This window comes from Melanaphis sacchari, unplaced genomic scaffold, assembly GCF_002803265.2.
Source record: "Melanaphis sacchari strain LSU unplaced genomic scaffold, SCAv2.0 Contig29_pilon_pilon, whole genome shotgun sequence".
NCBI lineage: Eukaryota > Metazoa > Arthropoda > Insecta > Hemiptera > Aphididae > Melanaphis > Melanaphis sacchari.
In genome coordinates, this window is record NW_020271172.1 from 363,579 (window position 1) to 435,667 (window position 72,089).

A 72,089-nucleotide genomic window follows, 5' to 3' on the forward strand; every position below is an offset into this window, starting at 1 on the left:
TTATTTTAATAGTGAAAACAAAATATTACTTAAATTTTTTTGAAGATATATATTTTTAAAATAGTCAATTTGTAAATTTAGTTTTTTGAAAACTTTTTGTTGTGAAAATATTTTATTTTGTGAAGTAGCAAAAAAAGTGCCTTAACAAAAAAACCAGTATATTAAAAAATTAACTAATAATCTTAACAATGAAAAAATATCGAAAATTCACTTATTTACATTGGTCCACCGTCCAGGGGGGATGAACAAAGTCCAACGCAATAAATATGTAGACATTATAAACAGTAGCTGGCAGAATCAATATAAACTTTTTTCTTAGTTAAGTAGTTTAGGCGGAATCAATAATTCCCCTTATTTTACATTACAAATAACATAAGTGATTGAAGTAGATACTAAAAACATAAAAATATGATTAGGTATAGATACTTAATTGTATTGAATTTAATTACATCTATAGTTGCCACTCGCTGATATAGTAAAAAAAAGATAAGCTACACGAAAAAAAAAATAAATAAGTTTTCAAATTTATCCATCAATTACATTAATGTACTTGTGTCACGTAAGTTTGTGTTCATACTGACCACCGAAAGAGCCGCCGTGGACTACGTCTTCGGAATCGTTGGTTTCACTATTGAATCAACAGAAATTCTACTAAACAGTCCTAATATTATTTATGATACGATTTTAAAATACAACTATTATAATATAATATAATAATTTTTAAATTACAAATTTCACGTCCAAAGCGGAATAATGTACGTATAATTTATGAATTAATCTGTATAACTTATATTTGGTTACAAATGTTATAATGTTTCATAAATATATGAATATTTTTCGGGTATTACACTGAATACGTTTAAAATATGCATGCAAGTATGGAATTAAAATAACAAAAAAATATTCTAAATTATGATGTACTGAAAATTCATTATGCAACATTTCACAAAATAAATGTATATCTTATTTAAACAACTTTTTGCGATCACTACAAAAATGTATGTAAATTGAAAATACAATAATTGCCGGAACACTACTATAGAAAAATTAAAAAGGAAGAATATGAGGTAACTGCTTTGTTGTACAGTAGGTGTTGATTGTTTTTTGACCTCGTCATTTAGTAAATTACTATAATGTATGCTTTATATTTGAAGTTAATGATAAATTATTGTACATGAAAAACGATTCTGAGCCAAGACGGTCTACCTACAACACTAAGAATATTTTATGTTATATATTTATAGCTATTAAAATTATTTATTTATTTTACTATTAATAATACAGCAGGTTTAATTAATTTTCATCGAAATCATTGTCATTATGTATATAAAATATAATTTATAATTATACTATATACTAAATGTTTCAAACAACCACGAATAATATTTTTAAATTATAAAAAAAAAATAACTAAAATTGTTATTCTTTATTCTTTAACTAATTTCGTCCAAATTTGAACTTCAAATGCTTAAAATATAGATCACATTTGAATCTTAAATATTTTTAAATGGTTATAACAACTTATGAGAAATCTTGTATAAAGTTTTCAAGGTTTTTAACTGTGCGATAATTTTTTATTCGTTATTGTGTAAATTAAATTCTTACCAAATTTAATTATAATAAAACAATTTAAATTTTATTAAAAAAATGTAATAATAAAACGACCAACATCGTGGGATGTCTGTAACTGGAATGGTTGTGATTAAATTTAAAAACAATAATTCTGAAATAACTTCTGTAGCTATATATTATATTAAAGACCTTCGGTATTTTAAGTCAATATAATATTATATGTATCAACTCGAAGTTCATGTTTTTTTTTTATCGTTGCTGCACACTTAATTAACTCCATTAGACATTGCCATAGGTATCAGGAAGTGAACGCATATTACTTTTATACCTAATTTATAAATTAGGTATTATTAACATATTATGTATTTATATTATTTATAGGTACGTTTAAAATAGTTGGAATTTATTATGTACCAGTACGAGCCATAATGTTTACTGTTAGTCAATAGATAATAAAGCCATTGCTCACTTAAAAACATAATTATTATATTAAATTAAGTACAGATTCTCTCATCGGGTTCATTGTAAGCTCAACAGGCAAGTAAATATTATATTCATCGCTTCGAGCATAATCTGAAAGTGGGGGACTTGACACCTTCACCACTACGCGTCATCGCGGCGAGAACGCAGCAGCGGAGTTGCACTATTTAGTCGTAGGTGATTTTAACGAATCGACATCATGTACGACAATAATGTTCCGGGTTGCTACGCAATATATAGGTACATACGTATTCATCTGGTCGTCGAAAAAATAAAATAAAACGACAATAATTGTTTGTATTATCACATTAAAAATTGTGCTTCGACTGCGCAGTCGTGTGTAAAATCGTGCTCGGTTATGACCGAGACTAACGAGATAACGCGTGTCGTTGTCCTGCAGACACACACACACAGTGGCGTGTTGACCGTGATTTTGAAGGGCAGATGCCCGATCATTTTTAAGGGGTGGTGCTGGGTTGGTGGGTACTGGATTTAGTAAGAAATATTATTATACAAGACTACCTGACTACATCATCTCTGAATTAATTTGTTATTTAATAAGAATAATAACTTCAATAGTTATAATTATAAGAAAAGCTATCTAATAGTGAGTACCACATATTATTAATTACAATATTATACTACAGTACATTCTACTTAGCTACAATAAATTAAAATAAGAAATTATAGTATTATGCGTTAGTGACTATGAGGCATCGGCATAGGCATTCCGGCATAAGCATCTTGAGAATATTATATATTATTGCGATATAACGGCTTCATAGAATCATAAACCGGAAATATCCAGGCTTCAGTCAACAGTAAATAAAGTAATTTATATTGATTTAATAAAGGTACTTTTTGTTGTATATAGTATGGCACATGGGTCAGCGGGTAGCGGGTACTGTGTAAAATTAAGGGGTGTAGGTTATTCAAAAATGAATTGCCCGATAAATATTTCACTTCGCCACGCCACTGCACACACACACACACAAACAATATCCTCTCGCATTTCCTCTGTTTGCGGGCGGCGTCGATCTCGCACAGTCGTCGTTGGTCGTACGTCGCCACACCTCGCGTACTAATCACGTCACTCGTCGTCCGGCGGGACGTCGAGTACCGAGTCCCGCGGCAGGAAAGCGAAACCGCCTAAGACCCGCCCGACTCTTCACCGCGCCTCGGCGACCGCGGTGTATCGGTAGTACGCGCAGTCACTCGCGCACGAACATAATGACCAAAATAAAACGATAATAATACCTCAGGATAAACTGACTATTACGACGGGTATTGGTTTACGGCGCGTTCGGCCGATGACCATTTATGGCCGGTCATCGAGCGAGCGAGCGCGGGATGATGAGTCATCGTTCCGAGACGCCGATTGCGCGGCGCGCGTGTGTCGCCGCCGCCGCCGCCGAGTCGTTTGCGTTCCGTGTCGGCAAACGGCACAACGGCGCGCGACGGCGAAGAGGATCGCTCGCAACGGCCGAACGGCCGCGATAACGAGCGCGCGCACGCGGAACCTAACGCCCGACAAAGACGACCGCGACGACGACGACGACGACGACGGGGCGGGAGGCGGTGAAGAGTCGGCGGAGCGGGAGGTTAGCCGACCTTGCAGTCGTTTTGTACCATCGTCGCCGCCACCGCCGCTGCCGCCGCTGCCAAGATATCAACGCCGTTATTTTGACGGTCAGTCAGCCAACGAGCTGATATCGCCGTCGTCGCTGTCGCCCGGTCGTCCACCGCCGCGGCCCACGTGCCGGACGACTTGGCCACCCGACCACCTCATTTGCGCGTCCGCGGCCGGCGACGAGCAGTCAGTGTTCGAATCGCACTCGACGGTGCAGCAAGTTGTGTGTGTACATCGTCGTGTCATACTGCCGCAGCGGTGATTGGCGCGCGCACACGTGTTGCCGTCGGCGGGTGCGGTATAACGATAACGATATAATATCGTTTTAAAAAATATCAATTCATCGCCGTCGTCGTCGTCGTCGCATTTTGAGCGGACATTGAACAGAGAGAGGCGCTCCGACCTCCTGCTGCCGCCGTCAAGTCTTCCTCTGCGACAGCGCCGTTTTTGGGGCACTCGTAGCGCCGACTGCCGAGGTACCTACCTGACATTTACGAATAATATTGTACCAATACATCATAATATGATCATTTTATATGTACGGATGTTATAAGTTCTCATTGGGTGGGCATTTTCAATTGTTTTTACACGAACTCGACGGGACCGTCGTTCGGGACCAGTTCGTGTTAAAATTATATTTTCTGGCCGTATCGATAAAACGATAATATGATTCAAAAAATTTGTTTGAGTTTTGTGTTGACCAAAAAATTCGTGTAATTCGAAGTAATAATAAACTCACCTTAAAGTATAGATCTCTCCGAGACCGGAACACTCATTCGATTTATCTAATAATTTGTTTTAATCGAATTCGTGTTAACGAGGGAGTACTGTAACTTGATAAATTATTCTTAAATTTTTCCATTAAAAAAGCTGTCAGTTAAGCTAGTTAAATTCTCGAATTAATTAGAAAATTAATATATTAATTAGCGCCCAACTTAATGCCCTGAATCTTTGGTATAATACAACGATTATCGACTACGACGTATTCGTTTGTCGTTCGTGTCGGTGTTGCGTCTATTATTTAGAATTATTTGACCAACGTTCTATCTAAATTAAGAATATTATCTGTGAACGTGGTTTTTTACAATATTTTAATTTTTAAGCGACCTATGAGTATGTAAATTATTACAATCTAAAAATGCTCAATGTATCGACAGAAATATCCATACCTACGAGTTTTGATAACGGATGAATAACTCTGATGCGTATTACAGTTATATGAATAAAATTCGTTTCGCTGAATGCAAATTTACTGTACAAGACAGAGACAACACACCCAAGTTCGAAGTCTTCTCAAGTATAAATTTACTGATAGTAATGCAGAACCTTTATGTGTAGTATTATGTTATTTAGTGTAGGATAATATAGCAATTAATTATTTCGATAATATTTTATTATTTTACATTTATTTTATAGGACCACGATGATAATAATATCATTACCGTTTTTATCCGCAGTTTATAGTCCTCGGTCACGGCAATCGTGATCGGTAGAAATACGATCAATGATAATAATAATATTTAATAATAAAATATTTCAATACCGATAATTTCAACTACAATTTAAATTTTTTCCGGTTTAGTAATATTATACACGATTTATTTTACTCCTTTAGTCATTTGGACTATTTAGAGGAAATGAAAATATATACATACTCTGATATTCACAGTTTTTGGTAAAACATCCATGTTTTAGAAAGTAATGCAACTGCTATTTAGATATTACATTACATTATTATTATTTATTATTCAGTGTACTTTCCCAAAATGATTAATGATCTTTCCAAAGAACTTTCTTCAACGTTGTTTATATACTGACAATGGTTGCTTATCAATTTATTTTATCTTCATAAAAAAATTAAGAACAAAACACTTGCATGTACATTTAATTTAAAATAACTTAAAATTTAATTTTCATATTGAATGCATTAATTAAATCCATTATTTACCAAGACACCTTTGGTTTTTGAGTTATTTGATACTTTATCACCAACAATTTAAGATAATAAGTTAATAATTATATTCTTTATAAGTTTCAATTATAGTAAGTGTAGTCCAAAGTTATAATGTTATACATTTTAGCGATCAAGAATATGTATTTTATGACTAAATAATTGATAGTAAAACCAACTAACCATCTAATTATTTTAAATACATTACGTTTCATAGAAACTTCTAAGGCTCTAAAAATTAACTATAAAATATAAATTATTATTATAGCAAATGTAGTTAGTAACAATTTAAGCAATAATACGTGTTATAAAATGTAGTTATGTTATTTAATATTTTAAAACATTATTGATTCAAAACGGACTCTTTTTCTTGCTAAATATAACAATCTATTTTCATTTCAACGCATAAATAGATCTTATTAGTTATTAGTGTTATTACTTATTACATTAAACGGTAGTATGGATTAAAAAAAAAAAAAGTTTTAGATTCTTTGTAAATTGTATTATTTTATTTAAGGCTTGATGAACGACTTAAAGACATTTTTGGAAATAACTTTATCTACATTTAAGTTAAAATTATAAAATGTTATATACCTATCCAATAATGAATTACAATATTTTTAAATAAATAAATGGAAAAAATTGTTAATAAATAATATGTAAGTAGATATAATAAAACATTAAAATTTATTTTCAATATCAAAATCATATCATCGGATCAATCGGTAAATAGAATGAAAATGAATTTAGTAAAATAATATTATGCATTACGTGACAGTGGTAGAATGTTGACATGTATGCGTGTTTACAGAAATTAGTATCTCTATTAAGCCTTAAGATCAGTAACTAGATTAAGAGATACACACGTCTCTAGGTCTTGTATAATATGTAAAGGGTCCCTAGCTTCAAACTAAATACAAATCATATTAAATGATAATCTGTACTTTTTACCGTGTTTTCAGCTATTGTTTGTTTTCAGAATATATTTTATAATGTATTTTCCTCGAATAGCGATGGATAACGATAGCATAAACAATAATAATTGTTATTGTACATACATCGAAAATTCTCCTATGACTGAAAATATTTTATCTATTTGATCAAAATTAATTAAACCTAATACACTTATAAATGCATATAAGAATGTTTAATATATTAATATTATCATATTATTTTATAAAAATATAATAGACGTACTTATCTTTGTAATGTCTGAAACAAAATAGTACCATGGTAGAACAGAGAAAAGGAAAAAAGAAAAAAAATATTTTGAAAAATATTGTTTTTAAGTTTCAAGTAATAAGTAATTACAAATTACTATTTTAATTAATAGAAATATATCATACAAAAGTAATATTGATTTAAAAAACAAATTTTAAAATTAAATAGGTATGTACTTATGAACACAATTATTACAATGATTACTTTTATGATTCGTTTTCTTAATTCTGGATACATTTTTTATGTAAGCACTTAGCACATAAATACGCATACCAATCTTAACGATATTGGATTCATATTGCATTTTAAGTAGGTATTCATTAAATCTGTCCAGAGTTTATATTTACATTAAAAGTATATCCCGAATTAAAAAAATAATTAATAATTATACAATTTATTATTTTAATTGTGTTTGTAATTTGTATTATATATTTGAACTAAAAATAATAAATTGATAGATTAATTTTAACCTGAGTGAAATCGGATAAAACAGCTAGTTATAATAAATTTGAATAATGTTAAACGTGAAAAAAAAAATGTGTAAAACTTAAATAATACACTAATTTTATTATTTCTAGTAATGTATGATCGCATTTTTATAAGACTTTCGAGAAATTTTTATTGAATGATTACAATTTTTAAAATTAACAAAATTTTTGAATTAATAATTAGAGTTATTTATACATTAATTTAATTAATTTAATCAATTACTTTCACAAACATTAACTTTAAGCCTTTAAGGTATTATTGTATTTAATAATCAGCATTTTGTATTTTAACCTTAATAATAACAAAATTCATCCAAATATTAAATATTTAATTTTAATATACATAATTTAGAATTTGATTGTGGGTAATATGTATAAACAAAATCTATTAATTTTTAATAGGAAGTATCATGTCGTCATACATTTTTATAACGATGTGCATTCTACAGCCATATAGTGTACCTAATATGGTACATAATAATATAATGTGGTTACTTGGTTAATTTTATTATGTTCTCTACTTCTTAGTTCTTATTATTACTATAGCTGTAATCGAATAAAACATACCGTCAGAAGTGATGCAATCACTCTTTATTCAGACTTTACGCTCAATACACTTATATTATAGACTGAGTGAATAACACATTAAATTTGTTACATTTTTTATATATAGAGGATAATCAATGAAATAAAAGTAGCAAACCTACTTACTAGCTAATTATTTATTATCGAACTATTGTTTCGTCATGATAAATTTTAAACGAATATTAATTTTGGTTCCGACTGTTCTGAGTATTATATAAAAATAATGTCATTAATATAATTATTAATGACGTAAAATACAGTTTTAAGTTCTAAGTATAAATTTTTACTCGTTTATCGTTTTTAATTAATTTAGTAATACTCAATAGATATCTAGAAAAAGTATACGATAAAAACTGTTATATAAGCTTTAATGTTAGAAATAATGAGATTGAATAATAGTTTAAATCGGCTTTCTTCATCAGTATTTCTGAAATTTCTTAAGTATTTTTATGAGGTTGAAAAAAAATTTCATTAGTCGTTATTTACTATAATTCTGTAGTTACGATCAGTTAAGCTAGTATATTATGGAAAGGTTTTAAGGTATCTAGAAGGAAAAATTGTATTTCCAAATATATGGAATATTTAAATGTCTACGTTATTTATACATTTTATAAGCATTTTTAATATTATTATAGAGCGAATTGACCTAATATAAAACTTAAAGGTTTGAATGTCAGATTTTTTTTTTTGATTTTTTAATTTAAATAGCTATATTTAAGTATTTTTAATTTATAATATTTTTTTATACTAGTATCTTGCTTAAAAATTAAAATATTGAAAAGAAAAAAATTGACGTTAATACGTAAAAAAATAATGCTCATACCTTTGAATTTTGTATTAGAGCAATAAATCACTCTACAATATCAAAACCAACAATATTCAATAAATTCTGATGAATGTTAATTATTAATTTCATACGTTTGTAAGACAGAGATGACACATGCATAGATAAAATCTTTTTAAAGTAATATAGTTGTATCATACATATTACATAGTATATCTAATATATATTACATTACAATTAATAGCATGTATTAATTATGCGATTATGAATATATAAGTAGAAACACCTTGATAATATCGTATAATATAATATTACTGTTTGAAACGCATATAAATATAATAAATATATAGGTACAATTATTTTGGGTACACGGCGTACACGCACATCAACCCACCCGTTCACCCGAATACAAACACGCTGCCACCGCTTCTGTCGGTCGGTCGATGCCGCCTGATTAATAATTTATTAATCCAGTTTTGATGGTCGCTATTATTGTTATTTCAACACACGCCGTCGCCGTGTGCTACATCGTAATCAGTATAATAATAATGATACAGAATGGTTATTTTTTATAGCCATATATAGGTGTTTCCAGAAATCAAAAAATTTTTCTGTGCAGTTTTCTAATCGCAGATTACACATTATTCTACTGAAAACGATGATATTTGTTTATTTTATTATGACATTCAAAAAAAATAAATGCGATTGTTTTAAATATTTGACTTAATTTTGAAAATTAAACATAAATAGGTAATTTCGAAGTGGGGAAGAGACGCTGAATCCTATAGGTAGAACTAGAGCTTTATTTTTAGGAATACAGAAATTTGCCAAATATGTAACCATTTAGGTTAGGTTACGTTACTATATAACTAAGCTACATTTTTTTATCTTAAATTCTCATCATGATAAAAAATAAGTAAGAATACATACATAATAAATACAAATGCATTAAAAATAATAATATTAATTTAATAATAAATAAATAAAAAAAATTACAATTATGATTAATGTTATATTGTTAAGCTAAAAATGTTTATACTAATTACTTAAATTAAGTACCTAACCAAACGGTATTGCCCATATTCATTAGAATCATCACTTGTATGGTTTTGTATTAATTTTTTTTTAAAATAATTTTAATGTTTCTACCTAGTTTTTTTTGTTATGATTAATTGAAATATGAATTGAATTTGTAATGTAATATGAAGCTCATATTTAGAGTTAAAGTAATGATATTAAAAAAAAATTCAGAATTTGCTGACTGTAATTGGGAACCAATGTGGAAGTGTTATTAAATATTTTAAAATAATAATGCTTATTATTTATTTGTAATTTAAATTTTGATAATGATAGAACGGTAATATTATCTAATAATTTTGATTTTTTTTTTTATCTTCTTCATGACAATATTAAGTTTGGACCATAAACAATTCGACAGGATTTAATAAGAAAAAAAATGCATGTTAGAGAGGAGCGAGCGTGTCCCTTACAGTACAATGTCACATCGTTACATAAAGGACATATTAAAAAGCTACAAAAAAATTCGAATTGTCGAGTGCAAGACACGATAATAATCAGTATTAGCACCTATACGCATATAGGTCCATATATAGGTATTATGTGTGTCTAAAATAATGAAAAGAAAAATAAAACCTTGACGATATTCGTATAACAGACCCCGAATATATACATATTATACAATACTAAGTATCTGTTAATGTCACATCTACTTAGGTATACGGAGTATTATATCGCCGTACACCCGTGAAAATCAAAGCACTGCACTTCGCCAAGCGCGATCGATGACTCGGCCGTCGGGGGGTGATGGTCACAAGATACATAAGGTCGTTTTGGCGCGGGGTTGGAAACATGATCGATTCTCGTGTCATTATTCAATTTATTATGAAATATGCACACACATTATTATTTGAATGTGTTCGTGTGTGCGTGTGTGTGTATGTAATATCGTTGTCGTTACTATAACGCCACCGTCGGCCGTCACAACTTGCGCGCAAGTGAAGTGACTATAAGTGAGTGTGTTGTTGTGCTTGTGCGCGAGTGGCAATGACTCGGCTGCGGCGGCGGCGGCGGCGACGGACAGTGGAGGTGGAGGCGACGGCGTGGGGGCATAGTCGTCCTCGGTTAGAGCGCTATCGCCGTCGCCTCCGCGAAAAATCAGCAAAAATGTATACGTGTGCGTACAAGACAATCATCGCAGCACGTGTAGGTACGCCTACCTACGACGCGGTCGTGTACGATATTAATATTTAATAACATTATAATATAGTTGTGCGTGGGCGGTGCGGCGTAGGGGACGAAACACGAAAATCGTTCGTGCCGAGGTATGGTATTTATGATATATACGATCGATGGAGGTGAGACCAGTCGAACGGATAATAAATATGTACGTACACAATATGATAAAATAATATTATAACAAGCGATTCGTCAGGCTGCAAAGCATCTGCAGCGTATTCAATAGGAATAAAGCGTAGGTAGGTAGGTACCTACGTACCGAGTCCGAGTGCAAATACAATATTGCCATGTATATAAGTACTATTTATACCTCACACGTTTATTGCACTGTTCTGTCGCGTATATCTATCGTCGGGGTACATTTGCAAACGATTTCCACATTGATATATTATACTTAATTCGAACGCGTATGTATATTGTACAGTTAGATTTTAAGTAAACTTTTATAATTCCACCGGTACCTATATTATTATGTATTGTCAACTCCGTCACACATTGCTTAACAATAGATTAGATTAAGTTATTATCGCCTAACGACCAACCGATTTTACGTCGTCGTTTGACTTAAATTATTTTTTCACCAATATTCCGTCTCCTATCACTTTATGTATTATTTAAAAAATGTAAATCACAAAGTCCAGCAGTTTAGCAGATGATTTCCATTTATTTTTATAACCAAAACAATTCAGAAATGTTATATACTTATATACAAGTTTTCTTCTATTAAATGGACTCTGATGGACGATTTTAACAATTTCTGTTAAATTATTGTTAATATTTCCTTTCTCTGACTTGATATAACAATTTTTAATAGAGCGCTATTGCCGTTATATTACTATCTACTCGTTATATTTATATACATTTTTGTGTGGTTTCACATTGTTTCAAAACGAATTTTCATCATTAAAACAGTTATTCTGAGTATTCACTACAGTTTTATGGTTACTAAAATATTTTTGAAATTGAGTTAAAAAAAAATTATTTATTTTGAGTAAAAATAGAACAATAAGTACTTGAGTTAAGAAAATGTGATCATAAAATAATAGTATTATGCAATTCACGTGACAGGGCAATACAGCGAATAATAGTTATTATTTGTCTGTCATCGTTTGCATAACCTTCGTACGATGAATGAGTTAAAATAAATGCTTATGAAATAACTGTCACGTATAAAATGTAATGATAACCTAATATATTATAAATTTATAAATGTTGTATAAAATTTATATTGATTAACAGTTGGGTGTTTTGGATCAGAATAATTGTTGATAAGACATCAGTGGCGTAACCGATAGATTTTATTAATTATTATTCCGTTTTAAAAATAATTGTAATTTATTGATTTCAATTTCGCCGTTAATTGTAACGACCCCAATCAGATATCGTCTTACTCGGTGTGACTATTATTATACTATCATATTATACGACAATATAATTTATTATGGACATCGTCGACCTCGACTCTATATGAATATCATAGAAAACGGCGTAAACGATTGTACAGAAACTATATACGTCGTACCTACTGTGCGTTTTGTTATTTTTAATCGTATTCATACCATATTTTATTATGTTTTAGTCTAATTAAATCAATTAAAATATTATATTACGCAGTTATCCGATCAAACTAACTATGGTATCATCGATATAATATTTGCATGCCTTAAAAAAAAAAAAAATTATTATTTATTATTATGGTATTGTTTTCTTCAGTAGCGTTCACAATAATGTTATGATGACGTACTGCGACAAGGACGCGTGACGTTTCATTAAAATCACGCGGCGTTACGCACCGTGGAATCCTGTTACTACCTATATAGTGTATTTTTATATAGGCACACTCGACAAATACATGTGCACGGCATTCGTCAAAACTCGCTGCTCCTCATGAACTTTGAAGAGTGTCATTATGTCACTTATAACAATTATTGAGCTATTATTATTATTATTGTGCAGAGTCGTACTTACGGTAAACCGATACAATATTAAAATCTTTTATATTTTTTTAACGGATTCTCTGATGTATACCTTATGTATACCTTATGAATCTTATGATATTTCAAAAATCTGTACCAACAAATTGTTTGTAAACTACAATATTTCCTGTTTTAATAGTTTTTGTTTTGAGTCTCGTAAAGAAAAGAATTACAGTAAAAAAAATTCATTATTGCTTAATATATAATAATATGTTATGTTTTTCATTATGCCAAATGCTTAATTGTTAATAATACAATGAGACCTAAGCTGCAATATATATAATATTAGTTAATACGGTTAGGAAATTGTAGGAATCATATCTTTTTTATATTTGTACTTATTACTAACCAATCTATAGAAACTCATTTTATACAATAACGAGATTAAATATCAAAATTTTAAATGCATAATTTTAAATTTTTCGACAATTTTAGAAAAAATTGTATATTATTTCTTCATTTTTAAGCATGACTATAAATATTTTGTAAGAAATTGTTGCTTTGTATATTTTACATCGGATTATTTTTCATAGGTATTTTCTTTTGTTAAAGATTTTTACGAAGTTTCAATTAATTATTCCACTAGATACCATGAAAAAAAATTTTGATAATACGAGTACCATGTTTTTATTCCTCCCTGGTATATGCCACGATGACGCTTTTTATTTTTTATTTAACCTATTTTATTCGATTTTAATTGTAATTAGGTGGTTTATTTTAATAAAAAAAATATGAATAATAATTCATATTATACTTATGCAATATGTACCTATAGCAATATACTATAATATTATTAACAGTTAATTTAATTTAAATACCTATATTTTTATAATTATATTTCAGATTTTGTATTTACATATATTAATCGATTTTAACTTCTATAACTTTTGAGCCTTAGTAATATATATATACATAAAATGTATCATACAAATTAATAATAAAGAGAAATTTAACAAATTAAATGAAAGTATTATTTTAATGAAACCAATTACAACATTACATTTTATTTTAAAGAAAATTAAGTTAGTCAATAGTTTATACTTCTTTCTAAAAGTTTGGCATGTAAATCCCAACAAGTTGTTTCATGGTTTCTTTTTTATCTGGATTTATGTTTAGTTGTTATAATTATTTTACATACTTACCATTACAGTATGAAAATTTTATTAAAATATTCTATTCCGTCGGAAACGGCCACCTACGTAGTGTACGAACCAGTATATGTATAACCTCCCTTTACATTATAAATTATAATAATACTACGTTGGTGGTAAATAGTAAAAGGAATTGCGTGTTTATTCCATTCACCGCGATAATAATCGTTCCATGAAAATTGTATTTATTACTCAACTAATTAACCGTATAGTATGACTGAACACAACTATCAGTACCACCATCACACAAACGTGGTGTATTTCTGCTATTATAGTTATTTCACGATATAAATCGTTTTAGATAACTAGTATTTATATTTTTTAATATTTAACTGAACAACATTTTAGTGGGAGAGAGTAGCTCAATGGTAATGATGATATGTGTATCCGATATCCATAAAAATCTACGGTTATTAATAGTATTTAATAATACTATTTATTTTCAATTATTATTTTAATAATATTAGAAAACCATAAATCAGCGGTTCCCAAACTTTTTCAACCTCGGAGCCTTTTTTTTAAGGAGAAGTTTCTCGTGGAGCCCCGAGAAATATTTAACGTTCATATATATATTCGTTTTAAATAATTTAAACAATTTTAAAATTATTACATTTTTGTGTAATAATGAACGGAGCACTTGAGAAACCATTGCGGAGCCCCAAGGGCTCCGCGGAGCACAGTTTGGGAACCGCTGCCATAAATGATAATTATTACAATTAAAATTCTCATATAATATAACATATTTTCTGAAGATTGGATACGGGAAGATAAGACATATATATTATAGTTGAATGCAATTATTGCAAAGACTACAATAATTATTGTACATAATTTAAAGTAACGAGAAAGAGCTTTCAAATTTTTTTTCACCGGTGAATCGTAAAAAGTTAAGTGAAAAATTTTTCTTGGTGGCTATACCACATGAAATCATATATTTTTAAAATTATTTATCGTTAATTACTTTTTTAGCATATACCAAATAATGTGTATTATTTGTGAATATTTTTAAATAAATCGTTAAAATATAATATTTTTCGAAAGTAATGATTAAGAAGTTTTTCTCTTTTTGACTTATATAAAAAAAAACAAATAAAATGGTAATTATTGGGGTAGTTTAGAAATCAAAAGTATGCAATGAGTAATAATTATCTTAACATGACTGTTTGAAATAAAGTTTAGGGACCGGCTACAAGTTCCATGATATTATGTTTCTTTAAATTATATCGACTACTGTAATCAACTTTAATAAGTCACCGTAACTGTAGTAATTGTGCTACTAAATTGTATAAGATATTGAGTTTATATAACATTACTTCAATAAATTATTATAATATTATAAACCTAGTAGGTTATCGATCAGAGTAGATTCTTATTCATTTCTGTAGTTTGAGGCCAAAAATTAATCGTGTTGGTGTATCTATATGATTACTGGAAGGTAGTACATAAAAATTTCACAAAACAAATTTTAGTGTAGGAAGCATACAACATTTTAAGGTCAGAGTTTTATACGGTTATGATGTAAAGTCTTTATAGGTTCATATTTTATTTAAATCTGTTTGAGTTACTGATTAATGGTAGCAAGTATTTAGTGTTTTATTTTATAAGTGTGTTGTGGTTTTTTTAGAATACGAAAATCGGCGACAGCTGCATCCGCAACAGTCCACTCAGCTTTTGTTGTAAGTACTTGCGCAAAACGGTAGTAGCGAAGACGACGAAACGCGCGACATCTGCAGACAGAGTAGATCACCGTGATCATGGCGTCGTCGCCTTTGCGGGCTCCGGCGGCGGCTGGTCAACCGCAATCAAGATTGATGGACATGCAAGTGAGTGATGGCAAAAACGTGCTAGTTGTCTATATTATTTATTGTAAATTTGTTTCAGTATAACGTAAATTACACGGCCTTTGAGGATAAATTTTAATAATTATAAAATAAATATAAACCGAGACTGTTTCTCTTTTTATGCGTGATTCTGTGGTTTAGATAGAAAATTTTAAATTTACATGGTCTTTTACTCTCGATATTTTTGTGTGAAAATACACTTACATATACGGAGAAGAGTGATTGTAGTCGTTTGGTAGGTTTCTTAGGGAAATACTTGAAAAATTTAATTTGAAGATATCATGTTTAATGAAGTATCGTTCTTAAAAATATAAAAACGTAAGAGCTTTTTACATTGTTTTTTTTTTTTTATTAAATTTTGTGACATATACTGGTAAATATAAAAAAAAAAACGACTAACTAACTATTCTAGTAGCATTAGTAGCAGTCATTATAGTTGTGTCAACATGTTGTTTATGTATATATTTACTTTTTTTAATTATCCAAAAATCAACTGAAAAAATGGGTATAATCTGTAAAATGTTTTTAATTTAAATTTTGATTTTTCTTGAAGATGCGAAAATTAGTCTTAATTCATTCGTAATTATTCAAAAAATAAACGCCAAACAGATAGTTTATTATTAAGCTCGTAAATAAATACTATCTCATAATAATTAATTTTTATAGGTATTAAACGTTAAAATAGTATTATTCTCGCATTGACGGTATTATAATTTATACTTATATTGAACGTTTGAATGGCCAATAAAATATAATATGCATCTATATAGTTGATAGAAAATAAACAATTACTAAAAACTCTTCCGTATATAAACGGGTGTATATATACATACAATCGAGCCAATGCCAAACCCGCCTTCTAGGACCGTGGATTGCACAGATTATAACAGTATATTATGTTTCGCTACAACCATGTTACGCCGTTTTGCAGAAAAAGTTCCAGGAGAAGCATTTGGCCAATTTGGCGTCCATCAAAGGCAACGTCACTGGACCAACAAAACTATCAACTACTTCGCCGACCAAGACTACCGGAAGCGGTGATTTGCCTGTGCCACCTGTTCGGCGGATCGTCGGCGCCATCCCCGCTGTACAACCACAGCAGCGCAGACCGGCTGGATCCGGTGATTCTGTTGTACAGGTCGACGTAAAAGGAAAGGTACGTTATAAACGTAATATTTTTTCTATTACCTATTTATAATAATATAATATGTTCCTCGTACGTGTGATGAATGCCGAAGATAAAAATGGCTAACATATAGATGAACTCAACTAGATGCACAGTCGATATATTACCGAAAGGGGGTTTTTTCATTTCGTTTAAACAAAATCGATTATCGAGTTAGCCCGTTATCTAAAGATCACATATAATATTATTACCATCATATTGGTAGATGACTGTTTACAGTACGCAATAAATAGGTAACTTTATAATAATATATTATAGTAAAATCGCCTGTAGCATACACTGTAGTATTTCTCACGTGTTAATATTCTTGAAAAAAATTATAATTTATAAATCGAAATTAATTATGCGAGATCCTCTATATTATGTTTTATTAAATAATTAAATCTAAAGAAGTTCAGTACCGAAAATTGTCATAAATTATATTAAAATAATTTTAAAAGCTATGTATATAACATAGTTTTATATTAAAATTAAATATGTTATTTATAAAAAATTGATCATAGTATTAAGTAAACAGAAATATTATACATATCTAACAACATTCGACCGTTGAATTATATGAACTATGAAGAGAAGTGAGATGTATGTAAAGTAGTAAATTAGATATAAAAATACATACAATTTAATTTACTGGCTATATTTTTTGAAGGCATGGATGGAAATTTTATAATATTATGTAGGCACATTTTTTCGCGGATTATTTAGCACAAAACCATAGTATTATAGAAGGGAGATCCTTCTATAGTCAATATTGACAATCACAATAATGTTTAAAGAATATATTTCATGTATTGGACAGTGGACACCTGTAACAAGTTACTATTTAATAGTATGTTGGTTTTTGTAAGCGGAGTTATAACCCGTACAAGATAAGTTAATTTATCTTATTAAAGTTTTTAATTTGTATACCCATGTTGATGAACAATTTTACATATTTTTTATGGCAATTTACAAACATAATAATGTTTTAAGTATGAAATTTTCTCATAATATTCGTTTTATATCATTATAGGATTTATAAATTATATCGGATTGATATAGTACGATAATGTAAAAACCACTATACTTTAATATATGAAAAATATATTTTATGTTCGCACGCTATCATCGAATGAAATGGATTGCTGTTGTGCTGTGCGAACAATATGATACGATTATTATCGCACAATTATTATTATGGTTATTACGATTTATATTACTAGTATAGGTAGCTAATAGTTAATACCACTGGCGCCGATATCCATCTGAAATATACATATTATGGTAAATTATTTCATTGATTTTTTTGTTTATTAAAATAAACCACAACATTGATGTAATAAATTCATAAATTCAAGTCTCATCAGCCTTTCATTAATAAAATATTATATTATTAATATCCCAATATTGGTGTCGCCGTACCGAATATTAACCGTATACATATATCTAGCACGGAATAACGGTGGCGGTGTCGTCAACGTATCAAAACGATTAGTTTACTTATTTTGTTATTAATCGATTATCAAATGATTTGTCTACATTTATATCACTAGTTTCACCATAATAAATACAAATATAATAGTAAAATAGTATACAATTGTATGTGTACAAGTGTGTGTGTGTATCCTGACGCATTACGAGTAATCTAAAGCACATATTGACATATCTATATTGTATCTAATAATAGCAGTAATAAAACATTTTATTTTTAATTATTTTATATCAATTATTTGGCGATAGTTTTACTACTAAAACCACGTGGCTCGTATTTCAAATAATTATAGTTAAAACACCCACGAGGCTATGTAATAAAACACTCATTTCTGGTGTCTCATCGCGTGCTGTTACCGTTTGGGCTCACATTTGTGTACTAATAGCCTACAGACAAAGACAGAACGATACGGTAGATGGGAATGAGGTAGATGGCTTCTTATTTCATGGGTGCCCTATACTTTTGACGCTTTACCATCGAATTAGTATATACAGCGAACACGTAACGTTATATGTTATATTAGTAGCGTAATCAAAAATCTGCGGCTTAATTTTTTAAATATAAATAGGTAGCGCGCTAGGCATTTGCGGCATACCTACTTGAAATCGTCGCACCCAATACCTCGCTACTCACTCCACCGTTCGCTAAAATCCTGCTCATTTTCTATCTTTTTAAGTCTCGTGATCGACTACCGTACTACAAGTTGTATTCGACAATCGAAACAACTTGTAGGCTGTAGTACACGTTTTATTTCACACATCCGCGTATAACTTATCAAACTTAAAGTCGTATACAGCAATAAGTTTCGGTTCATCTCTCGTGGCGACGATGAAATCCACCAAACCCGTACGGCCAAGCCCGATAGGTTTAATGCACTTACAAACCGGCATATATATGTATGATATACGACGAGGTTTGTGCGATCGTATACGTCAAATCGATTGGCGTACGGAAATCCGTCGTATATCCAATCGATAGTTTCACTGCAGTCTGATTAACTCGATTATCACCCGACCCGGCGCGAAGGTACGACAGCTGTTTGCCGAGCGGAGTCAACAGCAGCAGCAGCAAGGGATGGGCTACCAGCACCACCAGCAATTGCGGCGGCAACGGCGGCGGAGCCTGACGGGCCGCGACCGGTCTCGGCCCCTCAGACCACTGTCCGGCGGCGACGACGACGACGACCCGCTCTGCAAGACCGTCTGCTTTACCGCCCCGTCGATGGTGGGTGGCGCCGACCTGGTGGGCATCAGCAGCGCGAACGGCGGCGACGTGCGCGGCGAGCTGCTCGCGCTGTTCGGCCGGCTGCCCAACCTGGGCGGACAGCTCCTGTCGGAATCGTTTCGCGGGAAAGCCGGAAAAATGAAAGCCGCCCAGTCGGCGCCCGAGCTCAAGTGGTTACTCGACGGCAACAGCGGCGGCGGCGGCGGCGGAGGCGGCCCACGGCCTGCTCCGGCGCCGCAGCCACCCGCGCCGGAAAAACGGGGCGGGGGCGCGAGACTGGCGGCGGCGGCTACTGGGGCGGCTACTGGTGGCGGCGGCGGCGGCGGCGGTGACAGTGACGGTGACGGTGACGACGACGACGACGACGACGACAACAACGACGGTGGCGACTACGATCAACGGCACCAACAGGTCATTATCGTCGCAGTTACGACACGGGCACGCTGCATACGCATGCGCAACACATAAGATAATTTGATGTTGTTTAAAAAATGTTTCATGAGATAATAGATATACCGTTTGACCCGTTAGCGCTTCGTAGCTATACAATAACACAAAGTCAAACGAACACGTAATTATTATTATTTACAACAGTAGTGGCGCGTTATATTACGCGGGTGTCGTGACACGGTAAAAGTAGTAACCCACGGCGTGTAGTTCAGTGGCGTCACAAGTTTAGCCGAGACCCGAAATGATGTAGGTACAAGTATAAAATAATACACTTACAATTAATTACGTTTACAATCGCGTACACGCCGAGTACAGAGTTTTGGGGAGCAGCTCATCTGTGGGAGTGTACCTATACTATAGTGTATAGACGATGCACAGGAAAAATCGGTAGTCATAGTCGCCCGCCCTACCCCCGCCTTGTCGTTAAAAGTCTTCCAGGCCCCTAAAAAACGAACGAGAAAAATTATCGTACACTTTTTCATTCGTGAATATTGTCCAATCTACACCCGCAGAGGATCCCAAACTTCTTTTTATGGTGGTAGATTTTGCGCTATGGAGTCTATAGCATACTTTTTTGGTAAAATTGATAGTATTTTTATTGAATAAACGTCATGATGACAGCTGAGTATAGACAATAAAAAAAATGTACAGTCGTTTTATACTCCAAAATGACCAATAAATTATAAAATTAATCTGTGTTAGGTGAGTTACGTCGACGTCAGACTATAGCCTATAATTACCATTGACCTTTAGGTAAGTTAATGTTGTCACAAACAATATTAATTAATAATAAATAATAATATGTTTAACTTAAAAGCTTCTTCTTAATCGTTAAGGGGGTTGGACCGTAGTATATTTTAAGGAATAATATTTAGGCTGTGTCAATTTGTAAATAGTAAATGAACATAAGTTTGTGTAATACCACTTTTGGTAAAATATAATTTTCGCATGTGCACGTACATTTCATTATGTTGCGATAAATAACATACACATAGATATATTTTTGTTTCAATAACTATAAAATCTACTAAAAGTAGTAATATTTCTTAAAGTTTGATTGTAATTTTGAAAGTAAAAAAACCTATTGAATTCATAAATTTTCTGATCAGGATATTTAGAAATCATTCTGTGTATTATGTTCAAAGTAAAAACAAATTTAATGCAATTATTTCACTGAAATTTAGAACAATATAATGTTTTAAGGCTTTTTTTAAAATCGAAAATCAATTTCCCATTTAGCCTAGAAACTTTGTCAAAGAATTCATGCATTATTAAAAATTAAGATTGGATATTACGAAGAATGTGTAATTTTTTCACTGCTTATCGGTGTAAAACGTATGAAAAATACACGTGTTGCTATTTTTTTAATTCTAACCATACATGATGGTGCTACTTACAATTTTTTTTTTTTTAATACCATAGTATATATTGAAAATATAATCTATTATTTCTACTCAGGCTTAAGCAATTATTAATTAATAAATAAATCAAGGGATATTTATTTTTTCGTTTTCATTTCAAGTCTGATCCACCAAAGCTATATAGTACGTATTTCTCGACGAACAAAAGTACCTCCCGTCTCCTCCAAAAATAAACGATAAACCAGAATGTTGTAATTATATTGTTGAATTATATGCACTTTTGCTCGTTTACTAGTTTTCTGGAATTTCTTGTATACATTAATTTCAAGTACCTATTTTAGTTTACGATTTTGTACTTATTATACGTATTTTAAGTATTTTTTGATGGACATTTTACGAATGTTTAATAGATATAAATCAATGAAACGTGATTGAAAATTGTTTATATATGTAAATATCTTTTAAAGAATATTTGTGACGCCACTTGTAAGTAGGTAGTTATTTTTTGTATGTATGTGAACTTATTGATAAGGTTTTTTTTTAATTTAATAATTAGGTTAACTAATAAATCGACACGGAACTTAAAACACTTGAATACCAGTGAAATTGCACCTTACACCATCGACGATAAAATCTATAACAGGTATAAAACTACCTCCGAAAAATTATATATAATTTAAAAATATTATTTTTAGTTATTTGGTAGTAAAGTTTGTATCGCACTTAACCACTTAATTTGGTTACTAAGATTTTTTTGTTTAATATTATAGCTATATGTTTCGTTAAGCTTGCAGCTATTCAATACATTTTAATTTGTTGTACATAATATAATATTAAATATTTTATGTTTTTGTAATAATTTTGATACAATTTAATATTATTTGCAAATTTTTAAATACAGTATTTATTTAATTGCTGTTGTTTTGTGGATTTAATATTTGAAAGTATATTTTTTATTTTTTTATTACATGTATAAAAACTATAAACTATAGTAAAGTGTATTTTAATTCTTTTTTTATTTGTTTATTGTTTGTAGATAGATGTAGGTATATTGTGTTTTTAAAATGTGATTTTATTTTATAAAACAGTATTTTTAATCGTTTAAAAGTTTATTGTTTAAGCATTTATACCATAGCTTTATATTGTAATCAATATTTTGAATATTTTTAATGCCATAACTGCTTTGCTCTAATTGTTATTACCAACTACAATGTTAGTGTCTTTTTATTGATATAAATATGCATACTATTCATATTGTTATGTTTGACTAACTTAACTTAAATTCAACTTAAAGTATATTAAATATTATATCGTGAACTTGTAAACGTATAATTATATTTTAATTAGACTATAAAATAATTTGGTATTGAATTTATAGTTTATTTGTGATTTGTCGGAGTTGGCATTATTAACAGTTGAAATTTAGCATTGTACGTACTTAAATATTTGAATTTTCTTAAAAAAATAAAATAGGTACTGAATACTGACCAAATACGTCGCATGTTATGATACAGTTATCAATTTTAATGTAGTTTGCATTTAATTTTCTTTATCGGACTTCTATACATAGTTATACATTTTATTACTTAGTACATGCCGTAATACGTAGAAAATAGTAATAGAGTTGTAAAATTGTTATTATTATTCATTATAATATTATTACAAGACGTTTAATTGGAATGTTAAGTAGGTAGTATCAAAAATAGCACAGTGTTTAATGCATGATGTACGTGTGTACGTGTGTCATAATATTATTATTTTGTGAGTTTATAACAGTAGGTAGTTATAAAAACTTAATATACGAACATAATAATGATATGCATACGATATAAATAATAATAAGTACTCCACCCATTAAGCTATAAGCAAGAATATACTTAGTAAATTTTGAAATAAATGTATATCCTTATCTACTTCCTTCAAAAATATTTTATTGTTTTTAATTTTAGAGATCGTAGATTGTCATATTTATTCATTTTTAATAAAATACAATAATAATATTAATAGTAATGATAGTCTCGAGTAAAAAATGTTATCTTGAAATCGGTTTTATAATGTGATTTTTTTCTGTTGAATTTTACAAATATACCTATTAGTGTACAGCGTACTTTTTAGTAACTAAAAATTATTTAACAATCAATAATTGGTGTATAGGCAAGGATTTTAATCAACAATTAATTTTGCAATGATACGATTAACTTTTTTTTAATAGTTTGTTTATTTTTTTTTTTATTAAAACAAATCGAGAACTTATAGTTAAGTATAAACTTCAGTAGGTAGGTATGTACAATTTTACAAATATTACATTTTTTAAACAGTTTATAATATAATTGAATAAAAAAAATAAAAAACATTGGTACAAAAAATAGGTTTCAGTTGTTTTCAAATAATAATTTACTAATAAAAAGAAATAGTAGGTATTTATAGTTATTTTCAAATCTTTAAATTTTATTTTATTATCTTGTAAATCAACTTATCCTATATATTATATATAATTTTATAACTTGTTTGTATTCTTTGTCTAAATAATCTTATTCCTCAAAATAATTTACTAATATATTGTTAGGTATGATGCAGGATTACTATTACGTCTTTAATATTTATTTTTATTTTACGTGAATAAAACGAAAATTGAAAACATATAATTATATAAACTAAAAAGATAAAGTGATTGAAAATTAATTTTGATTTTGATTTAAGATACAGATATTTTGAGAGAGTATATTTTAAATGATACGTATTTGAGCGTTTGAAAAGTACCTGTACTACCTACTCGTATTGTGATTGCGTGTGGCTTGCACTGAAAATGTAAATAAAAAAAAAAAATTTTCAAAATTTACGTCTATTTAAGTTTGAAAATTTTAAAAACGCATTCAAAACTGTAGTGTTCTTACATATTATGACTCAAACGATGACGTGCAAATTGTCTAACGTTTTCCGTTTTTCCGCAGTTGCAGCGACCGGCGGCTCGAATAAATAGCAAGACCGCTACGGTGACGAAAAAACCATTGGCCACGGTCAACGGTAACGTGGGCGGCGGTGCCGGCGGCGTGGGCCGCGTCGCTAACAAAAAGCCGATGGCCCCGTCCAACGACTCCAACAGGTTGCTGTTGCCGCCCGTCGTGCAGCCGACAGTGATCAACGCGATAGCGGCGGGCGCCGGTGCGGCCGCGGCGTTGGCCAGCGTCAGCGCGGCCACGGCGGCCGGTGCTCAGAAGCCGTTGGTCAGGGCGGCCAAATTGCCGCAAAAGCCGGCGGCTCCGCGGCGCGTGGCGCCGCTGCCGGCCAAGACCTCCCCGCGGCCGCCGCCGGTCGTCAAGCGCGCTACGCCAGCCGCGGCGTCGCCCCGACCTCAACCCGCCAAGCAGCAGCTGTCCGCGGACAGGGGCCCGCCCGCCAAAGGCATGGCCCGCTGTCCGCTGTGCGCCAGGGACTTTGCGGAGGACCGGCTGCCCAAGCACGAGCAGGTGTGCCGGCGCACGCGTGACCGGGACCGCAAGCGCAAGGTGTTCGACACGAGCAAAAAGCGGCTGGAAGCCGTGGCCGCCGAGGCCGGCGTTGACGTTTCGTCGTTCAAGAAAAAGGTCAGTAACTATTACGTGGTGCCCACGTCTACGGTGTACAGCTTATCCTTTCGCGTGTAAATCACGGTTTGTAAAAAAACCGATAAAAAGAACCACTTAGACTACGGTCACGGTTGTAGCCCATAAGCGCAAAATATGATCCAAACGCAACCCAAAAGCGCAAAAATAAATATTCCGTAAGCGCAAATAAATTTTACAAAAAATAAAGTATTCTTTATTAAAAATCATAGTTATCTATGATAATATACCTATACCATTTAAAACATGTTTTAATTAAAAATAAATCAAAAGTCATATAGTACTAATCTATATAGTTATAAGTTATAACTTTAATGTATATTAACTATCAAGTCAATACTCAATAGTACCATTTGATATAAGTTTATACTGTATAGTTTTTAATGACTATAATGTATATATCGTATAATCATCTCAAATGATTATCAACCTTCATCAACATGATTTGTTACGATAAAATACGATACTATAGTTGATAACACTAAACTTCAACTGAACTTAATCACTGTTGATGTATCTTTGAATTATAAAAATACTATGTGTTTAATTAAAACGAATAATTTAACTTAATAATTAATAATTTTAAAATGAAACTTATAGCGTAACGGACACAATATTTATTTTTGCGCTTTTATCCCACCACTAAGGTACAAAAGCGTAAAATGAATTCGCGCTTTTGATCTATTGAAAAATATTGACAATTTGCACTTTTGAGTTTCACCGACGTCACAGCCCACAGGTGCAATGGGTAGACTAGAAATCAAATTTTTCAACGTAGACAATATTTAGATATTGCGTCATATAGCGTTATTATAATTAACTGTAGAATTATATTGTTTGTCGTCATCCTCATGACGATCGATAGACTAAAGATTAGGTTAGGTGTATGCAAAAAAGAGTCACAGGAGCGGAAGTGAGCAAGTCAACGGAAAAAAAAACCCGAGTTAGATAATTTAAGTATAGTTATTATTTGCAAATACAAAAAACACATAGGACTCGATATCCTTATGAGACATTGTTTTTAAAATTAACAGAGAGAAGCTCTGCAGTTTATTGCAGTAAATACCACATACCTTAACTGTTTGATTTATTATAGGTATATAGTATATACCTAAGTTAACTGGAAAATGGACGAATTATTTAAATTTAAGAAACATACACTTTTTAAACACTTTTCCATCACATCTGTTGCTACCACGTAGTTAAAAAGAATTACTTTAAACCGTTCGTGTATATACGATCGCAATAAAATATAGTTTACGCGTCTTGCGTTTTCACCAACCCATTCTACCCGACGCTTACCTCGTTCCTAGTGACTAGTGCTGTAGTGCGAAACTTCTGGACCACTCCCCACGGTATGCCATCCGAATCGAGTGCGTCCCATATCTAGTCACCCGTGACCCACCATAATCCACCACGGCGGACCTAATGCGTGCGTTTCGTTTTACGTGCAGAGCCAAAAGGAGGACCAGCGAGTCGCTGAGAAACTCCAGAAGAAGAAGGACGCGTGGCGCCGAAAACACGACCAGCTTGTGCGCAACGTGCGGGCCGCGCGAGCTGTGCAGCGGCACCTGGCCGCGGGCGGTTCGGTTAAGGACTTACCGCCGGAACTGGAGAACGCGACGGCTGACCAGGACGACGAGGTCGACTCGGACCTGGTAAAGTGTCCGCACTGCGGACGGACGTTCAACGAGGCTTCTGCGGAGAGGCACATACCTTTGTGCGCCGACCGGCAACGGAACGCGGCCGCCCGGATGCAGAACAAGAAACGGTGAATTTCACCGTTTTCACCGTTGCCGCCACCATAACAACAGTATTATTTTTATTATTATTAATATATATGTATATTAATTATTATAGTAAGTCGGATTCACACTGCACTATGACAATTCGTATTCCGTTTGCTTAAGAATATATCAGTGCACTATATATTTGTTTTCCCTTACTGGACTACACATGACATAGAAAAAACTCATTTTAAACATTGTCTCTAAAAATTTAAAACTCGCTTAAATCGACATTTTATTGTATTTAAGAATATAAAGACCATTAAATCAATAAGTATAGACAATTTTAAAATTATTTTATAATACTTTATTTAATTTATACAAAAAATGGTTGGTTATTAAATGAGACAAAAATCAATAAGATTCTATTTTTCCACAGTTATTCGTTTTACAAATTTTTTTTTTTAAGAAATTTTAAACAAAATAGTTTTTAATTAATAAATTAAAAATATAAAATTATATATTTATAATTAGATAGTATCCTATACGCCGATTATTTATGAAGTACATGAATAAAACGAAAAACACATAATTTAAAATATAAGCAATTTATTGACCCCATGATATTATATAATTCTATATAGTCACTGTATCGAGCGATCAAACCTTAAAAAACCACTTTTCTTCCTATCTTATTTATTATATAATATCATAGTATAATCTAATTTAACTTATTACTTAAATATCGAATGCATAATGCAATAGCACCTATTACAATATCATGAATAAAAATAATTAAAATTACAATTCAATATTAGAATATTACATTATACAATTTATGGTTTACTAAATTAATTAAAATAATATGTGTAAACATTTATTTAAAAGCTTTGTATGAGAATAACTATTTTCAAAATTAATCGCGTTTCTATTTACTTCATATCATCCAATATTATTTTATAACTATGAAAATAATTACATATTTATTCTAAGATATTGCATTATAGGTAGATAGATACATCACGTTATAAAATTACATCTACGCTATACATAAGTTAATAATTGATGACTGAATACCAATAATACGAAATGATTAAAATAATTTGAGAAATTAACATTGTGTGGCAAAATGAGACGATAGTAAAATATGAATAAAAAAAGGAATTTGACTAATATTATGTTATCTATCGTGTTTAATTTACGCTCAAACGAGTAGTTGAGCGATAAATAATCTGATGTTGTAAAGATGTACGTAAATAATTAGTTATAATCTTAGTAAATGTGTCTAAACTAAGACTGTCCACAAATATACATTTTCATTTGTCAATACAATTTGTAAAGAAATTTATTAAATTTTTGAAGTATATTAAAAAAACGGATAAATTAGTAATATTTTAAAATTTTTAAGTTATAGTTATATGATATTTTTTTCTTAACTAGAAATTTTATATCTAAGGTGTATTTTGAATTTTCTTTTTCTATGTTGTGTTTGTAAAATATGTATTGTATGATATAGTACTATTCATTGTATTTATTTATTATTATTACTGTTAATTCATTAATAGTATAAAAAAAAAAAAACTTAAAAAACAGATTGTATCTGTTACCGTTGTAATACAATACTCAATAATATTTTTTTATAATTTTCAGATATATCTATTAAACAAGAATATTAATGACAAGTACAGCAGTGATAAACTCAATACCTATTACCTGCACTGTGGTCATTTACGTCCAACTTGAATCTACCTACATATAGACATATAGTTTATAAGCTCAATAATATTGAGTCAATATTATATTACTGCGTATCATATTTTATCACTATACAGTAAACAAATTGTTAAAAAATCGAATTATTATAAAATGTCAAACGTACAAAAAGTACAAAATGTTTACACATTTTTTAGTCAAATTATGTATAATGTATGACTATAAGTCGAAATAATATAATACCGAATCTAAATGTACCTTGAACTGTGAAAATTTGAATGAGATTTTAAAATGTATAATATTATCTCAATGGAAAACCACCTTCGTCATAGAACATATTGTGTATTGTATTATATAGCCTAAAATAGTAGAATTTATGTATTAAGTATTGAATTATTTTTATTATTTTATGATTAATGTTATTTCTAATTTTATTGATCCATTGTAACTGTAATTAATATATTTTTTGGAGGTTGTTTCAGCCATTTATCGATTAATCAATTAATTTATAATAAAACATATATTTTTTTAAATTATGAAAATTAATGTGTTACTTTACCCTGTTATGAAATTGGTTTTGACGATGAATCACTTATAAATATTAAAAAATTAAAACTTATTAATATTTCACAAATTTTTATTTTTTATTATAATACCAGGAAAAAAATGCTAAATTGTACAAATTTTGTACTCATTATTAATCTTTATTATATTTTTACCCTTAAAATTAATATTCTACAACTTTTGGATTTAATTGATTATGGTTAACGATATAACTATTAACAAGATTTCTGCAGACTAGCACTTTTTATGGAATTATGTTAAGTCTATATAATTTTGTATTCAGTAGGTAGTGGGTACGACTTATCTTGTGTGATTTCTAATAATAATTATTATTCTTTACTGGATTATATGTAACTAAACACTCGAGCATTCACATGTCAGGAGCAGCTTAATAAGTTAAAAACTAATTTATTGAACGTAAAACAGGCAACAGCTATATGTTTACGCCTGAAATCTTTTCATATTAATATAAGGACTATAAACCAAATATTTTATAATATTTTTAAAATTTCTCCCTTATTTATCTTACATTTAAGCATACTTTTAATTTTTATATAGTTATGATTGTTTTTCATATTTTAATAAGAAAAAAATATAATATTTCTAATTGTAATTAAAATTTTAAATGTATATATCTTTCAAAAAAATAATTCAAAAACTGGAAAATAAATTATACAAATTGCTTTTTCTTGTGATAGTTGATTTGTATTTAGCTAATATTATAATAATATTCATACAGACAAATGACAATTTACACTGCTATAATGGTGTGTCCATTTATTAAGTATCATTTTATTATCTGTACTATTTGGCAGTCTTAATTAGCGAAATTATAGTATAATTGTATGATTCTAAATAAGTAGCAAAATTAATAAAGATTTATTAATATTCTTAAACGTAAATTGCTCTTTAGTTAGTATATATATATATATATCTTATGATTAATGAAATAACTCCGATAATGACTTAATATATTGTAGTACATCCATTTAAGTATTAACTCTAAATTAAAACTCTTTAAAAAAAGTTTTGATTTTGAACATTTTATTTATCGTACAAACTACAAAGTATATATATATATGTCAGATTAAAACAAGAGTTAAAATTTTAAATTTGTACTTCTTAGTTATAATTTATATATTTATTTAATCAGGCAGATTTATTTAAATAATTTTAATAGATATGCTATCTGTAAACATAGGAATGGAGGGAGCTTAATATTTTGGTATAAGAAATATACTTAGTAAAATTCATTTCAATTAAAATATATTAGAAGTTACTTATAAATTTTTTGTATTGGCAAAAAATGTATCTTTAGATAACAAAGAAACATAATTTAATTAACTAATTTCTAATTTTCCATAGTAAATACTAAATAATATAATTAAACTAATTAAGAAAACTCTGTAGGTATATTAAACAATAATATATGGATGCTTAATTTTATTATTTTAGGCCATACTTATAAATTTTAATGCAGGACGCAGGTAATGTTATATTTTGTATGATACAAATTAGTTTTTTAAAAAAATAAATAATTTTAGAAATTACAACATAGTTATATTTTTAGCTAATTATAATTCTATACATAATGTTTCTGGTAAATAAAATATAATGCATACATAGAAAAAGAATTTCTAATAAGATTCACTTTTTCAATGATACTATTAATAAACATAATTAAAGTATATTTTAAATTATTTTTCATGTAATGCATATTAACTAGATAATCTATATAATATTATAAAATAATCTAATAAACATAAAATTTGTGTATCCACTGCTCACCGAACATGATCAGTCGACATCAAAAATAAATTACTACTAAGGTGGGATAAAGTAAGCACTATCAAAAAGTTATACATTTTCAACTTGATAGTAAAATGCTCATTTCCATTTTTAATATATCTTTAAAAAATAATTTCAAAATTTTATTAATCATTAGAAAATAAAAGGCGCTTATTAATATGTCTATAGCCTTAATAATAACAATAAAAAAAAACATTTGCTTAGTAAATAGCGAAATCAATTTTTTATTATTATTTTAGGTAGATAAAATGTATCTGTTTTATTTCATTAAGGTTTCAAAAATGTTTAATTGTTTGAATTATTGTTATAATTTTAAAACATAATAATGTCTGTCTCTTTGGTTGGGTAAAGTTTAAAAATAATTTACTAAGATTAAAAATAATCATATCCGAATTTAATATTTTAACAAGATTTTACTTAAATGTATGCCTATTGTATTAGTGTTACATTAAATTCATTTTCAAAACCGTTATCCTTGTTTTTAAAAGTTTCTTCAAATCTAAATGCCTATTATTTAGTACGTAATTTGTTTGATACAGCGATATAAATGTATAACCTTTACAAGGCATTAAATATATGGTAGAGAATCATTTTATACGAAGTGTATGAAAACAATTTTAAGGTAGGTACTATTTTTAGCTATAAATTATGATTATTTATTTATTAATTATTATTATATGACATTTTTTATTCTAAAGCCGCGTTCCTACGAATGATTTATTTAATTTCAACAGGTTTTCTCATTGTGTATTTATTCTAAAACTATCCATAGCTGTGTAATTTGACAACTTTATCAAACTGTATATTGTTATTGACGTTATTATATATTCTGATATTCTAGATTAATAAATAATAATCACTATTCAGTAATGGCTTTTTGCGATTGCTACTTTATACTTACTTACTTATTTTGATAGTCTAAATTAAACTTGAAAATAGGCAAACAAAAAAAAAAAAATAATAACTGTAGAAAAATATTTTAAATTTAAATTATTATTTTTCATTAGGTATATAGACATACTGTATACTATTGGCAGCATGACTAAATATTAATTTGGTAAATTTGGTCTGAAATAATTCTTGTACTTATTATGTGTTTCATCAAATGTTGTCTAACCTTTTATCCATTTTTTCAATTAATTCATTTTAAAATGATTCATTTCTCATAATTAACAAAGGTTTTTGTAACTTGTATTCAATTTCTAATAATTTAAAATACTGTAAATATAACAGTAATATACGGTATTATATATAAAAAAAATAAAAAAAATACCATAGGTTACATTTCTAACAACATCTATTTATTATTGAACATACGAGTATTTAACTGTAATAGCTTAAGGTTTTTTTTTGATTTATGTTATTTAAGTAATATAAACACAAGAAAAAAGTTCGTTAAGTTTGAAATTATGATTACATAATATTTTTGATTTATTACATCATGGAGTTTTAGCTAGTTATTTATTATTATTTTTTTTAATTCATATAATATTATAAATAAAATAAAAGTTAGTTTAGTTTAAAAAACACAAAATTAATAGATTTTAAAACAATAATGATTAATCTTAGAAACTAGAGCAACAAAAAGAAAAACAATAATAATAATAATAATAATAATAAAAAAATAACAGTAATAATCATAATAGTAATAATTATAATAGTAATAATCATAATAATAATCATAATGGTGAAGTTATAAGTGTATATAGCGTAATTTTACTGGTTATGATTGGCTTGCCGACGGATGGTTAAATGTTGGTCTCAAACTCGTAATTCTCATTTACATGTTACTAGCTGAATAATAATTATGTTTATGCCTATTGATCTTGAAATTCATGTTTTGAAAGGCTGATGATGTTTGCATTTAAGAGATTTTGTAATGTATTTTAATATCCTGTGTTATGTTAGCTGTTCTCCTTTAGGAAGATATAATTTCAAAATTAAAGTTCTGAAGAATTTCGCATTTTCTTGAAGTTAAAATCCACTCGTTCATTATTTAATTAACTAATAATCTTTGATGTATCATATTATATCCTTAATAGTGTGTATACATTTGTTATTATAAACAATAAAAGTACAAGAATTTCACTAATTATTTGTCTTCCATGTTTATTCATTTGTTTTTCTAATTCCAGAAATCTGTCAAAAATGTTTTTCGACTACTGGATGTATTAGTATGAACGACGAGTGAGTGATGATTTAAAGTCATTGTCGGCGCAAAAATGTGATTTTTTAGCGCCTTCTACAAGTAATCATACCATTTGTTAACAAAAATGGTCAACTTAATAATGTTTATTTTGGTTTGCCATTAGGTATAGCTGATGTTCTGCTATTTAGGTTTGAATCATGAATGAAGGTACTTTGTCATTTCCGTATTCTTATTGTTATTAATTTTTTTCCAACGTAAAAATGTCTAGTTTAACAGCTTCACTGTGCAGATTATGTTCTTATTATGATTTACAGCACTTGAGCGCAGGCAATAATAATTAAGCACTAATAACTGAACGGTGGTGATACTTGCGTACAGTATAACTATTATGTAGCGTACTAAATGTTGTGCTCAATAATTGTTGAGACATAGTTCTTAGTGAGGCGCATTCATTTATATTTACTATGCATATTTCTAATTAATATACTTATTTTACGGTTTCCATGATTTTTCTGTTATTTTTCTTGTACCATTAGTTACCTATATAACACTTATTATCAACCATTGTTAACTAAAAATAATATAATGTTAGAGGTAGGTTAAATGTTATAGAAGAAACATTATTTTAGAATTAAAGTCTAAATGAATTTTGGATTTAATTGTAGCAAAATTCATTATGACTTAGTGTTTGTTCTTTAATTCTAATTAATGGTTAATACTGGTCACATAATTATTAAGTAGGACGATCATTCAAAGTGGATATATTATACTCATATAAAACCACTGTCCATATCCAATATCAATCCATTATCGGTGTAATAATATTTAAGCCTGGGCATAAACGAGTTAAAAAGTTAAAGTTAAGTTAAACTTAACTTTTTTTAAATTAATTTTCAATGACTTAATTTTTAACTTATTTGATTTTTATTGGTATTAACTTAATAAATAACGAGTTGCTTTTAATCATACCCAAATTATGTACGTTAAAAATTATCATAAACTTGCCCAGGCTTGATAATATTACACTCTTCACTCGCCGTCCATGATTTTTCATTTATTATTTTTTGGTTCAGATTTCAAAAAACATTTTTCTCAGTTACAGGTGTCGAATGTATTCTTATGGACGGCGAGCAATGGTGAGTTTAACGCCATCGCCTGGGCGAAAATTTTGATTTTTAATGCTTCATTCAAGTCAAAAAATTCGTTTTTGTTAATGATCCATAGTAGATGGTTGTGGTCGAGTGTTGTCTGTAGTTTGTTGAACACAGTGAAAGATAACACTGAAACTGTTTGATTTAACGATCATAGCTTATCGGAAGTCTTGGTATTGATAAACTGCACTGTGACGCGACTTCGGCGGTTATCGTGGTTTTGATCCGCGGAAAGCTGGTCGTATGATTGTGAATACTCGCACTTGTGTGGAGCCACACAAACAGGTCGGTAGGACAGATTCGGCAACCTTCGGCGACGTTCTAACCTTTAGTGGTTGGACGTAGATTCGGTGATTCCAACGAAGTTAAGTCCTTGTGGAGCCGTAGTAGAGTTCTCTGGACAACATTCGGAACATCTCATGTTGTTAGACGTGCGATCGAAGCTCGTCCGGCGCGACTTATCTTCTCGTCCCTTCTTGGCCTTTATGGCGTTGGTAGGGGAGTTGACTATATTGCGTCTTTGTCCGTGGTGGTGGTGATAACGGTGTGCCTGTACTTTGTACGCGCGACCGTTGCGTACCGTGTCAACTGTACTCACTATTTAAAAAAAAAAAAAAAATCATAGGATTACTATAAAATTTACTGTCTTTATTAAAAGTATGTAAGCTATAAACACACCTTACTTTACCGTCCACTATGGATAGCTGTAAATGCAACGTTTAAGACTGTTGTGTGTAATGGTTGCTGTATATGAAATTTATGTTGAAGACTAATGAGTCGTTTTATTTTTATGATGTTGTTGGCGGTTCACAATGACTGAAGGTGACGGTGAAATAACACCAAAAATCGCCTATTTAGTGCAGTATCCACAACACAACACAACGTTATTGCTTAGCGGTTAATCTGTAAACATGACAGCAACGTTTTGTATTTATGAAATCTATCATTTAAAATAATTATCGTAAGTTACTATAATAGGTTTTAACTTACAATTTTTAAGCGATTGCTCAAGCTTTATGCTAGTAGACAAATTCTGATTATCGATTAAGTCAAGTGTTGTTTTTCAGGTAAAATTGACGAATTGATTTCGCTCGCTGCTATCCGATATTAATCAGCAGCTGAACCGCTAGTATATTTCCATTGTTATACATTTTATGTTTGTTGATTCTTTTACAGGTATGTACAGATTGTATAGTCGATTAATTCTGCCGTTAAGATAATAGCTTAAAAAAATGTAAAGATGATCACAAAAATCAACATTAGTTTTATAAAAGTCCAGTAAGCATAATATTTACTATTGTCCAGATTGTATATCGCAGAAAAAGTGTATAGTAGGTACAACATTTGTGAATTGTAGTTCAACCATTTTGACAGCATGATTAACCTTTTGATGATTAGAGGCATTTGTCCAAATGGAGTGCGGCAGTTATGACTGTTGTTCATCTTTGTAATGTAAATAGCCATGTGATCGCGTTGAAAAGAGAGATTAAGTTAAGAGTTTTTTCACTCATCTCATGTTGTTGTTAAATATGGTAGAATTTTGTCAAAATTATAATACCTCAAAAATTAATCCTATTCACATACTCATGTTTATCAAATGTTATTACCACACATAGTATTATCAATTTTAATTCGATTATACTTTACTACGTTCAATATACAATATAGCTATACAAGTTCCTAGGTTCGTAAACACTGTTAGAGAATACAAATTTTTAGACACCAAATAGATGTACGTGTATTGATAGTTATTAAAAAATTAAGCAATTTAAAATATTGTATATTTATCAAAAATATACAATATTTGAAAATAAATTTCCCTTTTTAAACAAACCTAACAGAGTACCTGAATTCATAAAAATACTTACTCAAATTATTATATTAAAATTGAAATATTTGAAGAGCAAATAACAGCAATAGGCACGCGAAATCTGAAAAATGAAATTGTGTTTTGCAGTTGTGTTCTGCAGTTGTGTTCTGCAGGCGTGTCTGCAGATGTAAACTAGAACAAAATATAATGTTTATATATCTTTAATTTATTATAGTAAAAGTAAGTTTAGAAATTAGATGTTTAGAAAAATAATAAGTTAGTTGATGATTTTGTATCAAAGACATTTTTAAAAAGAGATAGTATAATGCAGTTGGTGCAAGATTAAAAATAAATAAAAATGAATTACTTACTTCAAAATGTCTTGAAATTACTTCTAGGATTAGAACGAATACTTCTGCATTTTTGAGATTTCTAGTAATTAAAATAACCGCGAACTGCTTAAGTATTTTGTATTGTTCTAAAACCTGACGGATTTAACGGTAAAATACACGCTTTAGTTTTTAGAACCCCATGAAATTTAAATGCTAACTTTTTGTATTTCGCTGATATCAAGAAGAGGGATATCCAATTCTCAATACAAAGAAAAATACTTTTATTCTCATGAGATCTATTCAATTGAAATTCATGTGAAAAGTGATTGTTTGGGGAGGTGCGGTTTTGTGTGACTGGTTTTTAAATTAAACCGCCTGACTGCCAGGGAAACCGATACGAATGTTTCGCAATGAGAAAACGATATCCGTTTCTCTGAAGGGGTGAGAGAAGTCCTCATCTCAATGTAACCTAACCTGACTCAGCGCCCTTATAACCACTGGTGAGCCACCTAGCGGAATGAAACGCTATGAATTGGCGTATGCATCGTTACGTTTAGGGTCCTCCTGGCAACTAAAGGTTGCGGCCCTCTACCCATTGGTCCATCATAGTCATCACTCCACCAGCATATATCTAGCTTCGCTCCAACTACAACGGTTTTAACAACAACCTATTTGAATGACGTCCGACGTCGCCAGTCATCAAAGGCTTTAGGCGGATGAAATTCATCTTCACCCTTGGCTATTGAAAAACTGGACCGCCGTCGTTCCCAATAGCAATCTATCGGGGCGACGGCGGTATTACAACCGCCATTTGGACGTCTAGATTGCCGCCAACGGCTATAAAGGTACGCGGTTAATAACCACCAGGTGCGCAACTATTGTTACGGTCTTTCGACAACCACATTAACGTGGTGCCGCTTAGTGACATTAACAGAAAAAGGCGGCCGAAATTCGACTTCACCTTATTCTATGCCACGTAAGTCTACCTCCTTCCTCAACCAGTATCGACCAGTCAAAGTCGGTGATAGTTTTCATCCACCAATGCAAAAACGGACGCAAGCAGACTTGTCATATACACTAGCGCCGACATAACTCGTAACTAGCTTTAGACAACATCATACCATTGTCTTCGCCGGGGTGCTGTTCGTGCGACAACGATGTTCGAAGCCTTTACGTTATATCGTAAAGATTCTACCAACGTTGATGTGAAGGTTCCGGTCAAACGATACGAATCGTGTATCACAGTTCCTCCACGCCGTCCCACACTTACAGCGCTAAGCTATCCTCGATAGTGATATCACTAATAATATCACTAATAATTATACTTGTGCCATTGCTGTGTTCACTCGACGGCGAGTGTTAAGTTGGGGCCAAAAAATGTAGTCTTCTACTTTATCTGTAAATTAATAAATAAAAATAAATTAGTACTTCATAAAAATTAGCATCTTATGTATACTTCAATTAAATACAAAATAATTTTTTTGTTCAATAAGAATAACACTTTTTGTTAGACCTACGATATGTTTATTATAACTACAATACACGTTTTTGATGCAATAAGGTAAATATATCATTAAAATATATAAAATTAAATTAAATTACACACATGGTTTACGTAACTATGAAACCTATATAAATATATTGTATATGAAGTTTATAAATATCGATGTAAATATCTGTAAAACAAACAACAGGTATATAAAAATAACTATAAAAAATATTATTTAAAATTATGGATATCATAATTTCAGAATCTATCAATTCTGATTGTTAAATAGTATGATGACATAAAAACTTTATTCAACACTTACACCACTTGAGCACTGTAATGCTATACTCACTAACAAAATCTTATACCGAGTATCGATGCCAAAATATCTTCAATAATTATGATGTCTCATTGAAAATGTCTGTCATTTAATGACAAATCAGACTAATATCATTTCCAAGTTAAGTCTTTATTCATTCTGCTCAAATTCTTTCCTTTTCTGATTTATTAAAACTATTCTAATTTATTCATCACGAAGGGTCAAGGTGTTAATCGCTAATCTGAAAACTTTCAAGTCTAAATTAGGTATTAAAGTTTCAACTAATACAACATTTTACGATACCATTATCTTTGATGTTAATTGTAACGATGATGATAACTCTACGGTGATTGGCAGAACGTTGATAGAATTCAGTCGAAATGATCACTCATCGTCATCTTTTACACATTACAATAGTCTTCTCACGGTGCAATGCCGTATACAAGCAAATACATAAACAAATAATGAATCGATCATGAGATTGTATAAATGCATATGAATTTTGTATCTAATATTGAATGATACTGTATAAAAATATATCAGCTCATTTAATTTAACAGATTTATACTTACGCATAGACTTCTCCATAGAAAACATTTTGATGGAAGATTTATGACAACAATAAAATGAGAACTATATTTAGAAATAGTTTCAGCATCATTGATCGATTTGTTTATCCATATAAATAAAAATTAATATGCAATTAATTATAAATTGTAAAATTAGAATTAGTTGATAAATATTAATCACAAATAAACGTACCATTGAAATCGACCGTAATCGCTGTCAAACTTTATGACCATATCGAATGCCTTGCCTCTAGCCACAAATATTTTCCATCCTTTGTGGTTCGAATTAAGGTTACTCGATTCAGCAGCTAAGTTATTGCAATGTTTTTCAGTGAGTTTCGAGATCATATACGTCCAAGCAACCAAAAATAATAACAAGAAATAACGAATATTAATAAAATTTGTATAGGTAATAGTTATGTCAATGTCGATTAAATACGTACCTTTTGTGTATAATACGTTTCCTTGAGTTGTCTTTCCAAAATGATTTTTGTTCATCAATACATATGTTTCCAACTATAAAATATACAAACATTATTTAACTATATTCGTATCCTCACTAAAAATATTTAATATAAATTACCTTTGTAAAAATAAAAAGAAACGCCATTTAGAAACTTTTTGAAATGATTAATACATTATGAATATTTTTGAAAATGAATAAACTTCCGGAAAATGTTTCTATTTTTTGTAGGTCGTATATATAAAAATAAATGATATTTATTAAATTTTCTTTGTGAGAATACCAATATAATTTATTTCATTTCACTTCTATATTGTTTCATGTTGTAACCCAATATTTTTATTATTATATGTTATCTGTCAATAACATAATTAAAACTTTGGTCATTTTGACATGTATGTACCATGTACCTTTAAACATTTGCCTAAATATAATAACTAAAATAGGATAATTATAATGATAAATAACAAAAACTCTTGTTATGTATACAGTTAAATACAAACAAAGTATATTGTAATGAATAATAATATAAAAAGTTGCAAGTACATATTTTAACATCAATAATATCAATACGTAAGCAAATACTTACAGAAACACTTATTAAACTAACACTGAACAACAATACGAAACCATTAACACAAGTAGAAACAATTTTAAACAATATTATTAGTTAATCATACAAAACTTAAACGAATATAACAATCATAATTGTATAAAATAAAATGTTAAATGTTATTTAGTATAGGTACAGAGTTGGTCCTTTTCTCTCTAGTTTTTATGACTAGAATAAATAATTTACAATTCAATGAAGTTAATATGATTATTAACAAATTACATTCAATCAGGTTTGTTGTATCAGTGGCCTATCGTAGATAATTTATACAAATATATAGGAAACAAATGTCAGGATTTTCTCAAGGATAGTAAACAGCACCACACCAACATCATTAATCAGTAGTAAAATTAAATGAACAAGTCAAATTTTAAAAAGAAACGTTTATTTCATTAAAATGCAAATAAACACACATGTGATGGATAAGGTTTTGATTGAATGAGAGGTATAAGGGATCAATAGTTGTTGTTGAAAATATAGTTAAAATTAAACAATTTACAAAGATGACATGCTAAATGAAGAATTGACGGGAAAATATTAAAATAGAATAAGTTAATAGTTATATGGGTGGTTCTTGTTTCTAAAAAAATTAATGACACTCGCATAAGCTACATTACAAAACAAAAAATAAACTTTAATACAATTGTACGTTTGTTGAACGAGTATATGTGTTTCATAGATGAGAAATTTTAATCAAATACCAATTTGTGGTTTTCTTAAAATATTAAAAATTCAAGTGTTTTAATAAATCGTGTTGTACTTATTTTCAATAATTAAAATTCTACAAAGATAAACTACTTGATTGATAATCTTAACTATCAATCATCTACAATATGCATTCTGCCAATATTAGAATCTCAGTAAAATTATAATTACTTGGCACAGTTCGAATTTACCAAGCTTAGACGCAAGGTTTTATGAAGTGAATGACGTGTAGTAATAAATAAGAGCTCTAACCTTTGATGAAAGTGTATTTTTTCAGGTGATAGTGTATGGAGCAGTGAAGTGGTTGCATGTTGTGATGTGTGGTGTGGTGACTGGAGATGTAGTAAATAGAGGATAGAGTTACGTTTATGTGTAAATTATGTGCCGGTTGATTCCAGAATTTGAGCAGTGGAAACATAATTCATTTGTAGATAATGGATTCTGGAACTGTTTGAGGCGGTCTACTGAAAAATCAAAAAAATCAATATTTAATATATATAATGATATATTGAATAATAAATAACATTATTCATACCCAATATAAGGTTGTCAAATAATTCCAACAACTGCAATTAATGTTTTTGATCTCCATCCTTGATAATGATTGTTTCAAGTGATCGAATGTATAGTGTTTTTCGAACGGAAGTACAGCATTAGGTCATCAGGAGTCAAAAATTACTCAGTTACTAAGAAGTAATTCATTAGTAGGATGCTCTTTGATGTCGATGGAACAGTCATTTTTCAACCACAGTCAATGTTTAGTTATATATTTTATTAATCAGTAAATAATGTGCTTGATTGATTTAACGATAAAGAAATTTGACGACATTTTTTCAACTAAAACTGAATCAGTCAATATTTAAGTATAATAAACGCATGTTTAATTTTTACTTTTTGTCCTTGTCAATAAAATTTAAACTTTAAATTATTTGCTGCTTTATACAAAATTATTTACTATAGAATTGTAATCAATACGATATAATTCCGGTTATTCATGTTCATTTATCTTGATGTTCATTCTAACACAATATTTTTTCATAAATTCTAATAATAGTTATCCTCAATTTATTTTGCTGTGCCAAAAATTGAATTTGGATCAATGAGATCTTCTTAAACTCTAATTTTAATTATTTTGTATTTTATACATTGAGTATCTGTTATATTTTTGTATTAATACAGTATAATATGTACATATATATATTACAATGTTATATACATAAAATTTAAATCAATATACTAATAGTTAGCTGTCCATGTTTATTCTTCTGTTTTTTTTTTTTTACTTCAGAAGTTGGGACAAAGTATTTTGTACATATTTTTATGGTTTATGAGTAATTAGTTAACGCCATCACCAGGGCATGCGAAGTAATTTTTAATGTGTTCACTACATTCAAACGTTGTTTATAAATTATTTTATTTATTGACGTTTATAGCTAATCAAATGTTAGGAGAGGTAACCTTGTGACTGTTTTATTTGATGACATTTGCTCTCCTGATGTTTGGGCATTCACATGCAACACGTCTATTAAACAAACAAACGAGCAATTGTATACATAAAATCAATTTACTTTTGTAATTTAATGTCTTTACAAAAATGTACTGAAAAAAATTAAGTTAGCTCACCTTCTAAGACTGTCCACCATGGACAGGCCACAGCAGTGAATGCTACGCTTAGCGATGGTGGTGGTGGAGGTTCGAGTGGTTTAGGTCGGAATTGTGGCAGCAATAGTTGTCGATGGAATTGCTGTGAGTGACCAACAGATTGCTGTTTTTGCTGATGTAGCTGACGGTTTGTAAAGACAGGTGTCGGTGACTGTTCACCACAAAAATGTAAGGAATTATCATGTGCTATCCTAGACGACACTGTTGAACCTTAACATATGAACACACGCGTATTTTTATTATTAATATTTAAACTGAGAATTATAATTTATTGTGATTGTTTTAAACTTACAGTTTTGATATGGTTGTTTACGTCTTATATCAGTAGCTATAATCTCGGTTGTCCATTCAACCATATTATCGTCATCAGGTTCGGCTGATGAGTCACTGTCACAGTCATACCGATCCCAATCAGCTACTGGATCACCGGCGTTTCCCCGTTGCAACCATTCTCGATCAGGGTCTTGGCCAAATGCTGCAGCAGCAGCAAGTGCCCCAATGAATTCACCATCGCTGTCTTGTTCATCAGAGTTTGATTCGCCATGGTCTGAGTTTGATCCCGAATCCGAGCCAACACTATTATCGTCATCGGTAATGGTACAACCATTCGTCGCACCAGCGCTAGCACTTCGACGCCGATCTGCAACGGTTGTGTTTGTTTTACCACTATGCTTTCGCTTCGTATTTTGATAACGTCTTCTACGTCGCTTGTTCTTAGTTCGTGTCCACCAGCCATCCGGACTCTTGTGTACGTATTGCACAAAACCTGATTGGGCTGCTTCAGCAGCACAATAATAAGGTACAGGGGGTGGAAGTAACGGTTGAGGCTTTTGCTGATTTCGGATTTGTTGAACGAGGCCACTGCCACACTGATCTAACCCGTCGCTCTCAGACCAGGCCCGATGCGGATGTTGCATTTTTCCAGATCTTCCTGGTGTCAATGCCATTGACGATAATCCTTTTACACTTCCATACCTATTCGATTGCTGCTGTAGTCGATGTCGGTAGTTATACTGTTGTTTTCGTTTACTTTTCTTTCCGTACATGCTAATATCATTGATTTCATGCTGTTGTTGATAGGTCTGGTTATGTTGCTCTGTACCCTGGTCATTGTTATCCAGTTGATCAAAAACAGACGTCGAACATGGATCACTGAGCCGCCTCTATTGAATGTGAAATTAAAACAAAAAATATCAATAAATGCAAATAACAATGTAGACAAATAAAGACTTTTCACTATCAGAAGTAACTTTTAGATTTAATTATTTATATTATATGAAAATGTTTAAATGTAGAAGACATAACTTAAATCTTGCTTCATACGAATTCAATAATATTAAAACATTTATTAATACTAGTTAACTAAATATTTTACATATATATATCAACAATATTGTCTAGTATACTAAATATTATACTAGTATAATCCACATTAATCAAGTATTCACTTGAATATGAAAATAAAAAATAAAATTGTGTAAAATTATTAAGATGGTTTAAATAGATTAGTACTTGGCTATTTTCTAAATCTTATAGTGTAGCTACTTACTATTTTTTAAGTTAAGTTTACAAGTTTAGGACCGAGCTTAGTAAAAAATGAATTTATATGTGCATAATTTTTATAGCTTATAGGCCCGTATTTTTATAAAATATTTAAGCGTGGTTATGAATTGTCTTAAAAATATATCGCAAAATAATCGCATCTAATTTAAATTATTATTATTGTCATTACAATGGGACTCGTCTAAAATGACTCCCATTTATAGTATAATGATGTACTAATAAATTAATATTGACTCAGTCCAGCAGTAAATCTGGCTTACAAATTTTACCATTTTCAAATGTAATAACTAACTGACACTTGAGAAAAAAAACATGTTTTCCTTCCATCTAATAAGGTTTATTGTAATATTAAATAACAAAATATATCTTACCGGTTTGCGACCCCGGCGTCGTTGACGTTCAAGTTGTTGTTGTTGTTGTTGTTGATAATAATAGGAAGGGGTTTGAGGCGTTTGCTGCTCGCTGCTGGCCGCAGTTTCATAGTCCCACCCGTAGTCATAGAAGTCACCGGGTTCAGAAGCTGTTGCCGGTGTGGTGTAGGACTCGAGCTGCTGTTGCTGGTAACCGTTCACTGTAGCGTAATCATCGTTATCATGGTCATAATATGCACTGGTAGCAAAATCAGGATCATGATCGGTATCGCCACAATTGTTCTCTCCACCACCACAGTACTGTTGTTGATGATGGTGGTGGTGAACACGGTATTCAGAATTATCATCAAAACCAGAGGTGGATGTTTCAACTCGCTGTATTGGTGCTGTTAAATAATTAATTCATAAAATTCACACGTGTGGCAAACATATTGAATCATTACTATCATCCGTAACAATAGTTATAAGTAAAATTATTGTTATCATATTCATTATTGTAATAATAAACTTTTAACGAACTAATACCTTATATAACCCAAAGTAATTTCTCTCGGTTTATTTAACACAATTTCCTAGTAATAATCAAATTATTAGTGATCAACCTTATTATATCTCACACTTTTGTTCTATCCACACTCAATAATCTATAATAGTTTAATCAATATTAGTAAAAATCATCCTGTTTGTTCAAATAAAATATTAAATTATTTGTACAGTTGACCATGCAGTTACCTATACAAATATGCCATATTTCTTTGAAATACGAAGTTTGTCAATAATATTTTATTTTTATTATATGTAGTGTATTGTAAATAGTAGGTATATAAGTATTTTTATTTATGTTTTATTACACTATTTTACTGGTCTACATATTATATACGCGTATGTTATATATTAAAATACATCAGTACATTACACGTGTATTGTTATATCAGTAGGTATATAAAATGTTTAGCAAATACAAAGTATTAAAATAGTATACATATTGCATATATCCTACTTAAATATTTATTATTATTCAGTATTATTTATTTAGTTGAATCACTAAATTAAAGAATATATATTAAAAAATAATAATATGTATCTCCCACGTATATAATATAAAAATAGATAGTATAAAAATGTACCATGTATAAGTATTGGTGACGGAAAAAGAAATCGTGTGCGTACCATACATTATATTGTGCTGTAATTTGAATGTTTTTTATGCAAATAGAGAAGTTATTCTTTTTAGTGAATATGCGCAAATTATAACATGATATGTACATAAAGGGATAATAACATTCCACTTGAAAAATATAGTGTAAGGTACATTAATATACCCATAATATATTATTAACCTGAAAAACTTCATGCATAAATATACTAAAGTCCTAGAGAATTCAATTGGATAAATTATTTACGAAACTAACATGCAAATAAAGTTTAATTCGAATCACCTTGCGTAGACTATATAATATAATATGACGTTTTTCAATAGAATTTTTAATTATTCGTACAATGTACCAGTAACAAAATAATATCAAGTAAAGATAATGTCTAGAAGTGGCACTTTTACTCATGTAAATAATTGGTACCTTAGTCGAAAGTATGTTTTTAATAGATTTACTTATGCATAATACTTCACTACAGAAGTTCGGAAGGAAAAACACTTTAACTTATATTAAAGGTAGCATTAGCTGGTTATATTCCGTTTCTGGCTATTATCCTTATAAATCTAGAATAATTGTGAGTTAGAATCGTATCTCGCTCGTTTTAAAACTTTCGGTGGTTGTTTGATAAAAACTAATAATCACGATTACAATGATAACGATGAATTGATAATAATCACAAACACTGACGGAACACGGGCTGTATAGGTTTTCGCGAGAAAAAATAAAAAGCATATTTTGTAGGTACTTACCGAGCGTGACGGCCATCTGGGCTAAGCCTTTTGTGCAGTTGTCGATGTCGTCGTCCCCGTCGAAGTCCGATTCGTCGCCGTCGATTTTTTCGTCACCCGACGACAGTTCGGTGTCGCTGTCATTGTTATCACTACTCGGCCGGCAACCTCGCACCGTCACGTACTCGACACGATTTGCGTCGGCATCGGTCGCAGAAGAGCTGGCACCGTAATAGCCATCATAATCTGCGGAGCCTGAAGACGGGGCAGAGTCTTTGTTGCCGCCCACGAACAGTGCAGTCAATGATGCGGACAGCGTGGCGCCCAGCGATGATTTCTTGCCTCCACGTTTCCGTTGCTGTTGCCGCCACAGTTTCCTCCGTTGGCGTTCAGCATCGCGGTACAAGCTCATCTGTGAACGGGCCACGGTCACCATAAGTGCCAAATACGAGTGTCGTCACGTACCAATAACATAATAAGCTCAATGGTGGTTCGAAGATGATATCAAAATCGAAAATAATATAAACTAACAAAAGGGTGTTGCAAAAAAAATAAACGAATAATAGAAATATATTTTTGTACTTGAAAGATAGATTTTGAGAGTCATTCAATGAAATGAGTAATGACTAAAGTTTAATTGATCTAAATACAATCATCGAACCAGTGTGGAATTTACAGCGAGTTTTTGAAATTATTTATCATTTAACAATAATGCCGAATTGTACAAAGGTGCGTATATTAGGATAATATCGATAAGTACATTAGAAAAGTACACTTTCTGCAAGAAACATTAGACATTAGACTATAAATCAAATAAATGGGTCCCAGTTCTTCTCCTCTAATATTGAACTAGTCGGTTTAGATTCGTTCTTTAAATTATATTCTGTCCCAATTATGTTCTGTATCCAACATATTTTGTATATAATATGTTAACTACGCAAGTTTAAAATTTGAGAAAACTTTTCACGGACGTTTTGTGGAGTTTTATAGGTAAATATATCATTTTATTTTATAGAACAAATAACTATTTCTCTGAGATTGTTTTTCAATTTTTCTACTATTTATCAAAAACCTCTGTCCTATGTAGAGGTGTTTTTGCGTTAAAAATTTGACTTAAAAATTCATGATCTAATCACCTTGCACTCGTACGCGGCGCGCACCGCGGCATAAGGGATGGCAGCGGTGAACAGAACCGCTTTGTTTTGATTTTGTTGTATTTTGACGGACGCGGATTTGTGACGACTGAACTGATTGTAGTTGCTATCATCCAGATCGTTGTCGTTGCCGTCATCTTTGTCGTTATCGCGGTGTTCCTCGATTACGGTTGTCGGATCCGACCAAGTAGCTACCAGTTCAGCGCATACTGTCTGTCCAGGGTGTACGATCACTGTGCGGAATGCCTGCATTACGGATGGCATGTTATTATTAAATATTATCGATGAAAAAGTAAAAATCATACGCCACTAGTAGTAATACCAATTATAAAATATGCACATTTTAATTAGCACTCGACTACAAAATGCAAATCTGAGATCACTTATTAATGTTCAAGTTAAAAATATTTTAAGTATTTTAAATATATACTTATACTTTTATCTAATACAAAAATATAATGTTATGGAATTGTGATGGCTATTATGCAGAAGAAAATCATATTTATAAACAAGTTTAAAAAGGATAGACATTGATAAAAAATATTTAATAAACATAATGGTTTTCGAACTAGTAAATTTATCAGACGATACGCAACTTGTATCCATGTTATATTTTATTTATATATTTTTCCAAGTATTTATATCTAAAACATTAATATTGTAATTATTGAATTTTTCAATCATAGTATAGGTACATAAAAGGGTCTAAAACCATGTAACGCAGTCATTGCTTAAGATATTTATTACTACAAGTGTTATACGCGTAATTAACTTTAATGCTAATCAATATTATTTTAATACTATATCACAAAAAGTGATCTCAAATTTTAAAAGCAACAAAATATCATCTAACTTAATAATACATAATATAGCACTTACTTCAGCGTAGTCGTCGACGGCCCAACACAAGGCAGGATACACAGGCCGCTCTCTAGGTCCCTTGGCAGCATCCATACGCCTGCCACTAGTCGATGCGTACACTGTCTGCTTGTTTCATCATTGCGGTAAGTCATAACAACGAAAATAATGAATTAGAGAAATAAGAATCATTATATCAATTGTATCACGAAACCGGACACAAAGTCCGGAAGATAATGTATACTTACGTGCACGTATCGCGATAGCAGCTGAAGATCGTATTCGCAGTCTCCTTGTTCGTCATCGGCCGATTCGAACTCTCGTGATCCGTCGCAGCAGTCGAAGCAGACAGGGGTGGCTGCTTTTCTTGGCACATGTACACACACGGCCACTGTGAGCGTGTACCGTAGCCGATGAACGATGGCGTTTAGGCACACAGTGTGCCGCCAAAGAATTGCCGGATCGCCGATCGGCAACAAGGTCGGCTTTTGCTGCTGTTGTTGCTGCTGCTGTTGATTGTGTTGTTGTTTTCGATAAGCTCGGGTGTCGTAAATGATCTAAAGACGGCAAGACACGCGTGGGCAAAGAAAAAATATTAGCCAGTGAATATCGAGAAGTGTTGTAGTAATTTATGACGTGGATTGCGTATAGATGGATTTCAATGTACCTGACGTACAAGAATAAATGTTTAGCTTTAAGTGGTAGAATTGAACTAATTGAGCCAAAGAAAAAGGTAAATTAACAGTGAAATAAATTTGTAAACTTTTTAATCGTAGAAACAGTAAAATGTATAATATATTAAAGCAAAAAATAAAAATAAAAAAACAACGAATGACAATAAGCTCAACTTTAAAAATTAATGTGAAATTCAAAGTTTTAAAAATTTTCATTTCAAGAAATGGGCGTAAGAATATTCAACGTGAACAAAAGAATCAATAATTTGAATCGGGAGTGTTTTGTTAGTGCTAGTGAAAAAAAAAAACGTTATCACAATGCGTTTATTGCGGTAAGATGAAATGAAATATAGGTCAGCGTCGGGACGAGAAGCTGAAAACGCGCAGGGATTTTAATGCGCTGCGAATAAGGGAGGAGTAATGGTGGATAGGGCGTCTTATAATATTATGAATAAATGTACATAATAAATGGATCCTTACCTTACGCCGACGATGTGAGGACGGTCGGCGCTTAATGCATCTGCGCTTGTTTCGCCGGCGCCGTACGAAAAACAACAAGTCGTCAGAGTCGGCCGTGGCGGTAGTCTTCGTGCAGTCCTCGTCGAATACGAAATATCGGAGGAACACGTCGGTCCACCAGTACGCCGAGGCTGCCTCGTCGTCGAGCTCAGATCCGATGGCTCCACTCGAAATCGCTGCTCCTTATTAAAAAAAAAAAATACACACACTCATATTATAAGACGTACGTACAAACAGACGAGAACGACGGCACGAAGGACTTGAAAAACGCGTGAACCGGTCGGATCCTCCGCGATAACTCGTGTTTACGCGTAGGAAAATGGCTTATTTTCGTAATTTTTTTTTTTTTTATTATTTCTAATACGATAACACGTCGCTCCTTTAATAATTATCGAGTACACAACGAAGTGTGTGCGCGTGCGTGTGTTATCCGACGCACTAAAAGTAAATTATTATAAAACGGTTGTCAATCGTACCCACAAGAAAACCCACACTGCAGGTCGCGACGACCTATCGTTTTTTTCTAATCTTCGACCAAAACGGGCGGAACACCCCCCCCCCACAAAGTGTAAAAACCGCGCGTGACGGGTGTACGAGCAGTACTGCTGCTGAAATGCGGCGACATCAGGACCGAGAGGCAGCCGAACGGCGTTGCGAGCTGTCGCCCGGGGTGTCGTCGACTCTGCCGGCCGCTGGCGATCGCGCCGTCGTTCTTCCTGCCGCTGGCTACGCTATGTCGGCCAGCAGACGGCCTCGGACGAAAAGCGGCGCGGCGCTGATCGCCGGCGCCGTCCGGCGTGCAACGGTGGCAGGCGGCGCCGGAACGAGGACGATGGCTGGCTGCATGGCAAAGTCCGCGTGACCGTCGTTTAGGTCAGGTCGGCGGCGGTCCGGGTTTTCGCGATTCGGCGGTAGTCGCGACAGAGTTGTCTTGGTGACGGTTGTCGCGGCGCCGGCGATGATGACGGTGACGATGACGATGATGTCGTATGGTGATGGCGGTGATCGTGCGCGGTGTCTCGTCGTGTTATTGGTATATTATTTTACTATTTACAGATGCGGTGACGACGTTGTCGTCCTCGACGGTGAAGTGGCGGCGTCTGGCTGTCGCTCGCTCGATGGCGGTGATGGTGGTGGTGTCGAATTTTCACCACTGCCGCCGCCGCCGACGCTGCTGCTGCCGCCGTCTCCGCCGCCGTTAATATCTAAGCACGAAAGACAGTGTTTTTGTTATTTTCTATTTTTCGTTAGAAGTCGACGTTGCGATCAAGCTAAAGGTGCGCGTAAACCATGCAAACACAGTGCGATGCGTAGGTAATCATGACGAACCGAGCAAGTACTGCGAGATTTTTCGTTCTCGTGGAAATATTGGAAATATTGCGATCTGCAGTAAACGATAGGTAAATAAAAAAAAAAAAAATAATAATAATAATGATAATACAGAAAATGTGGTAACCGCGGTCGTAGACCTGTTACGACGATAAACGCGGTTAGTCTGATTAAAAAAACAAAACGTTTCACGTGCTTAGGGCTAGGATTTACGTAGGTTATGATGCATTCAGCAGCAAAATATGCCGTTTTTCTCGAGTGCTATTTTACAAATTTGAGTTAGTACCGTCCGCGAATCGCCGCATTTGTGTATAGTGAATAGTGATACGAAGGATTTGTTGTTTTTACTCTGAACATTATTATTGCGTTGCCCATATTAAATCAGCAAGTGTGAACGCGAAAAGTGCATAATATACTTAACGGTACGGGCCATGCACCGTTTAAACGAAAATAATAATGATAAAATTCATATGCCGGGTCGTATTACTCAGATAATTATTTCGATTATTATTATCATTATTATTGTCTTCGAGTAAAACAATTTAAAAATTTGTTAATATTATTAAGAATTTAATCGAAATTATTGCTTAAACATCGACAACAATTATTATTTAGCTATAGCATAAAAAGTAACTTCGGTTTTCTCATTCGACGATTTTAAAACTAGAAAGTTATTGATTAGAAAACTATTAATCGTGATATCATTAGTTTATTTGTTATTTAATATTTTATATATTGTTTATACATCCTAGCCCAAATAATAATTGTTATAAAATAGGATTAGTCAAAAACGAGCATTGAACAAAAAATAATGTACGATACAAAATAATAATACATAATAGCAGTCCAAATAAATATGAAAATAAATAAATAAATAAATAAGAATTATATCACTGTAATATTATACTTGTGTGTAGCATATTATAACGAGTTGTAGGTGTGCTGAAAAATGTGAATGATGATTTGTATAGGTATCAATAATTAAAATGTATGTCTGTGATAATATAGGTATAACCATGCTATACTTAATGATATACAATTTTTAATTGATTATTTATAAATATATATATATGTGTGTGTGTGTGTGTATTAACAATATATATATATATATTAATGTACTTATAATAACGCCATGGCTCACTGATTATGTGCCATTGCTCATTGTTACTATAATACGACTGAGAAATGATTTGTACGTAATAGTCATCAATAACTTTAGAACCAACTAAATATTAAAAAATACAAATTTTGGTTATTCTAAAGCTAATGACAATACTACGCATACATTTTACTTATTCTGCACCTATATATTTTATGTTGGGAATCAAGTGGAGATAAATTCAACTGTACAGTGTAAATAAACGATTTTTTACAGTTCGAAATAATTTTTAAATGTTTAATCGTCGTTGTCAATTTTCTATCCTACGAAATGTACAACGTTTTATTTTAATAAAAAAAAGTTTAAAAAAATAGAAACTGTTTTATTTAATTTAAAAATACAATATTTATGAAATTTCTATTGATAATTCGACACTAGAACAGTATAAAAACACTAAAAACTATATAAGAATTGCGTATGATCAGAGAAGTTTATAAATATTAACACTACAATTAATTAAAAGAAGGTGACCACACAATATTGTTATAGCCTACTGAAAATTTGTTAAATAGATTATATTTGCTATGAACTGTTAAAAAATTAAACTATATTCCTTGCGGTATTCCTTTTAAATTAAACTTAGTATCAGTCCAATTCAAAATAAATGTAATTAAGTGTTTACTAGAATGAGATTGATAAAACGATACATAAATAAAATGTATAAAGTATGTTAAATAAAAATATAAATAATGTAATAATAATTAGGTATGTAAATACAAATATAAAAATCTAAAATATACAAAGTATAAACTATAAACTAATACAGTATTATTTTTTTACAGATAGGTACTCAAAGTTCGAGATTTTTTGTTAGTTTTTTTTTTTTTTTTTAATTTAAAAAGGTTTAATGTTAACACCAATTATTAATAATTTCAACAAGTATTACGAAGAAATGCATTAAAATAAAATATAAGCTTTGTATGTATAAAAAAAATCTTTGAATATACAAATATTTTACGTATACTTAACGTTCAGATATGTAAAAACTAAAAACATGTAAAACAAAGTTTTTATTTAAATTCGTATAAGAATATGATTAAAATAACATAACATTATGCTTATTGTCAATTTGGTAACCTGTGACTATGCGATATTAATACAACGATACCTACATCAATTATTTAATACTCTAACTCGATAATGGTCTTTTACACAGGTCTAACGCGTTATAATTTTAAAATTTATCATTTAGTCCGTTATGTTGAACCGACATCGGACGACGAGACGGCAAAAACAATAATATTACATCTTTCCGATGTACGACCATAGCATATAAGTATCGAAGGACGCGATGGAAACTGTTACGTGATAAAAACGTACGCGAATAATATTATCATATTATTGTGAATAACGACGCGAGTGCGCCGAGTGTAAGTGTTTACACTTCCGATTTCCGCACACAGAACTCACCTCTTTGCGATCGTATTCCCGCGGGCGCGTCACCGCCGTCTTCCGGTCGCACACACAAGCACACGCGCACGCTTACACACACACACCCTCCGATCGATACAATAATATTATTGTACGGCGACGACGGATTATTTATAAAAAAAAAAAAAAAAAATAAAACAAACGGCTGCGGCGATGATTACAACGTTATTGTCGTGATAAAATGTGAGATCAGAGTTCACAAGAACACGTGCACTGCGTGCTATAGTGCGGTGAAATAACACGATTATGATATTAATGTTGTTGCGGTTTGTCGACGATATCAATGGGTGTTTTCCGACGCACACGCTGCACTTACAAACGCCAGTTGCACGTGATAAAGTATATTTGTCTTGCTGTTTTTTTACGTAAATCGCGTGATTTTTGCACGCACAACGCCAAACGAGCAACACCAGACGACGATCGACGGGACACACGTCGTATACTGCCGCCGTAGTCGTCGAGCAGTCGCCGATAGACGTATTATTATTATTATTATTATTATGATAACGGAAGCGACCACCGTCGTCGTCGGCGGCGGCGAAATATCGATCGAGCGCGCCGCCGCCGCCGACGCTGTGCGGAGGTGGTGTTAAAAAGTTACGCGACTTTCGTGATAATATTATTCGAGCGTTCCACAGATGGCGCGAACGTTATGGGAATCGTATTGTATGGTTTATACGACCAAAACGATTAAATACGTGTGTATAGCAATAGGATATATTTTCTGAAAATGCATGCGATGTCAACAAGTACCTATAGACATTAAAATAATTATTTTATTCGTATCCTATACGGTTTTCAAAATTTTATCAACGTTGTAATTACGTACAAAGATTATATCACGGAATATAAATTATTATTATTATTAGGTACCTAAGAATCTCATAAATATTTGTGTAGGTACGTTATTAAGTTTTATAAGGTGTAAGGTTTTGAATTATAAAAATATATGTTGTTTTTACGTTTTTAAATATTATTTTAACATAAACACGAGAATTAATTGAGAAATGTACTTCATAGTAGGTATGTAGTTATAAAAAACGACTATAAAATATTTTAGAAAATATTAACTATCAATAACAGAAATTGGTCAATTTTGAATTAGTCAAACCTACAAAGTTAATCAAATTAATACTATTGAAATTATGATTTATAATATAATAAATACTGAAGTGTGAAAAAAGCACGCAAATGTTTAATAACGTTATATTAAAATTATTATTTTTATTTATATTTTTTACGTGTATTGTTCATCATTAATTTTAAACTGTTTATTGATATATTTTATTTATGAAGTAATTAAAAAAAATTAAGACCTGGCTTTTCAAATTTCAAATTTTAATGTTAACGAAATGTTATGTTTAAACAAAAAAAAATTATTTTATTAATTTTTTTTCAGTTGTTTTAATTCTTAAAAAATTATCCATAGGTACTTGAAACTTTTCGTCGCTGTTTATACATATTTTATACTTTTATTTAATGTATACAATGAGTTTTATAAAATATTAACACGAATTTTATACCATTTTCTACAGATATATTCATATTATTTAATGGTACACCGATAATTGACTAAGTAATTTAATGTTAATAACTATAATTATAGTAATATTACTAATATTATTGACAATAAATATTGTGTTTAATTATTTATCTTTAAAACTATCATAATAGGCTGGCTTGGCTCAAAGTAATGTTTTCGTTTATCTTTAATAATTCATTATTAAATTCAAATTTAACACAGACACATTACTGTTATCTACTCAATGATAATATACATTATAAATTTACTTAATACAAAACAGACCAACGTCACTAGTTTTTTTTTTTTTTTAATTTTTATTTCGTTATTGTTGTATTTGCTCGTTTTAATGAAATAATTTAGTAACAATCTGTGGCACAAACACTAATATAATATAACAATACATTTTAATCTTATAAATGTTTACATTAATAATCTACAATTAAGTTACATATTATTTTATATATCCACGCGTGTTTTTAGCTGTGACTAACAAATGTTTCATTAAGATATCGTAATGTTCAATAATGATTAATAATAAGAAAACGGACTATGGCACGGTGTGATAATCAAATGGAATTTAACGCTCGTACAAAAAGGTCACGAAACGATAATATACATAATCATATCGTCGGCGTTTTTAAACGAACCTGATTAAACAGTATTTTATTTTTGTTATAATAAGTTACGCATTTATGTATTTACCTTTTATGTGTGAAGATAATTTAAAGATTTTATATTAATGATATATTATGCGATATTAACAAATACAGCTATTACAAGAAAAAATGATGATGAGGAAAATAATAAATAACCATACAAACATTTGAAAACGACACAAAAAGGTCTATTAATAAAATAAAGTGAAATTTTTATTTTGGGGTCATGAAGGTAACATTTTTTGAAAATAAATCAATGTTATAGGTACCCGAGGGCGAGGAATTTAAATTATATTACCATTGTCTTTATTGTAATAACAAATGAGTACAGTCAGTATAGAATTGGTAAATTTTAATTAATTATACATTTATAAGTTATATAAAGGTGATAGACCATAAGTATAAGTGTATTTTAATGTACCGTAATTGTCATGTTTCATTAAATTAGATTGATTTTTACAGTTTAAAAATTTATTTTGATTTATTATTAAGTTTAAAATCCATTTTCATATTTTTTAAGTAAATATTTTTTCAGGAATAATATTTATTTATATTAAAGTTTTTATTGGTTACTAACACACTAACGCTGTTCTAAATCGGTTAATTTTAAATGTTATTTGTATACGGATTATATTGTTATAGTGATACATATATATTTACTTAGTATCTAAAGTACCTAGCTATATAAATAAATTGAATAAACAGATAATATTAAATTAATACTATAAATATTATGTACTTAATATTTAATACTTAAATATTATATTGAATTAAAAATCGGCAACCGAGCGGATAGACTATACCTATATACTAGTTTATAATATCATTGTGACAGTTGATCTATGAATAACCGGGTAAGAGTTCAAATCTCTACTTATAGTTCCGAAATCTAGCATCGCTACCTTTCTCTGTAATTAGCCAGTAGCATACATGCGCAAGGTCAATACTGTTTTTATAATACCTGCATAATATAATATTTATAATATGATTTATAATAACAATAACACAAATCGTTACAAATCATAAAAGATATTATCGAAATGTACGTACCTAAATCGTATTATAATTTATTATTCAAGAATAATAGAATAAACATCTCATAAATACAACCTATCATAAAATGTAAGTTGATACCATTACGATGTTGTATATTTAATATTTAATGATTATCGGAGCTATTATCAATATTATGCATATTGTTTAAATTTCAACATTTCAACACTAATGTGTAGGTACGGTTATTATTGAAATTAAAATTTATGTTCGTGTTATAAAAATTGTATTTTTCAGAAATGATTCAACGTGCTAATGTGAACACATGACAAATTATGGAAATCTAATGATTTTGAATATATACCTACCTACGCGAAAGAATAATGTAATAAAAATTATTGACTATACAATAAATACTTTTTTGAACTAAAAACAAAAGCTGTTACCCAACACCTAGTAACATAACACATTTTTATGCAATAAGCAGTGTTAAAAAACGTATACAAGTCTTAATTATTGAAAATAAATATAATATCGTACGAAAAATAGAAATTGTGTCTGAATATTATATATTGCTTGTTCAAAAAAATCGTATTATATAATATATATATAGAAAAGGATGCATTCAAGTACATAAAATATTATATTGCCAATCGTAATTTGCCAGAAAAAAACGAAAATATTGACAAATGCATTTTCATATTATGTGTAACTCAATGATAACGATTGTACCTGCTTTTACGACGTTGATTAGTTGGTGTTGTCGTTGTTACCGACACCACCGACGTCATGGATGTTGCTGTTATCTTCATACTCATTGTCTCCATAACGGTAGTTGTCGTCGTCTTCACTGTCGGTCTCGCTATCAGTATAGGAATCATCATCACTATCAGCTGGATAATCACTGTCATCTAGATAACCTCTATAGATCGGATAGCTCATGAATAAGCTAGTGTTCATTCTGCCGTTGTAAATAAAACCTAGAACGTAGTCGCTTAATTGGAATTCATCATCCACTTCATTGTCTTCATTATCACCTTCGTATTCTTCGTCCGCGGCGAATCGACGGTTATTTCTATTGTAGATATACTCTTCGTCAGATTCGTTGCGGTCTGATTCGTTGTCCACGTAATCCGGCATATTGTCATCAATGGTGAACACTGCGATGAACAACCTCATTATAAACTCCTCAAACCGATCGCGAAAATAGTAGAAAACTCGGAACAATACAATTAAAAACAAGAACAAGAACATTCCGAACGCGTTTTGTATCACCGCCGACAGTTCAGGTTCGTCGGATCGATTTCTGCTGAATAATGAAAACAGTTTAGTACTAGTGTTATTCGGTACACTCGTCATCTTCTCGAAAACTTCGAAATATATGAAAAACAGTTTTAGTTTGAACCCGAGAGACGTAAAAATAGAGAAGTACCTCATCACAAATGAAACGACATCGAACACGCCTATCGGCAGATCGGTGTTCGGCGTTAAAACATCCACGGGTCTCACATAAGAATCTTCCTCGAGACTTTGATTCATTATCGGTTATTAATTGCCAAGACTAACCTGACTCTAAATGCGAATTTTGTAGCCGAGAAAACTTATCGGAAACGGTGCTGCGTTCTACACTACTGTCTACGGCGCCCTCGTGCAGTTAATTATATTGTTATATGACCTTGTGCTGTTTCAACACGTTCGTGCGGTATACACGGCAATCTCGGTACGATGGTGGTGGCACTACTAACTCGTCGACGCGACCGGTTGGAAGTGGCGTAGGTGGTGGGAGAGCATGCGTGTGAGGTGTATGCGCGTGCGTGAGTGCAAGAACGTGCAAGGGATTGACGGTGAAACGTTTGGGCAGAAGTCGATTGGATCACAATGACGGCAGTACGAATAAAAGTGAATGGCAGGACAGTGTGTAGCGTGTGTTCGATCGATTTAGAACACTCGCCGCGAACGCTCTCTACCGGCTACACCCGCCCGCTCTTGTTCATCAGCCTCGATAAAGACACACCCCTACCTGACGAGACTACAGGTGGATACCTGTCTCGACCGGCGGCCGATTCCTACCCTCAACTCGATCACGGTCACGATTACTAGACCGGTAGCATTGACCGTAGTGTTGTTGCGGAGTCGTGACAAAAGCAACAGTTGCCCTTGTAACCTCCTTTGTCCACCGTACGACCTTCGTTCATACACCACTCTACCACATCCTGCTTTATCATTGTACACCGGTCCTCGGACGGCGTTCCACACGAACCCGCCACGACAAACTACACTAATTTCGCCGAATTGCACATAACGGGAGACCGTCTGGTATGAAAATCGAACTGTTTAGGCATAGACGCATAATATTGAATACAACAGAATGGTATATTAAGTGATTTTGCGTATTACGTATATTCAAGGAAAAATTAAACGTTCCAAGCGAAGATACTTTTTTTTTAGTTCAAAGGCAATAATGACATGGTCGACATATTAAGACTTTGTAAGAAATAAATAATATAATATACGCATACACGAACTAATTTCTTAAAAGACAATTGATTAAATATTTTGGACAAGAATTCATATTTTATTAAACAAATGATTTGTGATAAAAGTTGAAATTATATTTTGAACAAGACTTCGTATATAATCGCAATCATTTTAAAAATACTGAATTCACCATTAAAACTTATAAACGTTTCACTATAAGCACTACCTACTATAAACGATAGTAATTTTATTAGAATATTGTTTTTAGACATAATGTCATGTAGGTATAGGTTTGAGCGAAAACATTCAACTCAACTAATAAGAATACAATAAATTATATATGAAAGACGATATAATTTATTCAATCATATTATTATACATATATCGGAAGAGTCCACATTTATTGCGCGAGTATATAAATATTGAAGGTATAATATCAAACAATTAAATATGTATAAGTATATAATATTAAAATTACTTTGTCATAATATAAAATACTATGGATTTTGAACTTTTGTAACAGTTTCAAAATTTAAATTAAAGTGTTTGTAAAATAAACATAAGCAAACGACAAAGCAATAAACATAATATTATAAGAAAAAAATTATGACAATCTTATCGGTAAAATAATAGACATGTTATGTCAAAGTGCAATTATCACGAAAAATTTTTTTTTAACTTTTTATTGTTAAAACAAATAATTCAATGATGTCAAGATATATATATATATATTTATGTATAAGTGTGTTTTCGATTTCAATAAATGATAGATGAACGCCTACAACCTGTACGATAATCATAACAGTCCATATGAGTAACATAAATAATGTAATAACTTATAATATCGTAAATAAAAATGTTTACCAGCAATATAATGACGGTGGGCTAAAAGTGTTTACCACCCTTGTTATCGTTGCTGTCGTAATTGATGGTGCGGTTGATCCAGAACTTCATGTATCAACATCAAAACCCCTCGAAAAATATTGAAAACGAACAAGAATATTAACAACAATGTTCCCGTCATTAAAACCGTTGTGAAAAAAGCGTTATTCTGACAGCAAAGTGGATCCAGACAATGGTTAATAGGTGGTGTTTGTGGTAGCTGCATTACCATATTAGTTGAAGTGTCAAATGTGTCGTTGGAATATAAGGAGTCGTAGTTATAGATACAGCTGATATATGATATGGCGTAGAAAATGAAATGGACAAAGTCTGCCATATTTTAGTCGAGTACAAATAACAGACCAGCTGTGATAGTAATATAATAGAATTAATATTGTTATTTAACAAACGATTAACATAATAAACATTGATAGCAGTAACTCTAAATACTGGTTTATACAAAAAAGAAAATACGAAATTATTGACGATGACTAGGTAATTAATATAATAAAATGAATGTCACGTTATAGAAATAAATTAAAAAATAATATCAAGAGATTGTATTGGAAGAGAACAAATTGAATCTGAATATAAAGGCTGTTGTAATCGTCAAAGACGCTGATTTAAATAAAGTTTTAAAATGGTGAAGATGTGAAGGGATATACTATAGGTCCCTGAACTCTCACGGCGGTGGCCCATTTAAGTCCTTAGCCACTCTCCGCTCTTTCAACCCCCCCCCCCCCCTCCCAAACGTTTCATCCCTACTTACTAAGTTCCGCATCTACGCTCTCCACTTCGTAATACGCCTGTTCTGACACTAACTAAACGCATTCTCGTGTAATCCAACTCTCTTCATATCACACTTCATAAATATAGAATTATCGGGCGCAACAGTTATACACGTGTTATACGCATGTTCATGGGCGCCCGGTGGGGGGGCAAGACGGGGCATCTGCCCCCCCCCTGGAATTCAAACAAAATGTTGAACATTTTAACTTTTATTTTGATTTATAAACATTTCATCGATATTTTTACTTTAGTGTGTGGGGTTGATGATTGTAATAACAATATACTTTAAGACGTACAAAATAACGCATATTAGTGTAATATATTAAATACGTTTAAATTCTGGGAATTTATATTAATCGCCTAGTGCAGCGTTTCTCAAACTGTGGGTTGCGAACCACTTATGACGACTGACGCACATATACGCACACAACGTAGAGATAGGTAACGAGTTAGATAACTGAGATAACTAAAAATAAACCGAATGTACAATATCACATTGGGAATTATAATAATTGTGAAATGAAATCAGTTGTCATTTTATCAACGTCTACGGTGAAACACGGACCACGTTAAATTACGTACGTACTGTATTTAGTATATTTAATATATTGTTTTATTGTTTATACTGTTATGGACATCAGAAATTTTTTTAAAAAACCCAAACTGTGTGATTCTCTTAGTGAAGCCTCTACTGGCTCTAATTCAATTGAAATAAATAATACATTCAATATAGAGTCGTCGGAATCGTGTGTAGTTGAAAGTGCTTCGGTTACCGTGAATACAAAAAATAACGACGGTCATGTCATCTTAATCAATGAAAAAGATATTGGAAATTATTTGAACGTTGAAAATATTTGCGATTGTTTAAAACATGAACTTTTACGTAATCCTTGGGTACCGAATACTACTTATGACTTTAAGAGTGATTTAAAATTAGGAAGAACTCGAGCATTTAGACATCAATGGTTGTACGAAAACGGTTCATGGTTGACATATTCAGCTCTTGAGGGTGTGAAAGGAGCTTTTTGTAGAATATGTGTGTTGTTCAAGCCATCAATTCATAGAGGCGTACAAGGTGGATTTATAGTAAAACCGTTTACCAAGTATAAGGATTTTCATGCATCTTCTAAAATACACTTGTCTTCAAATTGGCACACTGAATCAATGTCAAGAGCGAAAGATTTTATGGATGTTATGAAAGGCAGGGCTTGAAACCGGTATTGAATACCGATTTTGAATACCGGTTAAAACCGTTAAAAATCGATATCAAAAACGAAACTGAAATCGAAATCGTAAAAAACAAATACCGATATCCAAAACCGAAATCAAAATCGGAAAAAATAAATACCAATTTTCAAATCCGGAAACAAAATTGAAAAAAATAAATAACGATATCAAAAACAGAAATTAAAACCTCTACTAGATACTGAAGATGAGTTCGAAGCATTATTTCGAATTTCGACTACTTATCGTTTAATGTAATATTTAATGAGTTAATATTCTTATTATTCACCTATAGTGTTCGAAAATAAATGTGGATATGAAATGAGGTATTACAATTTTATTAATTGTCAGATGAGATCATGAGAATGATGAGATGTGTTGTCGGAAAATGTTTGGTTATGCGGGCTAAAAATTAATTAATAAATAATAATAGTATAATACTGCATACGATAAAATATGTCAATAACATGTTTTGACTGAATTTCTTAGAACAAGATTAGTCCGGTCCAACAATATCATTAATCTATATAATAATAACTATAGACTAAAACGTAATCGTCTGGGTATTTATAAATTCTGTCAACTGAAAAATGTGTTCCCTCCGGCCCTCCACCCACCGCACCGCACTGATAAAAGAAATATTATTTGAATAATATTGTTGTACAAATTTAATTGTTATTGGGATACTATTTATGTACTAATGAAGTAAAGTAATAACATAATATAATTTCTATCATGTTATTATATAGTTGGAAGTTGCTATCATTTTAGTTATTACTTCGCATGCATTGAAACCTCTGTGGTTATGTTATAGTATCGTCTCTCGTGGTATTTGCTTTTAACATTGTTTAGTTTTTTTTTTGTGATTTATTAAAATGGGAAGAAAGTTAACCAATCAAATCAAATCGTAAACAAAAAATACCGATATCCGAAATTAAAATCGAAATCGAAAAAAGTGAATACTGGTATTTGAAACCGAAATTGAAAGCGGAAAAAATAAATACCGATATCCGAAACCGAAATCAAAATCGAAAAAAGTAAATATCAATATCAAAAACCTAAATTGAAATCGAAAAAAATAAATATCGATATCAAAAACCGAAATCGAAATCGGAAAAAATAAAATCCGGTATCTGAAACCGAAATCGAAATCGAAAAAAAAAATTTCGGTTTCAAGCCCTGAATTGAAAGGTAAAAAAATTAGTGTTATTGAACAAGTAAATTCTGGATTGCATAAAGAAATAGAAACTAACAGGCTAAAATTAAAACCTATTATATCAACTATTTTGTTTTGTGGAACTCACGACCTTCCCTTACGAGGGAAAAAATCAGATTCTGGTGTTTTTCACGGTCTTTTGAATTTTCGTATTGAATCTGGCGATGAGATATTGAAAGATCATTTTTTAACTAACGCGGGAAATGCTAAATATTCGTCCCATAGAACTCAAAATGAATTAATCACATTATGTGGAAAGATATTAAAAGAAGAAATAGTGTGCGAAGCTAATGCCGCGAATGCGTTTTCCATTATTTCTGACGAATCGGCAGATATTTCTGGTGTTGAGCAGCTAACAATTGTAATTAGATTTTTAGACAAGCAGTCAAGTCCTATAAAGATTCGAGAAGAATTCCTTGGCTTTTTACCATTAGATAAATTAGACGCAGAATCAGTTGCTACTAAAATTTTATCATTTATGGAAGACAGTGGCCTTAATTTAAGTAAACTTTATGGACAAGGTTATGATGGTTGTGCTACAATGGCTGGCAAAGTAGGCGGCGTTGCTAAATTAATTCGTAACCGATATAATAAAGCTTTATATTTCCATTGTGCTAGTCACCGATTAAATTTAGTAATTAACGATCTAAACAAAATTATGGTTATTCGTAATACTATTGGCACAATAAAAGAAATTATAAAATTTTATCGCGAAAGTACACTTCGAAGAAATCTTATACCCAATATACCACTTTTTTGCGAAACACGCTGGTCTTCAAAGTATAAGAGTATCAGGCTGTTTTCTGAAAATTTTATTGCCATAATTCAAATCCTTCAATCTCTGTCTGTTAATGGTATTATAAATTCGAATACAAGACAACGTGCACTTAATCTATACTCCTCAATCTCGAATTTTACATTTATAATTAGTATGAAAATAATTGCTAAATACAGCGCTATCTTAGAATCAGTTAAAAATATTTTACAAGGTGTATCAATGGAGCTTTATAAAGTTCGGGAACATGTGAAGGAATTGTTAAAAATGTTAGAAGACAATAGACCAAATGCAAATGAAATTTTTGATTTATTATTTACTGACGCCAAATCTATAGCAGATGACTTTGAATTCACTATAACTTGTCTCAGAATAACTGGAAAACAATCACACAGAAACAATTATTCTTACGAATCTCCCAAAGACTATTATCGAGTGTCAATTTTTCTACCTTATCTAGATTCAATAATTCAGTGTATTAAAGAAAGATTTGAAAAAAGTAATAGTGTTGCTTTTTCATTACAACATCTTCATCCAGCATTATTTATAAAAATGAAAAAACAAGAGTACACTGAAAGCATAGCAAATATTTATAAATGTTATAAAATTGAAAACCTGTTAGCTGAAAGTGAAAGTTGGTATAGTTTATGGCAAAAAAAAGACTGCCGAAGTATGGACATAATAGATTTACTAGAACATAGCAATATATTTTTCCCTTGCATTACAATTGCATTAGAAATTTTTCTATCTTTGCCAGCTACAAGTTGTACAGCTGAAAGGTCATTTAGCACTTTACGAAGAGTTAAAACTTGGCTTCGGTCTACGACGTGTGAAGAACGATTAAATGGTCTATGTATGTTAAGTGTTCATCGTGAAAGAATTAATATAAGAAAAGAAAAATTCATTGAATAATTGATAATAAGGTTTGCAATAGAACAACCACGAAGACTTCAGTTTTTATTTAATAACGAATAAATTTTGTTTTACATTTTACATTTTACAAGGAATAAACTTTTTTTAATATATTTTTTAGTGTGATTTCATTATGCCCCTCCCTGATAAATTTCCTGCGGGCGCCCATGCGCATGTTGAGGATATGCTTCATCCTTCATTTCGACATTAAGAAAAATTAAAGTATGAAGTACCTATACCGACTTCCCTTTATACTTATAGCTATGAAAATCAAAAACACAATCAAACTAAGAACCCGCTTGACTACTGCGATATAAAGTAATAAGTAACCAAATAGAGTTACTTCAAAATATTATGATAAAATATGACAATGTATTAATAATTTATTATGTATATAAATGTGTGTATTCTAAGACATTTAAAATTTTTTAACGCTTATAGATAGTACTTTAATAGCCAATAATATATTGTATTACACAATTATATTATTTATATATGTATTAATAATTATTAGTACCTATAATTTTCTATGACCAATGATTTTTATCATATTGTATAATACCGTAACATGTATACATATATTGTATATCATAACTAAAATTAATTTATATTTTTTTTTACTAAACCATAATTGCAATACATAGTAACCTTTATTAAATATTTAACTGTGATTTTGGATAATTATAACTGTTTTATTTTGTTGTAAGTTATGTGAGGATTACAGGTAAATTAAAAAATAGGAATATTGAAAATTGTGATTAATACAATAATACAAAATTTAATATGAGTTAAGCAGTATGGATCAGCACAATTTTATTTAAGTATATAATTTATTAAGCAAAATTAATTAAATAATAAGAATATTTATTTTGGTAAAGCTAGTGTTATACTAAATTTGAAGCATTGTAGATGTTAAATTAATATACAGTGAAACCTCAATAAGTCTAAATACATTTCGTTCCTTTGCAAAAACTTCGATTACTCGAAAAAAAAAAATTAAAGATAACTCGAACATTCGGCATTCCTGGTATAGACGATTAATTATTATTGATTTTTACAATAACATTTTAATTTTGTTTGCCAGTATCATTATATCATTCTGTACAAATCAGAAAAATTCTCAGTCATTAGGCCACGAAAAATTCAAAGCTGGTTGACATAAAAATTATAAAAAACGGCACGAAGAATCATATGAGCCATTCATATCTTAGTAAAACAAGAAAAAGCTGTCCTGATATTACTTAGGACATTAACGAACATTCTAGTGATGTGGACAATAAAGTATATTTTGATTTAAATGTGTTAGAAAATACTATTGATAATATTATGAGCAAGAATCTAACTCGAAGTAATATCTTAAATTATTTTTTGTAAAATTGTAACAAAAAAAAATACGATAGTAAAATAAATAAACTCTCCAAGTCAAATTTTGTTTTCTGAAACCTTAATAACTCGAAATCCTTAATAATTAGTAAGTCAAAAACCTCGATAAGTCGAAAAAATTGCATTTCCCTTGAATTTCGACTTATCGAAGTTACACTGTATGTGAATATAAGAGTTTGACAAAAATATTATCATGGTTGTAATTTACATAAAATCTCAGTTAATTAGTAAAATTAATATTCTTATATTAGTAAAATAAATCTACTGCCAATGAAAGTTATAAAAAAATATATTACTTTTTAGAATTAATTATATGAATTTAGTATTGATACGTACTGCTAAATTTATTAACAAAGTGATTAAAAGAAAGTTTTTCAGTAAAGTTACTGGCATATTCTATATTATTTGCTATACAATAATATTATGCTTATTCTACACAAATTTTTATCAAAGGAATTAATATTTTTCATACTGTCTAATAAGTAAAAGTATTCTGAAGGGTACATATACTAAACTATACTCTTAAGTACTAGTAAAAATATACCTAAGTAATCTTAATCTAAATGTCGTACTATTGGTTCCTGAAATCAAAGTGCAATATACTATACAAATATTAATAAGTATTGATATTAAAACAAATAATGAAAAAATATATTATAAATATGTAAAAGTTGAAAATAAATCTAAAGTAAAATATGTAAAAAAATCTAGTCATTAAAATTGGAAAATTGGTAAAATAGAGTAAGAGAAATTAAAAAGGCACTGGAAAAAAAATGTATTTCTTTGAAGATAAATCTCTAAGTTGTTAAAATTAGAAGAAAAATAAAATCTGTTATAAAATAATTATAAGCTATATTTTTCAATAAGAAAATATAATTACTACCTATCGAAACAAAACAAATTTATTGTATTATTTCAAAATACAAAGAAGTAAACAAGTATGAAAAAGACAAAATATATAAACCTATTTTTTTTCATCATTGTATTCGTGTAAACATTTTAAAAATAATGTTATGTTATATTTTGAATAAAATCAACAACACATAGTATATATTATAATATAAGTGAATCTGTATAGTATATTGCAACAAAAGACGACATGTTATAATATAAAGTAGTATAAAAATATTATATTACCAAGAGGCGACTGGCTGACGGCGGTAGCAGGAGCAGTCTTTGGACCAGTGAAATTTGCAGTCCAAGACCGGAATTGAGATGTCTTCGTCGAACTTAATGTTGATGGCGTCGACAGTGCCACCTGGACTACACCGACAGCGACCTGAAACACACACTATTGTGTGTTTTCTAAGTCGGTTATCGGTGGCGTCGCAAATGTGTGTGTGTCTGAGTCGAAAATCACGCCGTCGCCGCCGCTAATAAGTACAGAGGACTACAAGCGACAGACGACGGCGAGCGACTGACTTAGACCCGGCGAAAGTACCTTATTTATACCCTGGCAGCCGGCCCGGGCGACTCCGAAATAAGCCCACTCCGATCCCTCCTCAGCTTCCATCGAAAACAAGCTGCACGTCAATCACGCTTTTACCCCACACCCCCTACAGCATTCTGACCCTTCCGCCGACCGCGGATTTAAAAGCCCCACACGCCGCCACCCAACCCTGCCGGATTTTAGGGTCCACGTTAAACCCACCCCATTCGGCGCGCGCACATCGCCCGGGAATCAACCCCTATGACTTTCGTTGTGTGTTGTGCTTGTGTGTGTGAGTATAGAGCTTACCCACGCCGGATAAGCGGCGAATCATAGACGATCTCTTTCGGGGGTGCAAGAAAGTGACCGGAGCAAAAGCTCACAGATTTTCCGCTCACTCCGGCCGCCACCTTGCTGAGGTCGTGATTGGCTCAATGGCTCGAAAATGCGACGCCCACCATCTCCGCCCGTTTTGGGTGCAGTCGCCCTACACTTTCACGATGTGCGCCGCGCCGTGCGGTCGGCTGTGGCCGCGCGCTTCGTTTACCCTGCTGTTACAGCAATGCGTTTTTCCCGTTCGCCGTTTCTGGTCCATGAAATAATATTCAACATGAAAATAAAAACGATCGAAATTCTCATCAGTTATGTTGTGCCCGACCCATTTCTAATATAATGTGGTTGTATAGAGGAATTTGCTGTTAAATAATATGATAATATATCTTGTGATTTTTTCACAGGTGTATAGTATTACGTACAAAGTGAAAGTATGAATAACTTTCGATCATATTCGTTCAACACTTTGACAGTGATTGAATGTATTGCAGTCTAACACGAGCAAAAAGCTTAAAAATAGAACTTTATGTTTATTCTAATATGAAACAACATTTTTAAAAGAAGTTAGTAACCACTAACAATACATTATATTTTATATTATTATAAAGTTTTTTTGAGTAGATAACGCGTGAATTTTTTAAATTATAACTATTATAGAATACTGTAAATTTATTATTGAAACTAAGGAATTATTATTTAAATTAACTAAAGTAATAAACAATACTATAGGTTATATTATAATAGGTGCAATTACTTAATTTTCAAGTATTAAACTGTGCAGTGTCTTTAAATATGAATTTTTGACGTGAGCTATAAACCATTACGAAAGGTATTAATATCAATATTAAATTGTGATTCTATTTATTACACTATTTGCCTAAAATCTAAATGGTTAATCTAATTTTTATAAAAAATATAGCCTAAAATTAAAATTAATCTTTTAATATAAACGTTGACTACTTTAAATTAATCTAAACTTAGTATAATACAGTAGAACTTCAATTATCCGAACTAATTGGAACTGTTCCTAGTTCGAATATGTGAATGTTTGGATATTGAAAATTTAAAAAACACAATAAATAAATTTTTAAAACACAGTTAAGTATTTTATAATACATATTATTTATTGTTATTATTGTTAATATTTTTTTAGAATTACATACATTACATTATTAAAAATACATTAAATATATAGGAACATAGGTATCATGTTTATTATTTATTTATTTTGATAAAATTATCGATATGAGTGCTTCAACGAGATCAAACTTTTGGATACGTTGAGGTTCTATTGAAGTATAGTTTGTATATATATTTTATATTTAACAAAAGTCTTTTAAATAAAAATATAATAATTAAGTGTATGTATAATTTTACTTCAAACAAATAATTCTCGTTTCACATATTATAATATAAAATCATAATAATAAACATAGTACATTTAATTACTTTAAAATAGGTATTAAAATATTAAAAATATTTAAATATCTAATATGTTGTATTATTGTACCTAATATAGTTGTTTCTATCGATTATTAAAAATGTTTTTTTTTTTTTTAATTTGCATATAACCTAAGATATTAAAACTAAATTATTATTTTAAAATTTCATGCAATTTAAGTTTTAGAGTTCTTATCATTAAGCAATGAGGTCTAAAACTGTATAATGGCTTAAGATTCATTTGTTTGATTTAAACCATTAAAAATGATGCAAAGTATTTACAAAAATTGATTAATAATTGTTTTGAATAATTTGATGGCTTTCCTCATTCGCACAATAAACTTTTGAATCTCGTAGTCATACCTACTTCCGTCCACGTATAATTGAATGTTATTTTGGTTATGAGTTAATTTAATTATTATTAGAGAAGGAAGTTTTTTAATTTTATACATCATCAATTAAATTACAAATTGAAACACTCAAATTGATAATAGAATATATAGGTGAGATTTCGGCTGGATTACTTCCACGGTGTAAACCACAGTGATTTCCACGTATCTAATAACACTCGTTATCTCTGCGGCATCGCTTGCGATTTGCGCAAAGTTAGATAATACAGCACATCGTACATTGCCCACTCAATGTTTAAATATTATTCATAATATAAAATTATATTATGATATTTTTTTTAAAAGTATATTTAGAAATATAAATTAGCCCGCAGGAAGAACAGCTGCCCACCCTGTCATCCCATACGCACACCTATGTATATATACGACATTACATTTTAGTTTTTACTGTTGATATTAATTTAGTTAGATAAATAGATAACCTTAATAGATTATATCTTACAAAGTTTAATTATAGGAATTTATTGTACTTTAACAATTGATCGTAAAATGGAAATTACAATAAAATGAATTATGATTAAAGGATATGAGAATATTAATCAAAAATAATAATAATTAATAATTAATTTCGGTTTATACATTAAATAGTTAGTAATTTTTTATCACTCCATAATATACCATTGCTGTCATATATCGACAAAACAAAGTGTACAAATTGGCAAAAACGATCACAATTTAGCTTCAAGACTAAATTTCTAATCATTATAATATGGCAATATTGCAATTATATTTGTAAGGATGCCACACTGACGATTAAGAACAGTTGAATAAAATAAAATAAATTGTAAAAGAAATAATTACCTACTTATGGTCGTTATTTAACTTCAGTTAAGAAACTTCGAATCAAATGTTGCTATTGCGCATTATTAAAATATTTATTAATTAATTACGTGTTTTAAAAAGACATTAATATTTTAACCTATATGTCATTTGCATCATTTTATAAGAGTCTTAAATATATTTATATATTCAGAAAAATATTAACAATATAATTACCAATTAGAGAGCTGACAAGGATAACACAATTATTATACGCAGAGCCATATTATTACCGAAGCTGTTCCACCCTATTATTTAAATATACGCCTTCAAAGTGTTGGTAGTGGAAGTTTATGAAGTATACAGATGTGTATCATACTTATATATATATTATCGCTCCCCCAATTTCCACCCCTAAAATATACAGAAAGGACCCCGAAAAAAACGGCACGTGCAGCAACCTCGATGAATGTTCTAGATGTTTCTCCAGCAAGGAAATTCAATCAAAATACCTACTCATTCCTTATACTTGCAGCTATATATAGAAACACTACACCATCACCACTCCTATTACAAAAAGGGATGCTACAAAGCCCTCTGAATACAAACAATATTCTACCCTCGCAGGTTCCCCTGGTAACGATGAAGGATTACTCAGCCAAACGACCCTTTTTCAACGAGAATGCATGATTAAAGAGTATAGTGTATGCACACACAGGGGTTGATTTGTTCAAAAGATCCGAAACATGAGAGTAAATACTTAAATATTACTAAAGTTAAACTTAAGTAATTTGTTAATTTAATATTTATATACAAAAAAGATTCAATATGTAGAATTTATAATAAAACCAACGTTTACAGCCCAAAAATTATTTTATTGTAATTTGACTTAATGTTATCAAATTTTCCTATAGTATGAGTAACCAATAAAAATTTTTAATATGGGTTTATATTAGGATAACTCATTAAATATATTTTAATTTATCAAATTTCACTGATAAATTAAACGAGATATGCACAAGTAATTGACATTTTAGCGTTGGGTAATGTACCTACAATATGTCATAAATAGACAGATATTCTGATTGCAATTTTAAGAATCTCGCAGAGAAATTTATAATTAATGACATTAACGGTTTTTATCTAATACGTATTTTAAATGGTTATTAGTTATTATTTATTAGTTATTAATTATTAAATTATTGGGTATTTAAAAACAATATTAGAAAGAAAAAAATGTAGTTTCGTCTTATTATTTTTAAATTGAAAAAATTATGCAAAACAACCAAAAATTAATTTTAAAATTGTAATATAATAATAGATATTTCAAACTTTGTATTGGACATATTTGTCTAGAAGTGCTTAAGCTGTCTCCTAATATCAAAAACCCCTCAAATATAAAAAATTTTTTTTTTCAAAACAGAATAAAAAAGAAATTACAAATTACTAATTAGAATAATTAAAAACAATAATTATCATTTAATCAAAGAATAATTAATATAGCAATCTTATTTAATACTAAAAACATGAGTTTTCCAAAATCTATGTAAGACCAACGTTTTTTTTTATACTTTTGTTTTTCTTGGGTACCACTAAAGTCGTGGTCTTTGAAACTTAAAATACTGTTTTTTTTTCTTATAT

The 72,089-nt window shown here is 30.7% G+C and overlaps 3 protein-coding genes and 1 long non-coding RNA gene across 6 annotated transcripts; 2 read left to right on the plus strand and 2 right to left on the minus strand.

The window, feature by feature from the left end:
* The first annotated feature begins 3,770 nt into the window (after positions 1–3,770).
* LOC112595756 (protein piccolo-like) lies at positions 3,771–28,821 on the plus strand. Of its 3 annotated transcripts, XM_025341060.1 has the most exons (7): positions 3,771–4,158; positions 15,719–15,917; positions 16,867–17,091; positions 19,619–20,227; positions 24,579–25,211; positions 26,684–27,042; positions 28,607–28,821. In XM_025341060.1, the coding sequence occupies exons 2-6, from the start codon at positions 15,849–15,851 to the stop codon at positions 27,002–27,004; spliced, it is 1,857 nt and encodes a 618-aa protein (XP_025196845.1). In that variant the 5' UTR covers positions 3,771–4,158; positions 15,719–15,848; the 3' UTR covers positions 27,005–27,042; positions 28,607–28,821. The 3 variants fall into 3 exon arrangements, with proteins under 3 accessions (XP_025196845.1, XP_025196843.1, XP_025196844.1); XM_025341058.1 differs by lacking the exon at positions 19,619–20,227 and having other exon boundaries at positions 3,781–4,158; XM_025341059.1 differs by lacking the exons at positions 3,771–4,158; positions 19,619–20,227 and adding an exon at positions 10,914–11,115.
* Positions 28,822–32,672: 3,851 nt separating this feature from the next.
* On the minus strand, positions 32,673–35,554 carry LOC112595728. Its single transcript, XR_003114733.1, has 3 exons — positions 35,333–35,554; positions 35,021–35,245; positions 32,673–34,939 (listed from the first exon to the last, which is right to left on the minus strand). It is a non-coding gene; the product is annotated as an uncharacterized LOC112595728 (long non-coding RNA).
* A 5,034-nt stretch (positions 35,555–40,588) lies between these two features.
* LOC112595737 lies at positions 40,589–49,950 on the minus strand. Its single transcript, XM_025341037.1, has 11 exons — positions 49,920–49,950; positions 49,287–49,507; positions 48,381–48,689; positions 48,154–48,258; positions 47,257–47,520; positions 46,142–46,532; positions 44,239–44,624; positions 42,597–43,467; positions 42,266–42,514; positions 41,178–42,164; positions 40,589–41,106 (listed from the first exon to the last, which is right to left on the minus strand). The coding sequence occupies exons 1-10, from the start codon at positions 49,948–49,950 to the stop codon at positions 42,076–42,078; spliced, it is 2,916 nt and encodes a 971-aa protein (XP_025196822.1). The 3' UTR covers positions 40,589–41,106; positions 41,178–42,075.
* A 12,162-nt stretch (positions 49,951–62,112) lies between these two features.
* Positions 62,113–64,694, plus strand: LOC112595739 (52 kDa repressor of the inhibitor of the protein kinase-like). Its single transcript, XM_025341038.1, has 2 exons — positions 62,113–62,117; positions 62,969–64,694. The coding sequence occupies exons 1-2, from the start codon at positions 62,113–62,115 to the stop codon at positions 64,692–64,694; spliced, it is 1,731 nt and encodes a 576-aa protein (XP_025196823.1).
* Positions 64,695–72,089: the final 7,395 nt, after the last annotated feature.

Coding starts and splice junctions, on each gene's coding strand:
- LOC112595756 (XM_025341060.1), top strand. CDS start 15,849: ATGGCGTCGTCGCCTTTGCGGGCTCCGGCGGCGGCTGGTCAACCGCAA. Junction 20,228..24,578: donor ACGATCAACGGCACCAACAG/GTCATTATCGTC, acceptor GTTTTTCCGCAG/TTGCAGCGACCGGCGGCTCG. Junction 25,212..26,683: donor TTTCGTCGTTCAAGAAAAAG/GTCAGTAACTAT, acceptor TTTTACGTGCAG/AGCCAAAAGGAGGACCAGCG.
- LOC112595737 (XM_025341037.1), bottom strand. CDS start 49,950: ATGTCGCCGCATTTCAGCAGCAGTACTGCTC. Junction 48,259..48,380: donor TGCTATCGCGATACGTGCAC/GTAAGTATACAT, acceptor TGAAACAAGCAG/ACAGTGTACGCATCGACTAG. Junction 47,521..48,153: donor CCGTCGACGACTACGCTGAA/GTAAGTGCTATA, acceptor TCCGTAATGCAG/GCATTCCGCACAGTGATCGT.